Source organism: Acanthaster planci, linkage group LG07 (assembly GCF_054643075.1).
Source record: "Acanthaster planci isolate LZ-2023a linkage group LG07, COTS_SCS, whole genome shotgun sequence".
Lineage (NCBI taxonomy): Eukaryota > Metazoa > Echinodermata > Asteroidea > Valvatida > Acanthasteridae > Acanthaster > Acanthaster planci.
In genome coordinates, this window is record NC_141783.1 from 3801111 (window position 1) to 3873199 (window position 72089).

At 40.8% G+C, this 72089-nt stretch overlaps 2 protein-coding genes and 1 pseudogene across 5 annotated transcripts; all 3 read right to left on the reverse strand.

Annotated features, from left to right (window-relative positions):
- Positions 1 to 10472: 10472 nt before the first annotated feature.
- On the reverse strand, positions 10473 to 20753 carry LOC147798560 (uncharacterized). 2 transcript variants are annotated; one of them, XM_087138768.1, is made up of 9 exons: positions 20578 to 20753; positions 14898 to 15154; positions 14531 to 14676; positions 13962 to 14055; positions 13248 to 13421; positions 12522 to 12686; positions 11892 to 12015; positions 11197 to 11299; positions 10473 to 10842 (listed from the first exon to the last, which is right to left on the reverse strand). In XM_087138768.1, exons 1-9 carry the CDS (start codon positions 20666 to 20668, stop codon positions 10611 to 10613), a joined length of 1386 nt encoding a protein of 461 aa, XP_086994894.1. In that variant the 5' UTR covers positions 20669 to 20753; the 3' UTR covers positions 10473 to 10610. The 2 variants fall into 2 exon arrangements, with proteins under 2 accessions (XP_086994894.1, XP_086994895.1); XM_087138769.1 differs by lacking the exon at positions 20578 to 20753 and adding an exon at positions 19449 to 20566.
- Positions 20754 to 31940: 11187 nt separating this feature from the next.
- On the reverse strand, positions 31941 to 40523 carry LOC147798561 (uncharacterized). 2 transcript variants are annotated; one of them, XR_015425819.1, is made up of 3 exons: positions 38941 to 40523; positions 36954 to 37108; positions 31941 to 36306 (listed from the first exon to the last, which is right to left on the reverse strand). XR_015425819.1 is itself a non-coding variant. In XM_087138800.1 (3 exons), exons 1-3 carry the CDS (start codon positions 39074 to 39076, stop codon positions 34741 to 34743), a joined length of 558 nt encoding a protein of 185 aa, XP_086994926.1. In that variant the 5' UTR covers positions 39077 to 40523; the 3' UTR covers positions 31941 to 34740. The 2 variants fall into 2 exon arrangements, 1 of the variants encoding a protein (XP_086994926.1); XM_087138800.1 differs by having other exon boundaries at positions 31941 to 35007.
- A 2737-nt stretch (positions 40524 to 43260) lies between these two features.
- Positions 43261 to 53879, reverse strand: LOC110990632 (uncharacterized; annotated as a pseudogene). Its single transcript, XR_015425822.1, has 9 exons — positions 49410 to 53879; positions 48147 to 48347; positions 46870 to 47110; positions 46368 to 46466; positions 45896 to 46096; positions 45518 to 45559; positions 45254 to 45328; positions 44622 to 44703; positions 43261 to 43705 (listed from the first exon to the last, which is right to left on the reverse strand). The product of XR_015425822.1 is annotated as an uncharacterized LOC110990632 (transcript).
- Positions 53880 to 72089: the final 18210 nt, after the last annotated feature.

The window sequence follows — 72089 nt, forward strand, 5'->3', positions numbered from 1 at the left end:
GCCTTGAACATTGCATGAGAAACAATGAAGGCAACTTCCTGTCCCTGCTGATGTGGCACTTTTGGTCAAGTCCATTATGTTACACAGGAGAACAATTCTGGGTCGATGCATTATAGGAAGGGGGAAAAAGTTAACCAACCAGTACTTTTACTGGTTGGTTAACTTTTTCCCCCTTCTGCAATGCTTCATCGCCGAAACATCGCTGCATCAACCTCTGGAACGTAGCAGGGCTATTACACATCCCAAAGGGCATACGGGTGTACTCCCAAAGTCCAAAGGGGGTTGTGAACGCTGTCTTTGGGATGTCACTCTCTTCCATGGCCACCTGATCGAAGCCCGATGTGAGATCCATGATACTAAACTACCTTGCATTACCAAGGGCCTCCAGGGACTCGTTGATGCGTGGTAAAGGGAAAGCGCTCCTTACTGTCCCACTATTTAGTCGCCGGTAGTCCACACATAAGCGTATGGTCTGGTCTTTCTTCTGCGCCACTACTATGGGGGATGCCCAAGGGCTGGAGCTCTCTCTGATCACCCCTTTCTCAAGCAGATCTTTGATGTGTGCCCTTACTTCTTGGTACTGCGATGGTGGGAGAGAGCGATATCTCTGTCTTATCAGAGAAGTGTCGCCTGTATCGATGCCATGCCTGACTGTTTCAGTGTGGCCTAGGTCACCATCCCTCAGGGAGAATACACTGTTATACTTCTGGTGAAGTTGTTCAAACTTGGACACTTCCTCAGGTGTTAAGCGATCTTCCAGCTCAAAGGTGTTCAACAGAAGTGGTGACTCTTTGTCCAACATAGAAATGGAAGCGCAATGCACTGGACTGGGCCTCTTGCTGCGCTCCTTATGTCCTTTTCTGTGGGTATGGGGTCCCCATGATATAATGTGCCAATGCAAGAGTGGCTTTGTAAGAGGAGATCCTGATTTGTGTCATTCGCTACACCCACTGCGAACTTTCCTTCACAGACGCTGACCAATGACCTGTTGATCTGGACACCGCTAGGCAAGTTGGATGACTCCCCAGGTTCTAACACTGCAACATATTCCATGTTATCGGGGCTGGGACAGGCTGAGGCCTGTAGAATAACCATCTGTTTAGCAGGAAGGAGCACAGGTGGCCCTCGAATGAGATATGCCCTGCTGATCTTATCCTGATTTGAGTCGAACGCTACCCTTTTACGCACTGCCTGCATGGCCCTCTCCCACACTTGGTGTTTGTCGTTTGGTTGCAACTTCTTCAGGTGCATTTGTCCATGGGGGGTCACAAACTCATTCCAACATTCTTTGAGAACGTTCATTCCCAGGATTCCAGGGGTTGAGCCAGACACCTTGGCGGACTCAATAACTAACACCCGTCTTGCTTTGATGACATGCCCGAGCACTACAGTGTCTGTTTCGAATATACCAGTGTAAGGTATTGCCCCACCGTTTGCTGAAACAAGCTGGAAATACTTGGGAACCTCCCTCAGTGTTATGCCACACACCTTGAAATGTTCCTCATAGTAATCCTTAGTTATCGTAGTGACCATTGACCCTGTATCTAGAAGACAAGGCACATGTATTCCACTGAATGACGCATCTACAGTAAAACAGTCAGCCGTTGCCTTCAATGCAAATTCCTTTGCCCTGGTGTCCAAAGAGCCTTCATTCCCCCCTCTCACTGCCTGGCTCGAAACACTGGAGGGAGCTAGTTTCCCACCGCAGGGGTAGAAGCGCCCTCATCTTTGCGCGTTGGGGTCAGAGTGTTTGGTGGCTTGGAGTACTGATGAGAATTGGTGTGGGATCGGCGCCGGGGAGCCAAACAGTCGCGGGAGAAATGGCCTGGCTGGCCGCAGTTGTAGCACCTTGAGATCATGGGCATGCCAGTCTGATGATCAGGGGCACTGTAGTTCCACTTCATGGCTGGGCGGGGTTGGCCCCTGGGTTGGCCCGTAGCACCAAACGGATGAGGAGATGCATAGTGAGGCTGTTGTGGAGGGTAATATGGAGTCATCGCCAAAGGACCTGCAGCGGACAAGGCATCAAGCTTTGTCATGACAACTGCCATCTAGTCTTCTAACTTCTTGACAGGATCATTCTCCGTTGTCAAAATGGCGGACGTAATTCCTTCCCGATTGGCAATGTTGAAATGTGCCTGCTCTCGCTCTGCCCTCTTGATTGCCCAATCTTTGAGTTCGCTGAAGGTTATAGCGGGTCTCCGGTCAAGCAAGTCTCTACAAGAGTGGCGTAGCCCCTCTGCTGCGATCCTATCTACAAACTGTTCTCGTACCATGACGTCGGGTTGCTTGTAGAGACCTGGGTCCTTCTTCGTCAAACGATGGAAGAGTTTCTCGAGGTCAACACCGAACTCACGAACGGACTCACCCCGCTGCTGGTGCCGTTCCAGGAATTTCCGCAGAAGCTCGCTACTAGTCAGTGGCTCTCTATATGAAGAACGCAGATACATGTAGGCCAAGGCTTTGATGACTGTCTTGCCGTCGGAAAGTAACTTCACCTCGATCTTGGGGCCTCCGCGTAAAAAATCGAGGAGGAACTGGCCCCTTTGCTCTCCTTTCATGTTGTAACGGTCGAAGGCAAATGTAATTGCTGATATGAATTCGTCCACTTGAACACACTTCCCACTGGACTCATCTCGGCCTTTGAAGATGGGTATTTTACGCTCGGGTGCCATTACTACATGACTGGGTACATGGGCCACTACTTGGGTCTTCGTCTCTTTTGGGTCAAGGATTATGACCTGGTATGTCTTGTCCTGCCAGTCTTCATTGGGAGGCAGAATCAGGTCGTCTACTCTTGGCAGTACAATTTTCTCTCCATCTTCAGTATAAGAAAGACCACTGGCTCCCTCGAAGCATCCCCTCGGTGACTGCAGCGAGAGTCTGCCTTTCACCAATGTGAATCGCAAAGGTTTCTGGTTTCCACTCTGGACTCTGACTGTGGAAGCCATGGCCAGCATCGAAGTACGAGCGGATGAAGAAGAACAAGGGCAGCGCGAGTCTGCCCTGAATCAGAAGGAGACCTGCAAAAATTGATACGATTTGATTTGTTTTAAGCCAAATAGCCCACCTCCAGCGCTTTTGACAAAATTTGCAATCTGAAGTCAATCCCACTTCTGACACATGTGGCGGGGCAGTCCACAACTCTAACTGATTGTGGGTTGATGGACAATGGTGGGCTTGGATTGACTGTAATTTATTCTGCAAATGTGAGGCCGAAGAGCACACGGCCAGCGACATGGAGGCGGGAAGTTGGCATAACCCACTTCACGCGCATGGGGGCACACTCCTACCTGCACGGAGGACTTACCCTACATGATTTGCCTAATTCAGGGTGGGTTCTCAGTCTTGCTGCAATTCACAAAGAGGTCACAATAATCACGGTGACAAAACTGGCGCATCAGTTCCCAGGGCTGACTTCAGATCAGGCGTCTTATGCGGGTCTCACCAATCAGATTAAATAAATGGCTTGGGGTTTACCCCAAGAATTCTGCCATCTAAAAGTTAATATCAAACTGACTTATTTACCTTTGGAAATTTTTACATACTTTTAGAAAGATCAACATTTTATCTACCACACCCAGTTTGTTTCTTTATGCAAAAAAATTCTTTATAATCACAATCTAAGTAAATTTTCACAATATAAATATTTTAACATCAACAAGAATGCCACTCACGTTTAGGTGGGTTTTCATCCACGTGGAAAAACAATAGCTAGCAGCCACTGCCTGTATAACTTGCTATAGCTCAGACTATCGACAGTAATTTGTCGGCACTTGGCTTTGGTTTGTCCTTAGTTTTATTGATGTTGCCTGCTTGAGGGTTCAGCAGCAAGTGCCCCTCCTGCTAGCAGCAATTGTTCCTTTATGCCTTTTATCACTTCCTGTAGCTTTACGGATAGCTCTAGATCATTTCTTGTCCATGTTTAATATTTTTAATAATGGTAATTATAATTAATAATGTTAATGATATAAAAACAAAGATAGACAAAGACACAAATTTAATTGAGTCTAATTTTTTTTCTAAATAATTCTACTATTCTGTAATGTGAAAATAATGTAACTGATCTAAGAAATAAAAAAACAGAGACACCAAGTAACATAGACACAAAGTAACATCAAAGTTCCATGTGCATGAATCTCCTGTATATGTACCAGTACTGAGGCACCTTAGCATCCCTAACAACAAACAGAAATGTTTATGTAAAGGAATTGTATATACAGAGTTACATGCATCTAAGAACTAAAAAATATATTCAAAGTATTAACTTCAAACTTCATGTGCATGAACATGTATGCCAGTGTGATTTTTACATGTTTCATGCCCACCCCCCAACAGAAAAGTTTACATTCGAGAATCAATAACTAGTGGATTTTCTTACAAATAAGTGATTTTTTACATGTACCTTAGCACCCATCCCTCCCCCTCACAAACAGGAATCATCCCCTGCTGGAACCATTTCCTGTCACATGTACAGCCACATTCTTGCAACTTTAATAGCAAGCATGGTCAAACTCTACCAGGTTTTATCATAAAGTGGCTTTGGAGAACATGACATTCACAATTCTAAAAGTTCATACTAGAAAAGGAATATTTACTGAAATACACACTCTTAGCAACTACTAAAAATACTTTATATAATATATCTCATTATATATCATTATATATCATTCTTTCTGAAAACTTGACAAAGCCTTTCCAGAAATATGCTCAACATCTCTGTGTTTTCTCGTTCCAGTAAAACTTCCTTTTAGGAAGTTTCAGCAAAATAACTAGCAACATTCCAGGCTTCTCATGTTGCTTGGTTTCTTCTAACTTCCAAGATAGGGATCGCCATGGGAACGCCTTGCTAACTCACCATGAAGAATCACCATGGGAAATTCCTATGTGTTTCATGGGGTTTTGGACACCATGAACATCATGGGTCCCATGTCCCCCATGGAATGTCCCATGCATAAATAAATCCAATGAAACGGGGTGTATTCCCATACACCTCATGGTGTTTAAGCTATGTACCCATGGTGTATCTCCCCATGGTGTTTCTTCCATACACACCATGGCATATCCCATGCATATCATGGTGTTTAGCCCATATATCCTGTGGCATTTCCCCACTCAACCCATGGTGTACCTCCCATACATTTCATAGTGTTTCTTCCATGGGACCTATAGTGAATCTCTCATGCACCCCATGATGTATCTCCCATACACCCCATGATGTTGTTGCTGTTCCCTGGTGGCTCAAGAGCACATTCATGTACAGTTCCTGAAACGTTTTTTTGCATGTTGTATTAAGGGTTGGTTATACATATACAGTGTGCATGCAACCAAACTGCAATAAAATAATGTACATGTTCATAGTTTCCACATTTGGATCAGGCTTCTCTCGAAAATCTAAAAGTACACAAAAACATTTCACATCTTCTGGACGTTAGAAAATAAGAAAATCCCTGAGTAGTAATTACAGTGCAAAAATTACTACCATGGTTTATACCCCCTTGGTTTATCAGAAGGGGCACTACCAAGTTTAACTACACACAAATTGTATCAACTGACTACAAGTACATGTACTGATTTTTAGGTAAAGGCAAAACCAAAATAGGTAAATCATCTAATCCACACTGAAAAAACCATGACAGCCCCTTCCGTGAGATAATTGTGTAATTGCTTGTTCAAAGGCTACTGAAGTATTGATATTTTCATTTTATTGACGAACGTCTAAGTGCAATAAACTGTATCTGAACTAACACACATTATTGCTCTGACCTTCTCTTGTGGGAGTGCTGGCCTCACTTCCCTATTGGCGTGGACTCCCACAGTCCTCTTCCCCATGACACTGGATGCGGCCATCCCTTCACATGTGAAGAGAGCACACATCAAACCCTGGGTCAGTTTTTTGAAATCCGAATGTCTGCATCTCTTCAGCACATGAAGAAATAGCATCAGGTTTGGACCCTGTTAGAACAGAACCGAGGAAAACCCTGCCTGTTAGATTTTGTTGTCAAGGCCAGCAGTGGAGCAGAACTCAACCACCTTACACACTTTCCACTGAAGAAACTCGTAAATGTAAACACCTTATTTATTTTGGCAGATTATTTTCTAAAGTTCACTGATTTTTTGACAAGATGAAGTTCAGAAGCACAGATTTTGTGCATCATGTTTACCATCCAGAATGAAAAGATTGCAGTTTTCTGATTTCAAGCCTTCCATGGTGGTTGAGACATCTGAGTCAAGGGGATATGAACCGCCGCCACAACTCGCATTAACTTGTTCCAGCTTTCCACTGCTTTTCTCGTGCTTCCACCCAGCGTGTATACGCCGGGTTGAAGGCTTCACCGTTTTTACCGTCTTCATGGCCTCCTTCTTCAGCCCTCTCTTGGTCACCATGGTTTTTAGTCTCTGGACTGCTGGTGACTCTCTTTTGTTTTCTGTTAATGTACGAATCCATGATATTAAAAGCAGTAACAATATCAACCTTACAACTTTTTTTCCTTCACGTAAGGATATCAAGCATACTTCAGCACAATCACACTGTAACACTATACATTCTGTCTATCTCCTCCCGACACCTCTGCTTTATTTCGATCCGATCGCCGATTTTTTAGACTCCCAGATTTCGAAAGTCTCTTTCAGAAAGTTGTGTAGCATCTAGAAGACTGACATGAGTATAGGATGCATGAAAACACAAAATACACTTGTATTTGACAAACACTTAAAACACCAGAATTAGTTAACTAATTTCACGCAAACTTACAAAACAATGTTATTCTGTGAGCGTTGACAGTCAAGAGAAATTACACACAAAGAGTAATATCTATAAATCTACAAATATATATGAAATAACATTTGACATGCAGCCCTCCCCTTCCATTAATATCAAAGCACAGTGGAATTGCACGGATAAGATTCGTACAGTAATATTTTGTAATGTCTTTCTCACTCTTTTCTATAAACCCAAAAGGCAATAATAGATAGATGCCGACTCTTGCTTCTTAAGGAATGTGGGTAATGCATCAAAACTGAAACCAATTGTGTGCAAAATCTCACTTCTAGTACAACAAAATTTACGATTCATTTAGGCTACTCTGGGAAGAACCATTTCAATTCCCATTGATCAGACAACATGTGTTTCTACCATTTACCAACCATTGCAGAATGGTATACCATTTTTGTAATTATTTTAATACTTACATTGTGTGCCACAAAAGTATCCACGAATTCCTCCAATCCAAGTTCCTGCAAAAGATCTTCCATTTTACTTCCTGAAAACAATACAAGGATGAAGAGATAGTAAACGAAAAGCCGGTTTTATATCCGATTTGGCCAGAAGGGCTCTGGGACCCAAACTAGAAACAAATTCAACAGCACCGTCAAAAGCCGTATAAGACACCACAGCCCTGGCTGGGTCAATATGATCATTAACTGAATCACCCAAAGGAGACAAAAGATTATGACTTAAAATGGAACTCACCAGGGGTTTGTTTCGGCACTAAACCTATTGGAGAACAATGAAAATTGGAAGAAGGTGGAATGGGTAACGGGCCAGCAATCCTACCCAAATGTAACTCAAGGTCAATTTTGCCTTGCACTACATGTACTGGGGAATGGAACGACCCAATGGTAAACACGCAGTCACTGGCATTATTGACACTGTTACAGGGCCGCAAAAGAGGCGCAAAATCTACAAATTCCCCATTCCAACTTGTGTCCTGAAGGTGTTGAGAAACCCCTGAGATCATTGCAAACACATGTTAGGGGTGTGCTATTGACACCCCCTATGCCCGACGAAGTGGCAACATAACCTAATGAACAATCAGGGAGACGCAGCCAAAAGGGACAGGGCATCAGGGGCAGATGTGATAGAAACTAGTCGTTAGCTCTGACGGTATAGAAAGAGACTCATCCGATAACATAGCAGTCGTCTCTGCGACGGGAGCCAAAGATTCACTCGGAACAGCAGCCGGCGCGATGCGGTCCGAACGAGGCCTCCCCTTGGTCTCGACCCCACAGTGCCGGAAGTATGCCGCTTTGTTCTTGCTGCCCATGATATTGTGTTTCCAAATAACTGGAATGGGCTGGACTGAACACGGTATATTTTCCAAAGTTGCAAATGAAATGCAGAATAAAGCAGACAACTAAACCTACGAAGGATACTTCGCAAATTTACAACTAAACACAGATTATTTATCCAATACTAAACCAAACAAACCGACCTGGCAAACTGCTCAGACAGAAGTGACCAGCACACATATTGGTTTTGCCTATAAAGCTGTAGCGAAACAGCTGGGTTGTAACCAGTGCTGTAGTTGAGTCATCACATCCGAGTCAAGGTCTGAGTCCTTGCTGTCTGAGTGCGAGACCAAGTCCTTGGTGTCTGAGTCCCAAGTCCTATGGTGTGCAAGTCCTTAAAATTCCTAACTGCATTCTCACACTGCATGTATATAATCTGGAACAAAATTGAATAATATGTTAAAGTAGGTCAGAAATGACAGAATGCTCACTCCTTTTACTCCCTCCACACTTTCTCTACATTCTTCAGCAAGTATACTCTCTAAATGTAAAAGAGTGAAAAACCACTCGAAAAGAGTGAAATCTCCACTCTTACAAAGAGCCATATGGCGGACAACTCCTTTTCGAGTGGAACAAAAGAGTGACTGTAATTCACTCCAGAAAGAGTGACTGTTCACTTTTCGAAGAGTGGTAATAAAGCACTCTAAAAAGAGTGGCCCGAGTCTTTACGAGAGTGGTTCCAATATCACTCTCTTAAGAGTGAATGCCAACACTCTTTATAGAGTGAACTAGCCACAATTTATCACTCTTTTAAGGCATGGCATTCACTCTGAAAAGGGTGTGAATTCATTATTGTATGCCAATACCTTAAAAACAAGACATCCAAATAAAAGAAACATTGACTCGCATCTGAAGGTCAACACTTATGTGTATAATTTTCAATTTTTAAAATCTGGATAGATGAACATTCAAAGTACAAGTGCATATCCTAACTTTAAAAAAGCATGCATTATTCACAATAAAGTAATCTTTAAAAATTGAACATGACAACATACTTGGTGTTTCCCTTTGGCTAAAAAAGAAAGCTTCAATGATAGGCACATCTGTATATACTAGTAAACAGGAGATTGTGGGTTCAACTTTTACCCTACACTTGGAGTTTTGTAAGTTATCAGGGAAACACTGAGTATCCAATGTGCAAAATGTTGAGGTAAACACAGGAAAGGGCAAAAATTAAAAATTCAATAAACATCTCCGCAATTACATTTGCATTTCTATGAATCCACTTCTCCTCTTACCAGCTAGGAGTACTGTTCCCTAATAACACTTGGCTTGATGGCAACATTAAATTTGTGCACTCTTCCCTCATGTGAAAGTTTCTGATAAAGATGAATAAAAACACTGTCTGATAATATATTCATGAATAATGAATATTAACAATAAATTGTTAGATTTATAAGTAAAATCTTAATTTTAAATTATTGCCTTTCCCATTTAAACTTCAACACAGCAAGCTCGGTGTTTCCCTTTGGCTAAAAAGAAAGCTTGAGTGCTCAAGTGGGAGTTGTACCCATGACCTCCTGCTTACTAGTTAAATTGTAGCCAACAGGTACTGTGGCAACCGCAAGCTCAGTGGTTGAATGATAGATACATCTGTACTAGTAAACAGGAGATTGTGGGTTCAACTTCCACCCTACACTTGGAGTTTTGTAAGCTATCAGGGAAACACTGAGTATCCAATGTTGAGGTATACACAGAAAATGGCAAAAATTAAAAATTCAATAAACATCTCCCCAATTAATGCTGTTACATCTTTAGAAATAATCAAAACCAGTAACGTTTGATTGTTCTTGATATACATGTACTTTAAATGGATTCAAGCTGCATTTACATTTCTAGGAATCCACAATTCTCCCCTTACCACCTAGGAGTATTGTTCCAGCTTGATTGCAACATTAAATTTGTGCACTATTCCTTCATGTGAAAGTTTTTGATCAAGTTGAATAAAAACACTGTCTGATAATATATTCATGAACAATGAATTAAAACAATCTTAAATTTTAGATTATTGCCCTTTCCCATCTAAACTTCAACACAGCAAATTAGGCTCGGTGTTTCCCTTTGGCTAAAAAGAAAGCTTGAGTGCTTAAGTGGGAGTTGTACCCATGACCTCCTGCTTACTAGTTAAATTGTAGCCAACAGGTACTGTGGCAACCGCAAGCTCAGTGGTTGAATGATAGATACATCTGTACTAGTAAACAGGAGATTGTGGGTTCAACTTCCACCCTACATTTGGAGTTTTGTAAGCTATCAGGGAAACACTGAGTATCCAATGTTGAGGTATACACAGGAAAGGGCAAAAATTTAAAATTCAATAAACATCTCCCCAATTAATGCAGTAATATCTTTAGAAATTATTAAAACTGGTAACGTTTGATATACTGGTAACGTTTTTGATATACCATACATGTACATACCTGAAATTGATTCAAGCTTCATTTCCACCTCTAGTCTAGGACTCAACTTCTACCCTCACCATCTTGGAATACAATTCCCTAACACTCGGCTTGATAGCCACATCTAGTTTGTAGACTATTCCTTCAAAAAATTGAAGAATGATTGAAGTGGCTTTGCAAAATGGACAGCGAAAACATAATGAACCTTGAAAAGGCGGTCGAATGCCTCCAACGCAGAAGATCCCCCTGGAATGGTAAGATTGTCGACCACAATGAAGAACTCAGTTGGGTTTCTGATATCCCCAAGTGCAAGGATGAATGGCTGGCTATATACGCACTCCTTCTGCTGAGCATATGTATCAACACCTGTCCCAACCTGTAACATATAAGGAGTTTTTAAACAAACACATCAGAGATACTACATGAAATGGGTTGTAATGAAATCTTTTGTGTCAAAGGTTTTTCTTTTTTAAAATGCTAATGTTTTGGAGAATTATAAAATATTAATAAAGCAAGACTGTAACACTTGCTGACTAAAATTCTTTTCAGATATATTAATTCTCTTTGACACTGCATTAGTTCTTTGGACAGTTCTAAAGCAGAAACTGCTTGCATATACATGTACATGGTTCTGCTCGTGATGATCGACTGTCCACAAGGAAATCTCTCCCATTCACATCTTGATAGCCCTATGGCAACTATAACAAATAATCTTGAACAAACAACCTACGGGGGCATGCTGCACAAGAAATGATGACAGAGCTTTCCCTTTTTGCCCCCTGTTGACACCATCGGGAACTGCTCCATTAGCAACTTTAGTATCTCGAGGTCATCTGTTGAAGTGTTATGTCAAAAATTAGCACATTACATTTGGTAACAGTTTATTAGAAATTCTTTTCAAGTGACAATTAGTGGCATAGGACTATAAGTCAAAGGGGTGGCTGGGGGCTTCTCCAGGGGAAAACATGTTTTAAGAAGGCATCAACTGCAAATTAGTTAAAAAGCTCTTTTAAATAGTGCAGTGCAAATTTTTAAATGGGGAGCAGCTGCAACGGGGACTCGGAAGGCATGTGCATCCTACCCCTCCTCCCATACAAATGGCTGCAGTGTGCCTCTACCATACCCCCCCCAAAAAAAGGGCAAATGCTGATAAAAAATTTTAAAGAAATTCTTTGCGGCCATTTTAGAATCATTACTTTGAACATATGTAATTTAATTTTCATGCCAACATCCATGTGTCCCCATTAACAAAAACACAGTTTTCATACATTATTATGATAATTTACATTGACAGGAATGTGACACCCGGAATGTGACACCCTAGAGGTTTGAACCTCCCCCCAACTTTGGAACAGTACCCAACCCCAACTTAAAAAGAAAGCTCTTTATCTTCATTTGCATTAGGAAGAATTTATTTTTATGTACTTGCAAATTTATCATCTCCACACCCAGACATCAACTTTAAGAGCTTTGGTGCGTAGTAAGGTTGCCATTTGATGAGCAGGTTGCTCCCACTTCCACGATGAAGCAGTTCAAACTCAGTGTTGATCTGAAACATCACACAGAATGTAACAAATTGCATAGTAGGCTTTGGACTGCATGAAAACTTGTTTCCAGTTGCATTTATGAACCATGTGCATGAAGAGTCTTTTTTTGTTGACTGACTCTCACGTCTTCCACTTAACACAACTTGTCAAGTTGGGGTCATTGAAGATAACCATGCACACTTTTTTAAAATTTTGTTGAAATTTTTAACAATTCTTAAACCTTCTGATTTTCCATGATGCCTTCATTTAAAAAGCTTGGAGGGAAGTAACTTCCTCAAGGTCACAAGTAGCCTCCAGTTTGATTCAAATTTTCCATGGGCCTTGTTCATAAGTCACAAGCAATAACGATTTACCTACATGCCTCAAAATGTTTCTTGACTGGCAAATTTTTGCAATTTGGGTGAATTCACCCTCAAAGCTCAAGAAACATTTCTTTTTTGCACTCCCTTGCACCTACTTTTAAAACCACATTTTAACCATAAGTTATGCTATTGCATGCAATACTCACTAGCTCAGGTGTGTCCCTGAATCTGGGGATGGTGTTGATGATGCTGGTTATTGATGGGCTGTCTTGGTCTATCAGTGCTCTACGGTAAGCAAAGGTCTCCTTCAGGTATTTGATGATGGTGCTCATATTTTCCCTGGTTGGTGGATGGTACTTCAGCCACTCCATCTGGAAATACAAGTTCATTGTAAAGCAGCATAAATATAATTTGCATACAATGCCTATCATGTTCAAGCCAAATTGAATCCTCAGTTCTGATTTGTCAATCCATGCATGGAGTTACCAGTGTGTCTAATTTATTTTGTATTTTGCGCACTGCCTATAGCTCCTTAAACTCGATCTTTACTGGGTATACTTGCAGCTGTTACTGCAGTTATACAAATGTGATACAATTTCCAATTCCCATGCTTCATTGAGAAAATTTTAAGATATTAAGTACTAAATTGCAGTTTCCCTGGATACTGATGTAATGTTGACATGGAAGACTATGAAAGAAAGACCCAACATGCGAAGATTTTGAAACACTAATGGTGGCAGCAAACCAACCGTTCCCTTTTACTAGCTAGTTCTTAGCAGGCACGCAGTTCTGAGCATGCCCAAGACTGTCAACAAGGACCAATATATGTCTGCTGCCAGCAGTGTTTCAAAGTGTTCCATTCTTTTCTTCAGCTGTTGATGCTGCAGCTAGTGTTGCTTCTGTCATATGCTACTAAAACTCTATTATCCCACCTGCTCTAGCACTTCAGTTGTTGGGTTAATGCCACTGCTCTGCTGCATTTTTGGCTTCTTCCTGACAGGATCTTTCTGCTCCACTGACGAACTGGCTCTGTGGTTACCAAGGCTGACTCGAATTGTCTTGAGACGGTATTCTATAAAGCCTTTCCCATTGCTGTAGTAAAGCTCCTTAATTCATGAACAGAATGATTAACACCTTATTCGCGTTTGACAGTGACAAGAGTGATATGTGATAGCAATATAACATGTCTAATGAGGGAGTTTGTACTTTTAGCTGTTTTCACCCAAAAGGGAGAAAAAAGGGCTAAATCACAAACCATAGTCAATTCCTGAATATGCAACTTTTTGTCTTACAGTCTAGCTGTTTTCACAATTTTTCTGAGAGAGATATACAAGCAGTCTTACAACACTGCGATTAGCTGAAAATTAGCATTTATGAGTGTGTCAAAAATGATCAAAAATACTCAACAAGGTGCAACTGAATGAATAATTTTTAAAAAGTGGAAAAAAATGTGATTAATATGAAAAGAAAATGCTCCTGTTTTGGTCTTTAATTATTCTCCACTTAGAACTTTCTGATATAAAAAATGAAATGAAAAAACGTCTGGTTGCCCCAAAATCCATAAATAGATAAAAACCTGAAATGACAACAGTGCTTAATATCTCACAATGAAAATGCAACAGTGCAGTTAATAAATGCATACTTACATGGCCTTCACTACCAGGTGTTAGGTCCTTGAGACTTGGATATTGTGTGGTGAGTGCTCTTGCTAAAGCCTCTTTTTGAGAACTGCGTGGATAGCTGTTAAAAATTTAAAAAGCCAAGCGTTGAAAAGCAGATTGTTAAAAATTTAAAAGAAAGACCTCAAACAGTTAAAAACACCTGATGTAAACTACACCCCAAATAAAAAGGGTCGCAAGTTTTATACTCCCCTAACCAGGACTGTTCAGGGAAACCCTGCTCCAATCTTTACCAGGGAGCATCAGCATTTCATTGGGGGTGCCTGCTTTAAATAGTGTATGTTGTTTTTCTGGCAGGGGGCACCGAAGAGGGGGGACATTGGGAATTCGTTGGGAGGGGGACATGTGCCTCCTTGGGTACCCCCCCTCCCCATGGCTACATCACAGCTTTTTACATACAAACATATCTGCTTTTCAAAGGACACATTTGCATGTACATGCACAAGTTGGGAGTATAACTAAATTATTCTTCTGCCTTGAAGTAGAAGTACCAGCATACAGATGAAAAAACTTGTGTAGAGCAAAATAGTACTTACAGTGACCCAACCTGATTAGTCAGGTAACTTGTCACTATCTGTACCAACTCCTTTCTTGTCGAGGTTGCGATTTCTTCTTTTTCGAGCTCAGCAAGAATCTTGCCTCCATTCTTGTGAGTACTAAGGATTGCACTGATGTTGTAATCCTGAAAGGAAATTCAAAATGGTAAAAAAGTTTTCAACAATCAGTTTGTAAATGTTATTTGGCTGTGATTTGCTAACACTCAGCACAACAGATATGAAATTCTGTTATGCCTTCTTTACTCCAGTCAATCTACAATAAAATGGGGTGATCAATAATTGTAAAATCTCTCACTACCTTGTGTGCTTTTATTAAAATTGTCTCCTATAAATCAGATACATGTACCTTAGGATCATTGCCACAAAATTTCAAGGAGAACTTGGGGCTGCTGACATCTTCATTTGGCACTGTTGCACTAGATGTATCAGTAATTGCTGCACTGCTGCTGCTTCCGGAGACTAGAGTCTGTGGAGATTGGCCAAAACGATCACTCTTCAGGGCTATCATCAACTTCCTCCTTTCACCGAAGAGGGTGAAGCCACATTCTTTGAAGTCCTCTTCTGTCATTGATGAGATGACCTCCTCACTGTCAATGCCATTTTCTTACAAAAAATAAAAATACAATAAATACGAATTTCCAGTCAAATAATTGAGATGGGCAGTACAAATACTAAATAAAAATTAGTATTTGCAAATTATTCGCAGTAAACTAGGTGTGCAAATATCATTTCCTCTTTTGCCTTGATGGCAGCTAAGACTGCCATAATGCACTTTTAAAGAAAGTAAACTAAACTGATTAAAATTTTAAAATGGGACGGTCTATCTGAAAATTCACGTACATGTGTGCCCTTTTCTAGCTGTCCCTGCTGTTTTTTGAATGATACCTATGAATTCAGCTTGCAAGTGTTTTCAACATATTCAAACACAATAAGGTGCATATGCCCCCTAATTATGAAAGGCTTTATTAAAATTTTGCAGTTCCTGCAGCTCCCAAAGTTTGTTTACCAAATTGAAAACCATGATTTGCTACATGTGTGTTACGTGTTTTTCAACCGATTAGTAGTGTTTCTAAATGTTTAAAGAGCATATTATGTGAGATCATGGGTGTCCCGGCTGGCACTGCATGCACTTCAGCAATGCTGGCAATGCCTTTTGCATGAAACAATTCTTTAAATGTCTTCTAACTGCATGGAAATTAAATGCAAAATACATGCATGTGCTTCCTGCTGGCAATCTTCCATGCACGGACAAGAAAATAAAATTTAAGATTTTTAAGATTTGGACCAAAAAATATATTTGCATGCTCATATTTTTACCTCTTTTTTTGGTTAGGTGATGGTTCTTCCTAGCTGCCATCCTATTAATACGCAATATATCGGAGCTGAATGTATGTGTTGCTATCTTCCTTACTCAGGGTGTGTAATCCAGAATACGGGAGAAAATGTTGAAGGTCACCAGCCTTGATAATACTGAATGCAGGGGGATTATGAACTATCACTGGGTACGAATGTAAGTGTGGAACAAAATCTCCAGTTGAACATCTTTTTATCAGGAAATGTGCCTCCTGTTCACCATGTAATCCCACTAGCACAGACGAAATTAGCCCCAATGTAGGCACATGGTCATCATCATCAGAGACATCAACAACGATATACAAGTTTGATCTGTACGCAGTTCCAAATATTTCAACTTCGTTGGCAACAAACACTTGTGCTATATCCAGTCCCAGTTCTTGTACAGCCAGACCACCTTCAAGGTTTTCTACTCTAACAGTCCCACCACTAGAACACTTGAATCTTGTGCTGATTCCACTCTGCCATGTAGCACAATGATGAAGTTGTATCTTGGCGGCAACTGACTTGCAAATGTTCCTAAAATTTGCATTTACATGCCCTATCTTCTTGCTGAAAGCATTCTTTGCTTCGTATTTGAAGCACGATGCATTTCCCAAAGGCCCGGTTCTTAGAATACATGTTGCATAGTGTATCATGTGGTGGTGCTTGTTGATTAAGTTGATGTCTGGGAATAATTCTTTGAAATGAGCATGATGCTGAACAATTAAATGTTTCAGATAGTAGACATGGGATTTGCGAACAGGAACAGCAAGAACAATCTCAGTACATCTCAATAATAGTAAGATCAACTCATAGTAGCGATTTCCCACAGGCACCTGATCTCCAATAAGAAAAGGAAACATTCTTAGAAGGCAGGCCATCTGTGCTGCTTTTTGCCCTAGTTTGTGATCACCTTCATTGTGTAGTCCTGGTCTTGTAAGGTTGACACTTGGTTTGTTCTTCCTCTCCATGAATGGATATGCAAAACTTTTCACCCGTGCATTGAATTGATCCACTGTCATAACATTTTCTACTAATAACAGCTGTCTAAGAACAAGCTTTACTTCAAATTGTGCCACACCCTCAAAGATGTCGTGCATTACATCAAAATTACAGTTTGTTGTAACATGGAAGTAACAGAGCTCATATAAACAACACTTCCCTCTTACTCCTGTGACAGAATTGCCATTTGGCAGTTGAGCTGCTTCATCTGCATGCCTATCATGAGATTCTATATTGCGCAACTCAAACTTTTCTTCCAGAAATTGTGTCTGGGCAGTTTCTCTCGAACAGAGACACATCCGGCAAAAATGGTTAGCCGAAGGACTAAGAAAATTGAAAATATCATGCACTGCAACAGAGTCACCAACAACACGAGTAAGGGCAGCTCGGATGCACATTGGTCCACAATCTTTCACTTCAACCATACAACCCATATCTGACTCAAGCTGATGTAGTTCATCCTTTAACTGCTTCAATATTGGTTCAAACCCATATGTCTTCAGGTCAAGAGAATGAAATACTGCCACCAAGTGAATAGACTGCATGTCTCTGTTGTACACCTTGGGCAAATTCTCAATACTGAAATAAAATAACCCTAACTTGTGAATCACTCTTTTTGAGCCTAGTGGGTTTGCTACCTCTACATCATCATAATAGAGTTGGATCCTTAATGTGTCTGGGTGGCCATCAAACCCTCCTTGTTCAATAAACTGTTGTCCATCCTTATGGGAAGCCAGAAATCCTTCTTCAGTAGTCTCCTCACTTTCTAACAAAGCTCGAAGTGACGGAGATGACAGAATGGCTGTTAATCTTTGTATTACTGATACATATTGAAATGTCTCTGTTACAAGTTTTTGTTGTACAGTGCCAGTATTTTTATCTACAAACTGGTCATACCTGGTTCCAAGAGCTATGGCTTTTGAGGGAACTAACTGACAGTGTTCCAGGAAGAATTTGTTTTGTTGGTCAACTGTTTCTAACCCTTCAAATGGATTTGAAACCAGGTCAAATTTTGCCAGAAGTTCTTGGACATCATCTGAATTAACATCCACGTTTTTTTCACCTAGTAATTTTAAAACTTGATCTTTCAGAACTCCTATGTTTTCCGTCATCAATGATTGCGTTGTGTTTATGTAAGCATTAACAGATGTAAGGGTGGTGCTTGCATGTCCTCTCATATGCAAAATGAATGATGCAGCCTTTTGTTTAAGCACATTCCAGTTAATATCAGGAATCTCTTCAACTTCAACATGAACCATATCTTCAGCATCTTCATCACTTTCCTCACTTGAAAGGTCACTGACTACCTGTTCTTCGACAACAGGTGGCGGTGCAACAATTCCAACATTCTGGTGGTGGCGTTTTATGTGACGAAGAAGTGAATTTACCAATTTAAATGTTTGTCGACATCCTTCTTGACCGCATATTAAGTCATTGTAGTCACCCAAATAATGAAAGTTACGCAGATGTAAGGCAAGCTTTCTTGAATCTTTAAAGTGATGTTTGCATTTGAAGCATGAGAGTGGCATATCTGTAAGCTCTGTTCAGTAACCAGTAGTGACAACTTCTCCTGGCTTATTTTTTCCAAACGAACGTGTCCAGTTGTTCTTTCTTCCTATGTTACTGTTGAATAAAAAAGGACAAGATTTGGGCTGATGCAATTTGTTTTTAATTATGTGGGAGTTCAATGGTGCAACGAAAGATGATACAGGTTTTCTTTTTTTTTTTTACAATTTTGGTCCCTATATAGGCCCAGTCTATATTTCTTGTGCTTTCTCCCCTTCACTGCACACACCATAAACAAAGTCTATTACAAGTTCATGTACATGGTGATGACCAAAACCAAATGCCAGAATTAAACTGTGTATGGGTGTTTTTTGTTTTGTTTTGTTTTTTGTTTTTTTGAGAGGGCAAATTTCATTTGATCAGACAAATTTCAGTGCATTTTTTTTTGCCAGAATCCAAGAATGAATTGCAGATCTAGGTTGGAAAAAACCACCTGCATCGTTCTGTGATGTGCCATGGGAAAACCAAATGTGACGTGATTTGGGAGAACCATCTGAATTGTGCAAAGAATTAGGTTTTAAAAGTTACAATGCCACATGTTTATAGCATCAATTGGATTTTAATATTCACCAACGTCAGTACAGCATGGCTTTTGTTAAGGCCACTTTTTTTTTCAATGGAAAAACAAATGGACGAAACACACTTTTATACTGTACATGTCCTTTGATTAGTGTACTCGTGCACTGTTACCATGGTATGCCGTTGTTTTCATCTGTTGCCAACTGCATGCATAAGGCCATTTTCCCAGCCTATAGCCCAAGGTGTTGCGTATAACCTAATGTTACGTGTGGGCCCAGGCCTATACCTGTATACAGGCTAGGCATATAATAGGCCTGTCACGTAACTGTCTCTGACGTTACCCTTACCCTAGACCCAGACTAGGGCCAGTCTACTTCTATTCCTATATCACGTCTATTGCAAAATTGGGGGCATACAGGCCCATGCCTACTTCTTTATGAACTTCACGTCTCTCAAGCTGAGGGCATTAACTCACCCAAGAAAATCAGAAATCCACTATTTCAGCGCATCTCCAGCCCTTCCTTTTTCGTGAAATTTTGGCCTCAGTATTTCTCACGTCCTGACTCTATCTGCCCCACCGTACTGCAGTGATGCACTCCCTCTGAAAATAATTCCAGGCATGCACAGATATATTTCAATGTTGACCGCTTCGGTAGCTGTTTGCGGATTACAAAAGGTGGGTCGCGTAGTAGTGTTGAAACCTCACCCGGCCGACCCACTTTTTGTAATCTGCAAACAGCTGCCAAAAAATTACAGGTCAGCATCAAAGTGCACTTGCGCATGGAGTACGTTGCTGCAGTAGGCATGGTAGGCCTATTAATGAATGGCAGAGTAGGGATCGACACGAGAAATAGAGGTCTAACACTAAATTTCACAAAAAGGAAGAGCTCGAGACGTCCCGAAATTGTGGATTTCTGATTTCCTTCAGTGAGTTAGCCTAATGGCTCTTAACTTAAGAGATTTCAGGATGGGGTCCATAACTTACGAATTTTTTTCTGCACTCCCAATTTTGCTATTGATGTGAGTAGGCTATAGGCCTATATAGGGCCAAGGTATACGGGAGTACAGGATACAGGACTAGCCTTGTAGGCCTAGTATCTGTGCATGGCTACCCTTCCCCGGCCAAGCAACTCAGGCCCACTGGACTAGCCTATAGGCCTAGGGCCTGACGTTACTCAAGTTAGCCTATATAGGGCAGGCATGATAGGTAATGCAACAGTTGTTAGGCCATATTTTTAGGCCCTAATTATTAAGGCTATAGGCCTAGGCATGATAGGCCTAGGGCCTAGGCTCAGGCCAACATCGTGTTTGAACTAAAGGTCCGGAATTGTTCTCTTTTAATGGATTAAACGCTACACATAAGGCAACATAGGCTACAAAATACACAAAACCAAGGTCTAAACAACGACATTCCAGCACAGTTTACGCGCGGCGTAGGCCTTGCTCTAATGTTAACACTTGCCTGCACGTTAGCCCTCTTCGGCCGGCAGGTGCGGCCAACCCCAAGTTAGACATTTGAACATGTTGAAGTGGGTCTGGACTGTAGTTTAACCACAAACTGAAGAAGCCATCCAATGCACCGACATGCTGATTGCTGAACTTACCAAGAAATATCCCCTCGATCCTCTGAACCTGAGCTGCATCCTCAAACGTTTTACGAAGCGTCTCTGCAACTCCAAGTGGTAGTTGTGACATCGCGACGTGACAAATCAACGCCTGTACATGTAATATGTACGTGTGTACGCACAGTATACCGCGCGGCGCTCGCCTATATATTATGCGCACACGTAGTGCAGTGCAGTTAAGATGGCGGCCATCGAAGTTTCTCGTCGAGTGTATGCAAATTAGCTTACATCGAACTCTCACTTGTGATTGGTAACTTTTCAGACACATCAGCCAGCGATTGGCTGCTTGAAAGTCACTCCAATGTGGAGTGACAGTTTGAGCGGGAAACCGATCGTCTGAACAATGAAGGCCAGGGGCCAATTTCATAAAACATGTAAGCGCAAGTTATGACTAAAATGAATGAGTACCAGAATTAAAATTGCATATTAATTGCGTGTAGCGATTCCACGATTTTGAAATTTGTTTTCAAATTAGTTCAAAACCCAAAGACTTTTCTAAACTACGTAACAAAACTTGTTAAACCTTTTTCTTTCTTTTTTATGTGTGTTTGTGGTCATTTGACATCTTATGAAATAAGGTCGCTCAAAAATCCGATGGAGTCCACATTTCACTCTAAATATCGAGCGGAGGAGAGTCTCACCCGGTAAAGAGTGATTACCTGGAACACAGTTTTCACTCGAAGTAGAGCAAATTCCACTCCAAAGCGAGTGAATATGAAGTCACTCGGCAGAAAGAGTGAAGTTTTCACTCTTTTGCATTTAGAGAGTACTGGCACGTTTTGTCTATTTTTCTTCTTGCAGTAGAGGCGACGGCTGTCTATAGGATATTTCACACACCTTTCTACAGTATCACCCCTGTTTACAAACCAACAATGGAACCCATTAGACTGAATAAAATCCTGCAACAATGGTCTTGTAATTGAATCTACAGTGCAAACAAGGCAAAATACTGGAGCAACTACCTCTCTGTTGTTCAGTTTTCACATAAATCCTTGATTATAGTCTGTTGCACTCCTCTGTAATTGGTTTTAAATACATATTCATATTGGGCTTATCTTCTCCAAACCAATGAGCAAAATAATTTCTCTGTGCAGTTTCATGGAAGTTCATGTATTGAACACCCAATGCATCACTCATTTTACCGATAGTACCATGGATAATGTAACCCATATTTCTGGCTTTGCTGTCATTGCCACCGATTTTCACCTTTTCCCAATATTACAAGGAATAATGTAACTGATATTTCTTGTATTGCTGTTGTTACTACACGTACCGGATATTGCTCCTTTCACTGATATAACCACATGGACTTTAACCAGTATACATGTATTTCTGGTATTGTTATAACCACCGGATTATTATTTTAACAATGTTACCATTTAGTAATATTACCATGGGGAATCCTCATAGAAATATTGGCAATATTAGGTGGTAATAACATACCGGGTAGTAGTGTCAGAAATATGAAGTACAAGAATCTGGCCAGTATTCGGAAAGCCCATGGCAAAATAATTTCACAGCAACACGTGTTTTAAAATCATACACGCATGCATATATTTATCAGTAAGACTTGGGCTTTCCATTCACAAAATATGTGTTTCTTAAGAAGCAAAAGATATGAGAAGCATGGTTTAACAGTAATAAGTGTTAAAAATGTCGGCTTTTTTGAGCAAATGTCTTTGGGAAATAAACCACAGCAAGTACTCTGATAACTCATGTAAAAAAAGAATCCATTCCTTGCTGTAAAAGCACAAAGGTATGTACCCCTGACTTAACTAAGAGTTCTGACGTTGCCTTAAAGTTTGATTTATTTGATTTATTGAGGTTTTTACAGTAGTTTACCAGGTCTTTATTAGCTTTTATCTGTGTACCCTATAATGGCTTCTGCCTCCTCTCCCTGATGCTCTTCGGGCGTCCTTCCTTTTTTTGCATTGCCTCCAGAGAGTTTTGCTATCTAAATCCAAATTTGGTCCCCCTTTTATTATTGCAGCTGTCTTGATGAGGGAGGCCAGCTTAGCATTCAGAGTTGGGTACAATTTTCTTGATGCTCGGTGCACCTCTACATGCCATCATGCACACCTACATATGTTGGAATGTAACGTGATTCAACTTTCACTCCAGAAAACTCACCATTAAAATTGATCAACGGGAACTATTAATACATGTACATTTGTAACCAGAACAATTTATGAAAAATTCATAACACTTAAAAAAAGAAAGGAATGGGAAGAATACAACTTCTTCACAAACAAATATCTCTGCATTATTCTTAAGTTTGGTACTTTATTTTCAAGCCTAATACTCAGCTCAGTTAAGGAATAAAAATTGTAACAAGCTCTTGACGTCCTTAATACATGTACATGTTCATGAATAAACAAAACAACAAATAGACCTGAACCCGCATGGAACTTACATTAAAAGAATGTATACTTGTGTGTTGCTGTAAAGGTCAAGATTTTGGCACTAAATAGAACCTAGTATCCCATATTTCAAAAACTTACAAAGCTCACTGTGGAATACTGACAAGTATCGATTGGCAAGACAGCAGCACCCAGTATGAGAAACTCGGGAAGCTGTTTAATACAAAATTCATTTATTTCTTTGGTAAATGCAAAATAATTTAGTTTTTATTATATCACAAAATGTCAGCTGCAATGAATGATTGAGGAATAGGATGTACATTTCAACAAATGCCTCAAAAAGTGAAGCCATTTGTTGGAAATTTTGTAATACGGGGTGTCCCTATAATAAATAATACTACATGTACCTAAAGTTGAAATCAAACAGTTTTCTACAATTTTTTTTTCTTCGTGTTTATAGTTTGTTCAGGGAAAGGTGGACACTGCTTCTCGGAGACACACTTGACATTTTTTACACCATCAATGACTTTGTATCTCCCTGTGCATCCTTCAAACATACAAATTCTACTTTTAGTGGTAAGATTTGACTTGTCTGCCAGCATCCTTTGCCCATGTTGGACATTAACTAACCTAATTCTAGTTGTTTCATTTCTAATGCAACTATACACATGTTCGTCGGCATTCACCTGGGAATGTCGGCTCTAAATGCCCTGCTCACTGAGCAGGCCTACAGTGTGCCACATCATTGCACATTCTGGGACGTGGCAAATCAGAAAGTGGAGTTCGTGGGGAATACGCTCCTCTGGAACTGATTCGGGGAACCACTTCCCCAAGTCCCAACACATTTTACAAAATTCCCCCTTTCTTTACTTAAAAATGAGCCATTTGTGAATGGAAAATATCCCTTGATGGTCTGAAAAGCTCTGAATACATTTGGTACTCTGGACACCCATCCAACAGAGCCATTAATTTCTCCGGTTGGTCTAGTACTCTTTTGCAATGGTTTGCGACGAAACACTGAGAGTGATATGCCTGTACACCAAGCTCATCTTCAACTATCCTACCAAGCTCCTTTTCTAGTGGACCCATGTGCGAGTTTAATCTGGCAAATATTTTGTCTACATCCCCTTTGGTTTTGTCTCGTTTAGTCTTCAAATCTTTAAGTAAACCGTGATGTGTTTTACAATTTCAGTCTGTTTGTCTACCACATCATTAACACCCTTTACTTCTCTAGCACAAAGGGGGCATTAAAAACACTCATCTCTTTCAACATCCTTCTCTTTCATCCTAAAACAAGCAGTGTGAAACCATCTAGAGCTTTCATCTATGCCACAAACATCACACTGAACCCAAGCTATCTCCATCTACAATATCTTCCCGCACAGATGTAGCACATGCAGGCAAGGAACATGGCTCCTCATTCGCTTGGGCCCTCCCTTTCTGAACCTTCTCAAAAGCCTTCAATAACTTAGTCTCATACCCTAGGTCACTTTTCTTATTCGCTAATTCGAAACTCAACCTCGAATAAATAATTTTCTATCGCGCCACCTCGCCTACTCTGCCCCCCCCAACCTGTAAGAGAAAGAACATGTGGTATGCAACAACTTGGGTAACATCGTTCTTCGGCGACGAGCTACGGGCGGACAGTTATCGATGACGTACGGCACATACCTGTCGCTGATGAAACCAACTGACCAAGTGTTACCTTGCACCTCGTTAGACCGAAAGGTTGGTAGATCTGGAGGAGTACGTGAATAGCAACAAGGCAAATGGTTATATAGGGAACCATGCGAAAAAGTCAATCGACCACGTGGTGGCGTATCGTCACCCTAAACGCTAGGAATAGAATTATCAGGGGAAATGTAGAATATGCGGGCATGGGAATGGCATGACAAAACTCGAACTAGTGAGATAATCACTGTCCTGCCTCGTCTCGCCGGGCTTTTTTTTTTTTTTTTTAACGTCCAGCGTAGCTGTGCTGAAAACGATCAATGGCGACCACACCTCTCCGTGTGCTTTCTACCTCGGCACTCTTACGTAATATGCTAATATCACGCGGGCTTTATTGCTTGCGATAGAAAATGGTAATTATTCGCTAATTCGAAACTCAACCTCGAATAAATAATTTTCTATCGCGCCACCTCGCCTACTCTGCCCCCCCCAACCTGTAAGAGAAAGAACATGTGGTATGCAACAACTTGGGTAACATCGTTCTTCGGCGACGAGCTACGGGCGAACAGCTCCAGCTACAGGTCTGCCTTATCAAGTGACAAAGAACGGGGAAGTCATTCACAAACTTCGACTCCAACAAATTTCCTGCCAATTAAATTCTTTAATTATTCACAGAGAACTATCAAATAAAGTGTTGTTGTACACACGGTAGCAATGTTCTCAGGGTCTTCATGTTTTCAAGAGACTAACGGCAACGTTGACAAATCGGAATCCGTAAGAATAGGCCTACAATGGAAATACTTATAAACCGAGATTAAGTGAAACAGTAAGTCGATCCTTCAGGGACTCTTTTACATAGCCATCCTTAGACTGGTCGGTCTTCCACCGACCGTGCTTCTTGAACAGCCTGTCGGGGACTCCCATAGAAGCGGCTGCCGTGGCTCCTCCTGAGCGTAAACTATGAAGACCGAACCTTGCCGGGTCTTCGCCGACTTCTTGCAACGCATCTCGAAACATCTCTCTACATCTAGTATAAGAAATATGACCACTTCGCAATTTGTAAGTCTGGGTAGATCTGGAAAACACAACAGGTCGAAAAAGGAATTGCTCCGAAAATTCATGGATCTTGGCTAACTCGATGTACTTCAACAACATCGAAACCGGACATGTAACTGTCCCAGTCTTCGCAATGTAAACCCAGGAACCATCTTTATACTGATCAGTCTTGCTCTTAAGAATAAATATTCGGACAAAGGAAGAGTGGATATCCAAGTCGCATTCCCTGATATTAGAGAGTTCGTCGTTCCTAAGAAAACTGGCGAAAGAAATTAAACACATGGTACAGAGGCGAACATGCATTAGATTATCTGATGATCCGAACTTGACAACAATTTTGTTCAACATGTCCACTGTGACGGGCTCCTTCCTGGATACGGGCTTGGCCATGATTCGCTTAAAACCTTCCAAAGTTAACTTAAGGAATTTAGAGTCGCAGGGATTCCTTGTTACTTTGGGGTTACAATCATGATACCACTTAATGCTGTAAAATATTCCTTGTATTCTAGAAAACGGTACATTACGTTTAAATAAGTCGACAAAAAACCTTGCAATATCTTCTGCGTTAGCTGGAAGAGCCTTAATGCCGTGTGCGTCACACCAAGACTGCCAATCATGGAAACAGCTTTTGTACTTTTGTGTCGTGCTGACTGCTCTTGAGGCCGTTAACACATCCTGTAACACCTTCGCAAGGTCGTCACCTCTGAAAGAAAAAAGGAGTCGCAAGAAAACGTACACTGAATAAACCGAAGGTTTTCATTCAGGAAATGAACCCCGCCAAGCGGCTATCATGGATTCTGATGTATTGGGTGCACTATGGGGTCAACCGACCCAACGAGAGCCACCAAGCGGATTTATTACTCTCTTAAGCCAAGCGGCAAAATACAAACCAAGTGGTACGACCGAGCGACCAGTGGCGAGCGATTCGTTCAACCTTGCAACCTAAGACAAAGCACTGGACTAACCATTCTGGAGGTGCCGAAGACAGAGTTGGCATTTTTCCCCTGTACGAAAATGTTGGTTGGATCGCTAACTCTAATGCCCTCAATAATCAGGCCATGAAAAGGGCTGTCGCCCGAAGATATGTATGGCCAAAACACGGCTGAAGGCCATGCAGGGACTACCAAGGTAGCCTTGGCTTTGCATACTTTTAGGTGTTGGAGGGCCTTGCAAACTAAATCTATAGGCGGCACAAGCCAGTTATTGTCTTTGCTCCAGTCTGTGGTGAAAGCGTCAACATGACTAGCATTCGGACTCCAGTGCTTGGAATTAAAGTTTGACAGTTTGGCATTGTACTCATTTGCGAATCTGTCTACAGTATGCGGGCCCCACATTCTGTCCATAAAACTGAAAAACCCTTGCGACACGCCCCAATCGTCGAGGTCAACCTGTCTACTGAGATAATCTGCGTCGGTATTATCCCGACGAGGGATCCACTCGACTTTCAAGTCTATGTTGTTGAGTCTACAGGAATAGAACATATCCATACTCAGCTCTTGTAGCTCGGGTACCATGCTCCCTTTGTGCACTATGGCAACCACTCCTGTATTGTCCGTACGCAAATGCACGGCTTTGCCCCTTAAAGCTGGAGCAAACGCTCGTATAGCAAGGGATGCCCCTTTTTAGCTCACGCCATGTGGAACTTTTACCTCTCTCTGCAACTGACCAGTTTTGTTGGAATTCCATCTTCTGGGAATCCATAGTCCACGCGCCACAGCCTGACTGGCTTGCATCTGTATAGACCAAAACCTGGGGGAGAGAATATTCAGACAATACACGCTTGTTAAGTATCGGCAACTCGGATTTCCAAAAAAAATAACTCTTCAATCGCTTTACTGCATGGAGGGAGAGAGAATTCATAATCCCAGTGTTTCCTATTAACAATCTCCATGTGTAAATACCGTGACTTGAGCTGTGATATGTTCCCAATTACACAAGAAAAAGACATAATCTTCCCTGCCACAGACGCTAATTTTCTGGCAGTCACATGTGGGAGGCCGTCAATTGCCGCTTGAAGCGAAGCCAAAGTGTCCTTTACTCTTTTGTCTGTGGCTTGGATGGAACCATCTTGAGCGTTCCAGATCAACCCCAACCAGGTCAGTTTCTGCGTAGGGGACCATATAGATTTTTCCCTGTTGGGAACGAGCCCCGCAGAAATCAAGTCAGCCTTGACCATGGCGGAAGCAGCGGCACAATCAGCAAGCGTAGCCGCTCTCCCCCATCCATCATCCAGATAAACCACTACATACATACCTCTGCGTCTCCAGTGGGCCACCAAGGGTCGAATTACTTTAGTAAAAATGTAGGGAGCAGTAGTTAAACCAAAAGGCAAAACGTTGAAGGCAAAGTATCTAGTGGTTCCGTGCAGGTCCCACACGAAACCAAGGTACTGTACATGCTGGCTAAATATTTCAATATGATGATAGCCAGATTTTAAATCAAACGAAAACAAAAAATCTCCCATTCTAAAATAACCCAATGCTTCGTTCCAGTCTTCAAACTTAACCTTGTCTTTCCAGACAAATTGGTTCACGTATCGCAGATCTAAAATCAACCTTTTCTTGCCGGAACTTAGTACCGAAACGGTTAAGGGGTTCACGACCTGTGGCGGGGAATTGAACTCCGAAATAAGGTTCTTCATCAGAAGTTCCTCTATGGCCTCCAATACAAACTCAGAATGACTGATTGCAGAACGATTGTTCTTAAGTTACTTTGTAGGGGGTGTGTTTATGAAAGGAATCTTGTACCCCGTACGGATTACGTCCAGCACCTCTGGATAAGTGTCAATTTCCTCCCAAAAAGTAATACACGAGTGTATACGTCCTCTTAACTCTGGTTCCGCAACACCCTGTTCGTAATCATAATAGTTGTCTAAATAGAACTCATCGTACTGAGGATCTGTCCTCCGCTCCAAGTACCCTGTGTCTTCTGCTGTCGTTGGTCTACCAGGGACTGACGTCTTTGGTGCCACTGGATTGGATGCCAGCGCAGTCTTTCCTCCAATGGCCCGTTTTTCCGCATCTGAAGCAGATGTCGGAGGATCTTGCTGCTGACACAAAGCTGGCGCCGTATGGGGGACGAGTCGTCGATCTATACTGGCCACTATAGTTGCGAAAAAGACTATCTGGAGTAGCCGGTGATGCTGAAGCCAGGCGCTTTTTCTCTTGGGCCGACTTCGGGTTAGATGAGGCCCTGGCTCTCTTGCGTTTGGCCAAGGCCCGAGATTGAGCCGAGCGGATTCGCTTTTCATCTTCTGAGTCATCTGCCAACTCATCACTGACGTATTCATCGACAGCAGCCCAACCTGGAGAACAAAACCGCAATTGAACATCAAATGACCAGAAATGATAAACTGATTACTAAAATGGCGCGAACAGGACCCTGAATGGAAAGTGCGGAAATCGCCCCTGTTTGGCCTACTCTGGTCGAAACAATCAGCAGTGTTAAGACCGCCCGCAAAAGAAAAAAGGACAAAATAGAAGGGACATGTATTTTGGCGTGTTCCGCCTCTCTCTGCGTACTGCTCATGAAGGTGTAGAACTGAAAATTATGTAAATGTGTGCATGTTAGGGCAAAGCTGAACATGACAAACATACCAACGGACAGACGAAAGGCCAACCCACCTGCCTCTGACTTGTCTGCAAGACGGATGAGTTTGTTTCTCTTACGCAATTCTGCAACCGCGTCTGTAAGGGATTCCTGAGCGGCAGCTGAGGAATTCTCCTGAAACAATTTTTTAGCGGCTTCGATGCTTTGAGCTATTTTCTCGTTGAACTCGAATTGCGTACGGTTACCTTTGAAACGAAATTGTAACTCACTCGCTCGCTTCAGGGACTGAACTTGCTGCAGCGCCTTTTCGCTTTCGAGCTTACGTTCGGCTATAACCTTGTCGAAGTGCGACTGGAAAGAACCGAGGGCCTCAGATACTCCTGCTTTCACTATAGCTGAGACGTCCCTGGCGGTCAAGGACAGGGGCTGTTGAGGACCTTGGGCACATTGTACATCAGTATCGGAAATCTGTGCGTCGCTGGCCTCAGACATCGTGCAGGACACGGAGAAACAGAGAAAAGCACGTCCGGCGTAGCTGTGCTGAAAACGATCAATGGCGACCACACCCTCTCCGTGTGCTTTCTACCTTGGCACTCTTACGTAATGTGCTAATATCACGCGGGCTTTATTGCTTGCGATAGAAAATGGTAAATCCCCATGTATTCTCGTTCGCTCTCTGCAGCAGCAATAGATGGACTTTCCCATTCCTCATTCAGTTGCTGGTCATCGTCTAATAGAGTCCCTTATCCTTCGATCTACATAACTCCTCTATGCTTCTTTAAAACCTCACAAGCCCAAACATGATGTGCAGGATGGGCGGGACAATATGCCTAATGCCATGGATAATGGGCAAGATTTCCCTTACGGAAAATCTGGCAAGCTGCCTGCAAGCTTGCAGGCAAGCTTGCCCAGAAGCGTGCATACATGCATTTTTTATAGCTACATGTAGCTTGCCATCAAGTGTGCAGCAAGCTTTAATACCTGCAAGCTTGTTTGAATCTTGCCTGGAAGCATGCACCAAGTGTACAACATGCTTGTAGCAAGCATGCTGCAAGCATGCGGCAAATTAAACTGCACTGTAAATGCCAATGTTTTGTTTTTCTTTCTGATTTGCGAACAGAGAGGTTAGAATAACTTGCATGTATGCTCAAATAGAAAACACATTTACATATTGCAAAAGTCATCAGCTTCCTACTTACATGTATTTCTTAACATGGGACAATCACATCCACATAAAATTTACAATTAATCAGAATTTTGCTAGTTCCACAGCCAAACTTGGCATGGTTATTTTACATATGTTTCCAGAGTTTCAGGCTATCATTTACGTGACAAGGAAACTACACACGAGGCTAGTGATTCGTTGGAAACTGACCGAGAAAGCATTTGTGTAATCATGGCATGATAAAAGATAAACATCGCAGCGACATCTTTTGTTTAAATTACACAAATATCTCCCATTTTATGAACCAACATTTGTCACATTATTTGAACTTCAAATTCCAACTCTGATCACGTATTCCTCAAAATCACAATACAAAATGAGTGCCCCGCCTGAAAATAACTTGAACACTTTTTACTAAACATTTTTATCTCTGTCCTATCTGCGGTCATTCAGTCCATTCTCTTTGTCCCTTGTTACAGTAGGGGTACGTCCCACTTTGGCTGACCGCATGGGGTCAAGGTATTCCCGCCAGACAAATCCTCCTGCTAATTGTGGCCCTTGTCACCCCAGGCTGGTCTTACATTCCAAGTAGAGAGTGGAAGGGACAATGGCATGTCTTGCAGCCTGCACTGCATACAACACTAGGTTCTGCAGGAAGATTGTTTTGTTGCTTTTTGGGGACTGACATCATGGCAAATAAGTTGTGTTCGGGAAGGCCAGTTCAGATGGTTGGAAGGCAACTCATGAGCATTTTATGCATTCAAGGAAAATTTTAAATTAAATTGCCATTTTATTGTTTATTAATTCACTAACTAAGCATAGAAAATTTATTCGGAAAGGTACCATGTAGTGAAGATCAGCTTTGGAAATGGCTAGAGACGGTATATGGGCTGAAAGTTTAGAATTACATTAGCCCGAAGCAGGAGAAAAATAATCAAGGGGTAATTCTCTTTCATTTTGAAGGCTACTGCAAAGGTTTGAATAAATTAGATGTATATCATATGCTTTATTAAGCCCTCTTGATATTTTCAGTTCAGAGTGTAACGTTCAACACTGCTACGATTCGCCAGTAGTCTGCTCGATGGTTTGTCAATATGAAAGTCAGATAAAGACACCGTTAAAAACAATGAAATTGGCGGGAAGTGATCAGGCGAGTCCGATGGGAAAGGTAGAGCAATGTATGCAAGGCCACAAACCCATTCATCTTCAGCCAGCTGGAGCGAGAGTGCAGTCCATCTGACCCCTAGTAGCCAGTGATCGCGAACACTTCAAAGCTGGTATTCGTCAAAAATTGTGCAATCGAACAAAGGGGGAGTGTGTGTCAGCTGGAATGTTTCACTTCGATGGCATGCCATTAGTGACAGGCCTGGATCCAGCTCTCTACCATTGACGACTGTTGTTGAAATAAATACCGACTCGGTCCTGTTGGAGAAATCATATGGTTATGTATCTAATTATGCCGCTGGAAAAGTCCAGTTGATGAGAACTTAAAACACGTAACTCTTTTCTTAAAGCACCGAGATTCATGACAACATGTCAACTAAAATGGATGCTAAATGGTTTATTGTGTATAGATATTTCATAGAATACATGCCAAATATGAGAAAAGACACCATCTCCATTAATTTTTAATTACTTCTGAACCTTTCCATACATAACGACCTGAAGCTGTAAAATACCCACATTCAGCATTACAAAATCCATAACTTGCCCATAGCAGTTTTTTAATCATGAAACACTCTCAACTAAATTTAATCGCATTAGTAAAATTAATGATCTTTTTATTTTCCAAAATTCAATACTGCTGCATTCGTGGTGGTGACACTTTCAGTCCTGATATCATATAACTTTTATATTAAAATATCCACTTTTGATTGGAATTTACAATATACAGCCTTATATTTCTTTGCAGTGTTTTTAAAGTACTGAAAAACCAACGATTTGCTAAGCCTTTAAAACTAAAAGAAGAGCTGTCGGTTCAGTAAAGACAGGGCCATGTTGCCGTCGTTGTCGTGTGCTGCAATAAACTTTCCATTGATTTGTTGCACAAGGATAAAAGATGATGCCCCTCCTTGTAAATAGGACCGTTTAGGCCAACATGTGATTGGTGCTAAATAGCGACCTTCATTCGCTTGATCTTTGACAAACCATCGAACAACAGCGAGAATGTAGGGAACTGGAACACTGTTGAGAAGTATTGTATGTTTAATATTTGACTACTCCTGGTCTTAACTCGGCAAGAGAATCAATATTCCAATCATCATCCACCCTGTGAGCCACAATGCCACTTGTACTTTGCAATCTCTTGTTGAAGCACGATCCAAAAAGTTTGTTGCCGACATGAATAACTCCATATTTGTGAAACGTTAGCTGCAAATGATCCCTCTCTGATCCAGTGTCCTCATAAACAGATTGGTACATTTGTAGCAGATAAACTAAATCATCTGAATCAAATGAAGCTATAACGCCATGCCCCACCTGCTTCACTGCTGTGAGTTGTGAAAAAGTTGAAAGTACAAGCGACCCTCTCCATGTGTTGAAAAGTGTTCTTAAAGTTGACGAAATAGGGGTTTGTTCTGAAAAATTGTGACCTGGTGAAACGCTGTTACATATTTCCACTAGTCTTTGCTAAAGTCAAGTTGGTTAGTGATATTTTTCACAAATGGAATTCTTGTGACAGATCTCATGTATTGCACCTCAATATTGCTATTATTGGTTGGTATGTCTAATAAAACCATGAAACGATTCATAAGAGAAACACCAAAAGGCTGGAACCGGACCAAAATCAATGACACATTCTTTTAAATGAGCGTGAAGATGCATATTGAGAGTTATTGCCAAAGAACCGCATAGTTTTTCGTACTCCTTTCCAAATTTCAAGAACAGAAAGTCTGCTTTTTCTACTTCAGCAAGAGATATGAACGGTTTGCAGATAAGTTTGCATGCAAGAACAAATGTCTGCCAGCACTTCAGATGTTCCACAGGAAGAATCCCATCTAATTCATACAAAAATAAAGAGTCCAGTTCTTCCATTTGCCAGCTGTAAAGTGCCCATAATTTGAAACAATGCGCGTTGGTAATCGTCCAAGGTCTGTCGAAGCCAAAATATGATTAATTTTTTCGTCAATTTTATCTAAAGCTTTTCTCTTAAGTATGTCTTTCTTAACCCAGTGACCAAACACATGTTTTGCTGTCCCTACAAAAAGATTGTGCATTGGATCAATGGCGCAATACTCCAAGTCAAGTAGACAGCTGTATCGCGCTCCAACTTTCTTCTCAATTTTCTCTCTTTCAGTTAAACAGGAAGTTTGCCTGGTTTGTGCAACAGATCTCTGATGGCCATTATTATCTCTTAGAAGCCACGTTTTCCTATCGAACCCCCCCAATCATTTTTCCTTTTCGGCCTCCCAGACTTGTCCACCTCTCCGTTTGTACGCTTGGAGCCCTTTTTAAGCATTTTGAACAGAAAAGTGAAGCACTGTGGCTCAAAAAACCACAAAGTTTCTGTTCGCAGGCAAATCTGCTGAACAACACATTAGCGCTCCACGAATTGCCATAACCTCGTCATTTTTTTAATTTGAACACCTTTCCACAAAGCATTCAATTCATTCACTGTAGGTTTTAGAAAACTGTTCAATGATGCTGATTCCTTGTCAAGAGGAGGTATGACCCCTACAATGATGGCGTTTTCCTGCTTGAATCTTATTTCCCTTGGTAAATTCAGTACAGTCAAGTAAATAACGCCGACAGAGACACTTCGACATAGGGCTGAAACCAGTCACAATTAATCATAAAACTGAAGAAATTTCCCCCCGTTTCAAGTAATTTATCATAGTAAGTTTGAAATTTGTGCCACATTTTGCCATCATAAATATCAGCCAAATACTTGTCAGGAATATTTCGCTCCCTCCATTTTTCACATGCGGGCAAGAAATCATCGTGTTTAACCATATTTTGAAGACTCTCAATTATGCTTTGGTAGCAGTAGACTTTAAGCGGGTGATATTTTCTCGATCCGTCGGTGACTCGAACCACCTTCACTAGTTTGCTGTTGCAGGTGACCTGACGCCCTCTTGATTTCGTCCAAGAATTATAACATCGCCGAGGATTAGCATTCCTATCAACTACATGGAACAGTTCCCCTAAGTTATATAACTTAGTACACTTTGGGCAGACAGCATATTTTATGAATGAGTCTCGATCGAATTGTAGATGCCGTCTAATCATATAAACTGACTGTGGAATTGATGTTTGCAATCTCGCAAACAGCAGTGATTTGTTTGCTTATCACCTTGACTAGTAGTGACAGAAAGTGGAGAAGCCTATCTAGGGCACGATCGCTTATAAGATAATTACTCTGCCACATAAATAAAAGTGGCACACCCATATCAAAAGAGCTTTACATTTGGAATGAAAGTCCCCTCCTTCTGCACTAACAGGAACTGTGTCAGAGCTTCTCTGCTCAGCATGGGTGTCTTTTGTTACTTTGATGAAATCTATAGGATCTGCTGCTTCTCCTTCCCATTGTTCATCTTCGCTGCTGCTGTTAGTGTCCAAGTTAGTGCTGCTGTCTATGGCGCTGGATGAATCAGATTCACTTGTGAACTCCTGAAAAAGCAAAATGAACAGAAATGATCTATTTTGGTATTTATGTAATGGAGTGGAAGGCTTGTGACCCGTGATTGCTGGCAGGCTGAAATGGAGGGAACACAGACAAGGTGGTTGGAATAGGTAGTGAATGGTACAGCACTGAAGCACGTTCAACAGCAAATCCTCATCAACAAAAGAACTTAGTATAAGAATAATTACTACAAAATTAAACAAAGCATAAAGTGAAAAAAGTATAACAAAAGTATATGTATAAACTCTCATACACACAAAAAAGTGAGCTTCATCTGTCACTGGAGTCTAGCAAGGACCGTGCAAGTCTAATTAAAGATGGAGCCTACTCCACAAGCCAGAATGATAAAAAAAATCTTCTAGACCCTGCCCTAATAGTGGCACCAAATCTGTTCACAAATCTAAACAAAACCCTGATCGATAAAAACATAAGACTCCAGGCCCTTAACACTGGTGGGACTCCAACTTCCCAATATTAACAATCCAGACACTGCACAGCCTGGCACTTGCCTCTTGTTCAGTCAGGCAAAAAGGAGGTGGCAATTTCCATAATCAATGACACTGTACCAAGCTAGCCTGGCCAATACCAGCTACCCTACACAAGCCCCAAGCTAATTGGACTGGAATGTCCACCCAGGGACTGGGCCTTGTGGCCTGGCCTGTGGTCAGACAGTGTTTTACCATAAGGCTACAAGTAAACTTAGGATTCACAAAATGAAAAGAAAAGAAAAACTTCATGATACTAAGACTATTAAAAAGTAACAATCAAGAAAACTAATATAAAAGTAATCTATACATTATAATCTGCATGAAACTGGGGCTATCAAGGCAAAACATCATATGGTTTCAATGGAAAATCCAGAAGTAAATACACTCTCTGGACCAGAATATGGTCAGATTTTGGTCAAGAGTGACCTGCATGTTACATACAAGCAAAAGTACATGTATAGTCGAGCAGAGCGTGTGCAACAACTGACAAAAAAAGTCGACTCACAAAACCAAACAAAAAAATCCAAACTTTAAACAAAAGATTCTTAACAATCAAAACTATCATTGGGATTCATCAAACTTCTAAATAATATCAAAAAGAGAGGAAATTTCCTTACCTGAAATGGAGAGAACACAGACAAGGTGGTTGGAATAGGTAGTGAATGGTACAGCACTAAAGCATGCTCGACCACACCACCCAGACCAGTGCACCACCCCATCCAGGGTCACTCCACTTTCAAGAAGGGGATCTTACTGTCTACAGTAAGCACAGGTGTAGTGGGCTAAACCAAGTTGAAACTCCAAAAGCAAAAACAAAAAGTGGTTGGGGGTGTATCATTCAAAAGAAAGAAAACAATAAAGAGTAAAATTTTAAGGGGACTAGTAAACAAAAAAGAAGGGGGGCACACCTCTTACATTTACACAAATTGTTTGTTGTAAATATTCGATAAAGCAGCAATGCCTGGTATAAGAATAGCGTACCGCATCAGCTTTACAAATGCTGCTGATGGGCCAATACTACAACTCAGGTTAATTAATACATCTTCTTTTGACGAGTATTTGCCACTGTGTTCGATTTTTTCCTCCATTTCTATGTCAGGCTGTATAATTATACAGGTCATTTACGCACAGCCAAGAAATCGTAGCATTCCGTGATCCTCACTCGATCCACACCAGCAATTGAGTACAGTTTGCTTTCCTTGCCTCTTGGGCAGATAAGAAGGCTTCAGAAGTGTGATTTTTTTTCACAAGAAAACCTGACCACGAATAAGAAAAAATGACGTTTGTCAAACGACTTCAAAACGAATGCAAATGACATATTGAGACTGATGGTTTTGCCCAAGACACAATATTGAAAGTATTATCAGTTGGAGCATCAGTTATCTAATAATGCCTGTAATCCTTCATGTTTTATGGCATAAAACTCATGTTTTGTCCATATTTACCCCGACAGTAGCTTTGCCAGTTGAATTGTGAGTGACAGCTCCAAAAGATGACTGTGAGGAGTCTGTAGACTGGGGATATTCGTTACGGTAAGAACTCAGCCCATTTCCTGTCTCATCATTCATTCTCCTCAGAGAAGATTCCATCTCAGGAAGAGCTGTGATTATTAAAAAAAAATGTTTTCAAGAGTCATGTCATATACATGTACTCCCAACAATGATTGGTGCCTTAAAAGGCATCACTCCTTATCATTTTTTTGCACAAAAAATCTTTTCATAATTTAAATTTGCCTTTCCCGACATATAACACTGAATACTCGATAAATACCATCGTTTGTGAAAAACGCACACACCATCTAAGTCGGTTGGGACTCAAACCCATGACCTCCTGTATTGATACTGTAGACATATTAATCAATCGACCACCAACCTTGCCGGTGTCGGGTGGATGGTCAAGTCAAATATACTAGCACGGGTGCTGCAAACAACTGTTTGCAAAGATGCATTTGCTATGGGAGGAAGTTGAATTATCGTGCCATTGAGGACAAGGAAGTATCCACGATGGATAATATTTAATTAATTGTAATAATCTCGTTTATTGCCGCATATGGCAGACAAAAATTGAATGAACTCTTACACCAGCACAAGTTTAATTCTTTTGTTATCGTACGGCCAGAGCAGTTTTATTTCCAGATCGATAACCAATAGCATTTTATGTAAGTGATAGTTTAGTATATCCCCTGGTCGAAGCGTTAACCGTGAGACAACATTGTAAATAAGCTAAACTAAGCAAGTCCCAGTCGAAGCGTAATCCGCGGACGGTAACTGGCTGCACTTATCAAGTCCTCGGTCAAAGCGTAAGCTGTGAGACAGTATAAGACATTTAAACATAGCCGGTCTCCGGTTGAAGTGTAAGCCGCGAGACGAGTCCCCGGTCGAAGCGTGAGCCGTGAGACAACAGTATAACACAATTAAGCATAGCAAGTCCCCGGTCGAAGCGTAATCCGTGGGACAACATTATAAGACAATTAATCATGGCAAGTCCCCGGTCGAAGCGTAATCCGCGGGACAACAGAATACATTGTAAATCATTGCAGCAAATAGTCCCCAATCGAAGTGTAAGCCATGAGATGTAACATTGATTATTAAAGCAAGTCCGGTCGAAACATAACTTCGGGTCTAGCAGTAAGTACTAGCATATCATTCCCAGTCGAAGCGTAATCCGCGGAATAGACATTATTCACGTAACACCCGTACGTATATAGACTACCCATTCCATCTGGGTTATAAACTGCAAAGTGAACCATAAACATTATACAGACTTCCTATTAATTCCATGTATGCAAGAATTTGTTGATTACGTAGGTTTTATATAGCTATATTGATTCATAATCCTAAGGCCCATGACGGTGATAAGAATGAAATTCCGCCTCACGGTCATTGATGACCGCCGCCAAATGGGCTGCGTGATGATAGGTAAGTGACCTCATGTGTGTAGGGGGAGGTGGTGATTGCGCTGGCATTGTAACAGGAAATCAAGTTACTCTGCAAGACTGAAGTAACGCCGTATGGTAGTTATAAATAAGGAATTCTGAAGCGGCATCTACAAGGTGCACCCCATCTGATAAATATAAATCCTGCCGCCACCACTCAATTTGGGGGTGAGCAATCAACCCGCCCAGCGCCCTGTGGAAAAGATTGCCCACCGAACGGTTAAGAGCTCGCCTGGTGCGCTCAACCCAATTTTGTCTGTTAGCCGAGGGATAGGAGACCCTTTGCAAAATCTCCGACCAGTAAATGATTGAGTGAGGTAATAACGCTCGGGTGACGGCAAGAATTTGTTTAATCCCCTCAAGCATTGATTTCTTAGGGACGTAGCCCAGATCATTGGAGCCAACGTGTATGATGATCCATGTTGGCAATGCTTGCTCCACCAGCCAGCAGCTGTGAAGGAAGTCGTTGAATTGGTCCAGCTGCAGGCCCCACCTACCCATCCAGCGAACAGTTGCCAGCCCATCAAGTGCTTCCCCCAAGGAGAGGATAACGCCACACGGGAGGTCCACTGGATGAACGAGTCGCCAACCACCCAGACAAGGGGCTTGTTGTCGATCGGCGGGTTTGCTCATGGAAGTAAAACAGAAATTAAATAGCTATCAATACTCACTGAAAAGTTAGCATATGGTTGGAATCACGGTTGTTTTTGGTGTGGGGTAACATGACCCCAATGTACAAAGTAGCCACAAATTTGAAAACTCATGGGAGAAGGTCACTGCTAATATGAATATAGCAGCGGTAAACGCCTGACTGCCAACGACCCATCTGTTGGATCTCATTGTCAGGAATTCCCGCCATTGCGGCTGCTGTTGGCCGTACCAATCCGGAAGGAATGAGAAGTATAACGGGTATCATGAATGCCAATGAAGCCAAGGGCCCGCCTTGAAACAGCAGTGAATTGAGAACGTGTAATTGGAGAACCATCAAAATGGGACAGGAAATTGCTGAAATGCCGAGGACACCTGCTGAGGAACTGTGTTGTGGCCTGAACAGGGCACAGGGAAAATTCGCCCTCAGAAACAGCAGGTATTGAAATTACACAACCCTGACCGTACTGGTCAGTCTTGGAGAAACAAATGTTTAGATTGACCACACTGCCAGAAGACGTATGATGAAGGGTAACATCAGAACGACGTAAAGGTGAAATTCCAGATCGAATGGACGCGGTGAGCTCACCGACGCACAGAAATCCAAAAAATGCTAACTGGAAAGCCACTCGAAACAGTAGGACTTCATACTGATTGGTACAAACGGAGTGCCAAGCAGGAATAATACGCCCCAGTAAAACAATCGTAATAGGGCGGCGTTGAACGCGCCGCCCGTACCGGCAGCGGCAACCATCTAACATTCGTTTCACAATGAAATGTTTAGTTATGTCATGGGAACCCTGCAAGCGGAGTGTAGACGCAATCCCTGAGACATACGATGCAACAGTAGCCGGAGCGTACCCATTAACGGACAAAAATGCAATAAAGTGCACGAGCTGCTGCGATGTGGGACTAGAAGATGTATTAAAAAAACCATGGTAGGAAATATACCAACAGAAAAATTGCCAAGCAGATTGGTAAACTGAATGGGTACGCGGGGCAACTGAGTCCATCAAAAGACTGTGAACCTCTAAATTAAGTTCTTCCAAAGGTCGGCAGGCAAGGGTGTCATAACGGGGGCGGCCTCGGGCGCCAGCTGCCAGAAATGATCCATCTGAAAACGAGATAGAGCGTCAGCGATGCCATTATCGAGACCAGGTACATGGCGTGCCTTAAAGTGGATATTCAACCTCAAACAAAGGACTACAAACATGCGAACCAATTTCATAATTCTGGGACACGTTGATGTTTGGCTATTAATAATCACCACCACAGCCCCATTATCACACCAAAATATGACACGCCGGTTTTGCAAGGCCCATAAGCGCATGGCGAGGATGATCGGGAAAAGTTCGAGAAAAGTAATGGATAAATTCAAGGAGCTCATTTCAGTGGCCACATGCCTTGCGTCCAACGCCCATTAAAGAAAGCTCCGAAACCGAACTGCTGGGATGCGTCCGTATACAAGTGTAAGTTGCTACTAGAATACCATACCTCCTGAGGGAAAATAACCGAACCATTAAAATGGAACAAAAATTCCCGCCAAGCCAGCATGTCGGCCCACGCACCAGATGAAATACGGATACGATGATGTGGTTTCTGAATGCCACTTGTGAGATGGAAGAGACGACGCAAGAAGGCCCAGCCCGGCCATTTTGCCTTACAAACGAAATTTAGGCTACCCAGCAATGATTGAAGATCTCGTAGGGTGACTTTACGCTTGGACAAAGTGCAATCCAACTTCGCCAGAATTGCAAGGATCTTGGCCGTAGGAACCCGAAACTGCTGGGCAACTGTATCAATCGTTAAGCCCAGGAAATCTAAGCTTGTCACTGGCCCCATGGTTTTGTCACTGGCCAAAAGAACGCCAAAGTCCCGGCAAACTACTGTGAATCTAAGCTTGTCACTGGCCCCACGGTTTTGTCACTGGCCAAAGGAACACCAAAGTCCCCGCAAACTACTGTGAAAGAAGTGAGCGCGTGTGCGCACTCATTGCATTGCCCTTCGCCCACAAAAAGAAAATCATCCAAATAGTGGAGAATGTGTGGAGTAGCTGCAACCTTGCGAGTGCAATATTCGAGAAAGGTGCTAAATCGTTTGAACGTGGCACAAGAAATGGAGCAAGCCATGGGCATACACTTGTCGTAATAAAATAAACCGACGAACGAAAAACCCAGTAAATCATAATCATCGGGATGAACAGGGAGTAAACGAAAAGCCGATTTTGTATCTGACTTAGCTCTGGGACCCAAACTAGAAACCAATTCAACAGCATCATCAAAAGTCGTATAAGACACCGCAGCCCTGGCTGGGTCAATATGATCATTAACTGAATCACCCAAAGGAGACGAAAGGTTATGAATTAAACGGAACTCACCAGGGGTTTGTTTCAGCACTAAACCTATTGGAGAACAATGAAAATTTGGAAATGGGGGACTGGGGAACGGGCCAGCAATCCTACCCACATGTAACTCACGGTCAAGTTTGCATTTCACCACCTCTCTATTTTGTCGAGCAGAGACCAAATTACGGGCAGAGGTGCTAACCTGAGGATCTGTATACCCTTTACGGTAACCAGACGTAAAACCCTCCAGCAGCACCTGAGCATCATGCCTGTCGCCATATGATGCCAAAAAGGGACGCAGTTTATTTATTCTTACCGGCATTGGGAGGTGTGGTTGGAGTGAGTGCTCCCTGCACTAAGTGAGGGCCGACCGACACGCAGGTTGCGCATTTGTGGGCAAAACGACAGGGGACAAGCTGGGGAATCGCGCGGCCCAATAGTAAACATGCAGTCACTGGTACTATTGACACTGCTAGAGGGCTGCAAAAGAAGTGCAAAATCTACAAATTCCCCATGTGTCCCGAAGGTGTTGAGAAAACCCAGACCCAAGATCATTGCAAACACTTGTTAGGGGCGTGACATCGCCACCCTTATGTCCGACAAAGTGGTAACAGATATAACCAAATGAACAATCGGGGGAGACGCAACCAAAATGGCGGGGCCATCAGGGGTAGATGCGATAGAAACTACTGGTCTAGGCGTTAGCTCTGAGGGGATAGAAAAAGACTCACCCGATGAAACAGCAGTCGTCTGTGCGACGGGCGCTAAGGAATCACTCAGAACATCAGGCGGCGCGATGCGGTCCGAACGAGGCCTCCCCCTTGGTCTCGACCCCTCAGCGCCGGCAGTGCGCCGCTTTGTTCTTGCTGCCCGTGGCATCTTTTCCCAATAACTGGAAGGGGCTGGACTAAACGTGATATCCTTTCCCAAAGCTGCAAATAAATTGCAGAATGTAGAAGACGACTAACCTACGAAGGATACTTTGCAAATTTACAACTACACTGATTATTTATCCCATAATAAACCGAACGAACCGACCTGGCAAACTGCTCAGACAAAAGTGACCAGCACACACATTGGTTCTGCCTATGAATCTGTAACCAAACAGCTGGGTCGTAAATCCAGCGCCTGAGTGGTCAACCGGGGAATTTACTCCAGCAACCCAGCCTCGCGGCAATAAACTATTTGAAGCTCCAATGGGCCTAAAATGAATTAAGCCAATGAAATTGCACCTTTGTGTTTCAATAAACCAGATTCTAAATTATTGCTTTGCTATTGGAACCCATTTTTTTTAGGGTTATTTATTTTTCATGTGAATGAACATTGCATAAGCATAAGCCAAAATTTGAAGTCGGGCAAAGCACCGAACCTCAATATTGCACTGATATGTGCACCAAGAATTTCTAGATTTGTTTTGCACACTGCTATCGCACACTTCATTTCCTCTTTCTTACGCAATGTATTGTGTAAGTATGTGACAATATGCCAATGAGCAACCTTTTCCCATAAGTGTTATCCAACACTTACGAGAAAACTTGAAGCATTCAAATTCAGCAGTATCTTCCTAAATTTACACCAAGGCAAATGTGTCCTGACTTGTCCCGAAACGAATGTTCAATTTTGACATATTCAAAATTAAGAAATTCATTGCATGGATCCTTTAAGCTTTAAAAATACACAATGCAGCCCAAAACATCAGTTACCAATTACACCCCTTAACCCTCCCCCCCCCGGAAATTTAATCCTTCTGACCTGTACTTACCTCCTTTCTCAGAACTCACAACAGTGCTTCATAACCACCTACTCCTTTGGGGGAGGAGTTGAGTTCTTGAAGTAGGTGGTTATGAAGCACGGATGAGAGTTTTGAGAAAGGTATGTACATGTATAGTAAGTGCCTCACTCGATCAGGAAATGTTAGGTGTCATGATTGGTCCTGAGGGTGATGCAGGTGGTACAATTGTACATAAACACTGTAAGTATTATCTAAAATCTCCCCTGGAAAATCAGAAATCAGAACCTTTCCCCCCAACAAAGCCATGTTAAAACGCTGGATGAAAAGAAGTAACTAATTATAAAGTAGCACAGCAGCTTTCAATAAACACACTGGTTTTTGCAATGCACCTAATCTTGAAAAGCTCCATGCCTTTACATGTGCAGTTGTGCACACCAACCACTGTTAGCAACTGAAAAGCAATACTTACAATAAAAAAAGCTTCAAAGTTGAGGACAAGAAATACACCACAGTTGTGCATGTTGTCTTGCTGCTGCACCTGCAGAAGTTTGTGAGGAAAAATTTGTAACTTACTAATTAATACCATAAAGATCCACATGGTGAGAGCTATGAAAAGTAACAAATACTGTGAGTTGATTTAAGTCAAGCCATATCTCATTTTAAAACTAAATCTTACTTCAGTCCACTTCATTCGCGTCCATCACATTTAAATTTTGAGATAAGAAAAGGGGTGCCAGCTGATCACAAGTCAGGAGTTAATTTCAGTCGTATGTAATAACTATTCCTTCAATAAATCAGTGCATTGTTATCGCAACAACTGTACTAGTAGTATTTAGTCTTTTATTTTGACTTTTGCTAATTGGTTAATGAAATCAGGGGGAAACCAGTGTTCCACCAAGAATAAACCACCAAATGATGAAACCCTTCAAGCTGGGCTCTAGGTTAGCAGTGCATACTGCAGAAGCTCAAAGGTGAATGTATACTGCACGTTGGAAGTGCCCAAGCAATTATCGGCACATGAAATCAGTGCAAGTTAGGTTTTATTTTGGGGAATCAAGCAGTTCTTTCTAAAGTCCAGTGTCCTGAATTTGATGAGAGGGACTTGTCAAGCTGAGTTATTGCAGTGCTCAAAGTGGAGACCAGACCTCTACCAGTAAAGACTAATGTTAGATTGTCCATAAACTGAGATTGACCCACTGAGCAGAATCACTGAAAAGGATGTTTTCGCTTTGAAAATGCAGGCCCCAGTAATCATCTGAATTGTTGGAAGAGGGGAAACAGTTGCCTCCAACAGAACCCTTGACACAACCTCTGAAAAGTGACTAACTTCACAACTTACATGTACTAAAGCATGTGACTAATTAATTCACTATGTTGCTGTAAATAAAAAATCGGGAAAAATTACAACCCCCATCTCTTTTACCTGATAAATGAAGAATAGGAAATCATCATACCTTAGGGACATGCAAGCTTGGTAGTGACTCCTCCAACATCAGGGAGTTATTAGAAGCAGAACAAGCTACCAACTGGAGATATCTGTTTGGGCGTAAATATTAATTTAAATTAACATCATATTTGTATAATCACACTAGCATATATATCGATAGAGATATTGACAAATTGTGAGGTGTATGTCACAGAAATAAAATTACATGTATATTGCAAAGTGCCTTTTTCAGTTGTGTGAGTGGCCAGTTGAAATTAAAGCTGAATACAGCTAGCCGAAAGCTGAAAGTAAGAAATCCCCATACATTTGTCTGCAGCCGGTGTACAAACAAGCTGAAATTTGCGGTCAACATCTAAACAAACAAATGAAATCAGCGAAACAGCTGAATTTTCACACTTCTGATATCAATTAAAATAACAAACATTTCAATTTCACAGATTTACACCAAGACCACAACACACAGCAAAAAGAATTTCCTGGCAATAAAAACCAGACATATCAATCTATGGACAGAATGGAATTATGATGTTTTAAGTTATAAACAATTTGCAGTTGGGCATTTGGGCCAGTGTAATCAAAGAAAGTGTAATTATGGTCCATTTCTGGAAATAAATCAGCAAAATGAAATCTATACCATACCTGCAAACAAATCTGTGCAGAGTGTGATATGTATCATAGCTGAGAAAACCCGGTAGAGAATCCAGAATCAGCAACCTTTAAAAACAAGTTGAAAAAAATATTGATTTATTAAAATTACATGTTGTTACTTTTACCTATCTATTCATTTTTAAAGGAAATTGATTTTGCACTAAGTTTTATTGTGGAATATGAAAGTAAGCCAGAATGTGCTTCAATGAAATTTTTGGATAGCCAAAAAGTAAAACAAAACACGCGAAAACTCACATCTTGGCTTTCTCCTCAACTACCAGACTAATCCAATGATTTCTTGGACAAAAACAAAATTAAAAAACTAAAAATGTAATGTTCAATACGCAGAAAGAAGACAACTCAGTGCAACAAGAGACATGAAGTTATTCAAGGATAGTTTCTGAACATAAATAAATAAGGTACATGTATTCGTAAATAAAAGATTTATCCGTCAAATAGCATTAACAAATTACAAGCAGAAGGCCAGATTGAACAGGAGCAAGGTATGACAAGAGTTACTGGATAAGCAGACTACTACAGAACAAACTAATGTTGGCTGAAACAGAAACACTGGAATTTTAAAATGCACACATATTCCAAGTACAGAGGGTAGTTTGAGCATATAATACTTACGATGTACAAACAGGAGTTAATATAAGGGCAACATGTTGTAGGTTGACTGGGGAAATCCCAATGGCATGTAGATGTTTTCCTATCCAAGGAATTGCTTCCTCATCTTGGAGAATATGGAGCCAGCTGTTTGCCTGGAAGAGTTGGCCTACAAAATATGGACAGATGAAGGCATCTGGGTGTTTGTCATTGCTCATCAAGTGTCTGCATGAGGAATGTTTTAAATAGAAAAAATCATACAAATTTCCGGTAGTTTTGAAAAAAGCATGTGAATGATTAATAAGAAAATACCAAATACGGTCATACAGTCTGAAATGTATCTCAAGAGAAGACAAGCCAAAATAAACTAGGGAGTGAAAAAAATAAACTGGTCTTTGTTGAAGAACAAAGTGAGTAAAGATTTAAGTGGTTGAGTACTGGGAACTAACAAAAGGATGCACAGAAAGAACAAGAAATGGAACATGGTTTTGATTACCTCATGAAGAAGTCAATGGCATCACCAGAACGGTCTTCCCCGTTCCTTACTCTATTGATGTCTCCAACAGATATTGTACACCCCTCAAGCTTGGCAATACTGTCAAAATAGTAATTTAAAAAAATTTAATATCTCCCCTATTTATATTCACTCAAACAGACATATAGGCCACAATAGAATTACATAGACTTTTTTCTATTATAGTTATACTTGTCAACAAATAACATAAATTATGCATGCAATCATTCAATCCTGTAGATTTGCACCAAAATTCCATTCCTAACATAACTTGATTGACAATGGTCCTTAACTTGGCATACTTCTGAATTTTCATTGTTTAATGGAAATTTCCACTGTTTAAGTAGAATTTCTAAATAGTGGTTACATTATTCATACACTAATGCAGAATGTTATTCACAACTCAATGGGAAGATTCAAAATGGGCACAAACAAAGAGTATATGATTACTGCTCAATCACATCGAGAGGTACAATATTGATACCTGGTAGAGCAATTCAAGGAACAGCACTGATATTTCATCTTTTCTGCTGCTGCATGGGATAGGCCTGTGCATAGGCAGTGATAGCACCCATGACACACATCCCATTCAACCCAGGTGTCTAGGTGGAACACATCTGCTTGACACATATTTAAGGGCCCTAAGCATGCAGAACAGAAGTTCTCCACAACACCTTCAAGATTGAACCTCTTGCCCTTATGTGCCTTGTGTCTTGACCGAGCACCTTTAAATTGTTAGGGTAGAGAAGAACATTGAAAGAAATAGTCCGGAATTACTACAATGTTTCTTAACCATTAGTGAAGGCATAAGTGGTTTTTAGTTCTCCTGGTACGGACAAACGTTTAAGACTGGTTAAGTGCAATGTTATTCCCTTCTAAATGCCTCCTGTATCATAACAAACAGGGTTCTTAGTCTAAATAGTTAATCCCATTCCTGAAAATATTCTTAGTATGAGATAAAAAATATTCATTGTTACACAACCTTCATTTCCATTGTGTGAACACTCCAAGGGAACCTATGCATTCCTCACTCTGCAAATAATCCCTTTTCAGCATGCGCGTTGCATGCTGCATGTCATAGCATACAAAAAATCTCAAACAATAAGTCGGTGCTGCAATTCAAATAAAACAATTCTGGTGCCTAAGAGTTTTTAAATATTTTGAAGAAGGCCTGGCACAGATTACCGAAATAGTTTAGAAAGAGCATGACATGCATGGACATGTACAAAGGTCATCAGAACTGAACTGAAGAAAATGTGTCTTGCTCTACATATACATGATTTAGCAAACGTGGTGATAAGTTGGGCATACAAAGTGCCCTTAAACATTTTGCTTACATTTTTACAATTTTGGGACATTTTGAAAATGGCAATTTTTCAACATTCCAATTTCCTGTATTCTAATTTTAAATTCAGAAGAAAAGAAAGAAAATAACAGTGACACCAAGAGCATTTCTCATAAAATTTACAAGAGTAAAACCTTTATGAACGTGTAATGATTGAATTGTTTCCAAAGTTATCATGTAGTGAAATTAAAACCTGGCAGTATTATATTCCAAACAATGAAAGGAAGACAAAAAGTACTAAAACATGAATTATTGGCAACAATAGTGTCTTAATATGCTCTACTTAAAGTATATAGTACTTGTAAATAGCAAATGACAGAATGCTACAGGGAAGAGCTTAAAAAGCAATTTTAAGACAGAAAAAAAACACAAAGGAAGAAAAAGAAGGAAAGTCTGGATTCATAGTTAGTACTTACGACATGGTACAAGAGGAATGAAGTGGTTCATGGCCCCAGTGGATCCTACTTTAACCCACATGACATGTAAGACTGGCAGGTCATCCTGCTCTTCACATCCACATGGGTTTAGAAGGGTATCATACCCTGGGGCATAGTCCTCTGAATGCTGCTGAATAAACACTCCTAGATACCCAGCAGCAAACAATACCTGCAGAATACCTGGAACAGTCAAAATATGATATTAAGCACGGGAATTTACAAACACACAGGGTTTAAATGCCACAGGTGTGGCAAAAGAATTGAAAAACCCTACAAACACAGTACAGCCCATACATTATTAATGTGCAAATGGCACACAAAAGATGTTTGGAACAAGTCCTGTAAATCTTGAAAAATTATGAAACATTTTATGAACATTGTTGACAGACAAGCAAATTGAAGACGGATGGGTGAAAGTTAACAAATGACACAGTTGTTGGAACTACACGTACATGCACAAGATAATATTCTACATTTCTCCATACATCTTCAGTGGTTTTCAAGCTTAATACCTGATGTAATCATTGTTGACAAAGAGGTGTCAATGACGTCAAAAATAAATAAGTGTAGGTACTGGTATGTTCTAATCGTGACACATGAAATTGAATTTCTATGTACATGTATTCTTATTTTTCATGCTTAATATTGAAGCTCAAATTAAAAGGGTAGCTAGGCATTCAATTTAGCTTGTCATACATCTCGCTTGAACATGTTGAATACTACTCACGTATTAGACAAGACCTTCACGTGATGGAATGATTTAAATTTAGGAACCCATACTTTTCGGACATCAGCTGGTGCTGACAGGCTGCATGATATCATCACAGGCAAAAGTTCAGCAGGTAGAAGTTAATTAATGGACTATTTCTGAAGATTTGTCAAGTTCTGATAATATGTTATGTGCATTACCAGGAAAATAGACCAGTTGTAATTGTGTAGATGTGATTAGACTCATTTCCATCTTCAGACGTGTATTGTTTTATAGGTCACTGCTAAGAGTAGATAACTGTTCGCCACACTTTCTCCTACACAAGTACACGCAGTATATTCCTATGGTCCTGCATTATGCCTGAAAATTAACTTTCATAAACTTTCCTTTAATTGATAATGCATTCCTTTAAAACAATGCATACAAGCCAAAGGAAAGACACTTCAGAGTACATTCTGAAACCAACCAAGTTTTCTAATGTACATGTAGGCCCCTACCTACAGCTTGAAAACATTAGTAATACCACAACCTACCAGAATAGGATTTCACTTGTGCTGTGGAGGCAGCTTGGTCCTGAATTGTATGTGCAATGATATCTTCCAGTTTGTCACAGCTGTGGGTGCAGGGTGAGGTCACATCATGTGCATAAAGCACAAGCATCATGCACACTGGTGCACTCTTGCAGGTACTGCATAACACAATGGATATTTACTTTTGTTCATTTCCAAAAAATCAAGAAGCACATATATTCCTTAAAAGTGATTGTGCTAATCTACATGTATATCCCCAAATAATCGTTACAGAGACAAATTGCTTTTCGTTGAGGTGCCAGTTAGTGTTCCAACGCAAAACGCAAAAAAGAACACAGTTCATGCCATTGATACAGTTATTTCACAGTTTTCATCTGTTATTGTACAAGGTATAAATGGACAATACTTGTGATTAATGCCACTGAATACTGCCAACAAAACAAAAATTAAAACCAGGAAAAAACTCATAGTGGACAAATAGCAACCTGCATGGCACATACCATAAACAGTGGCTGCCAGCTGCCAGAAGATTGTGCATTCCTCATTACCCCATGCCAACCCGTGGTGTTTCACCCCATGCCAACCCGTGGTGTTTCACCCCATGCCAACCCGTGGTGTTTCACCCCATGCCAACCCGTGGTGTTTCACCCCATGCCAACCCGTGGTGTTTCACCCCATGCCAACCCGTGGTGTTTCACCCCAGTACATAAACTTGTACATATACATGTACTTGTACGCGTGTATTCCGTTGCATGGTATCTACATCCCATGGTACCAGTGGCACCTTGCATTGAAGTATTTGGAATAAAATCCACGTACATTCTCTGAATTTGAAAGAATAAACATTTTTGAAACAGGACAGTTACCTTTCCAAATTCTTTAATTGATGTATTCTGCATGTACTTACATTTGAAATACTGCCATTGTAATTACATTTTGTGAAATTTTATAAAGGCCATATACTAACAAAGAAAATTTAACAGCAAAACAATCTATACTATTATAACTAAAGTCAAACTTCAGCATTCAACTGAATCACTGCCAGGCTGCAAAAAACTAAACCGAAAAGGGCCTTTTACATGTTAAAATTTTACATGTTTTAAATATTTAGTTTAGACTTAAAAAGGGCGGAAGTTGATGGTACACCTATGTGGGTTGAAAGGTAAAATAGACGGTAGACCTAATGTTGTATGTGCCCTTTCCTAAGAGAACTTAGGAGAGTAAAGTGGTTTCACCATCAAGGACATTCCAATAGCAAAACGCACATGTAAACAAAGTATAAAATCATAGGGTCAATTTTGTAACTGTAACATAATTTACACATGGAGGGAAAAGTACAAAAAATAAAAGTGTTGGGATCATCTTTGGTTTTACAAACTGCACCTGAAAACATTGGAAGGTTGTGACATCTGCAAGATCATGTTAGACTTGAAACAAGAAATGTGACAGGCTGCTCTACAGAAAGTTGTATTACACATACGCCCCCCTAAAAAGTCAACACATGAAATGAACTGCAGTTTTTAATAAAGTGGAACAAGGCATGACGTTACAAATCAAAATTTTACATTTGTCACAGCCACTCAATCTGGATCCTTACATAATAATGCATTAAACCCAGCAGACTCCTATATCACTTGGGGTGGAGGACACAACAAGCCTTCTTCAGGAAAATAGGATGCTCCAAGGATCACCTCTGTGGGGGCTAGTTTTACTATACTGCTCAAAGCAGCCAATACACGGAAGCTTAAATGACCATCCATATTACGGTGTTACTAAGTTAATTTTTCATTGAAACAGAAACAATCACTAATTAACACTGCTTTCAAAGTAAAATTATCTCCTATACATTGAATTTAATAACATTTGGTGAAAACACTGATTTCAATGAAAAATGCCTCTCTGAAAATACAAAATTTAAAGATAACCCATCACAGAAATCAGCAAACGATTCATCCGCACAAACACAAATTTCAGTTGCAATGTATCTCTTAATTTCTCTGCAACTCTGAACCAAATACCAAGAATGAAATGATTATAACAGGCATGAGCATGAACAAAACTCTGAAGAGATCATTGAGAAGATCAGGGCCCTTCTCCCAGTAATCATTGAGTCGGTGGCCATTGAAGCTAGCAGAAGCAGTGAAGACGATACGAACTGGTGTACTTTTCTTATCGGAACGAATAACTGGATGGTGGGAAATGTAGTGGACCATCATAGGTTTCCATCTCTTCATTGCTCAGCTTTCTCGAGAACCCCTTTTGTCGAGCGTTGTTCCCTTCTCTCTGTAGCTTCTTCTCTATGGACACCAGCTTTGCCATAGCTTATTTTCTGTTGTCCAGCAGCTCCTCTGGGTTCCTCTTCCATGGGTAGGGAACAAGCCATCTGTTGTCGACTTTTTCACATGACTCCCACATCTTGTTGAATTGCTGTTGGTCTTTGGGAGTTAGCTGCAGGTAGTTGGAAGGCTTACAGTTGCAGTTCTGAAGCTTGACACCCATTGCCTCAGTGGACCCAAACTCACTGAGGTCAGTCTTGCCGGTGACCTTTATGTGGAGCACGGTGGATGTTCTTGCAGTCATCTCATTAGGTGAGCCAAGGATCACCCATCAAAGTCGAGAATTTCTAAGGATGTAGCCATCTATTTGCTCTGTATGCATAGCAGGATGATCAACACCAAGCAGTATGTCGACCTCTCCACTCCCCCGTTCGATCCTCTTTCTCAGATGATTTTCGATCCTTTCTGTGCACTGCTGTGGTAATGGAGGTACTGTAGTTATCTCAGGGACTTCTACTGCGGACACCTTGTATGCTTTCTCTCGACAGTGGATCTTAATCTCATGCAGTTTGGTGACATGACTCTCAGTCACCCTGCCCAATGTTGTGATGTCTATGCTGATTGGTTTGCCTTTTCCTTGTAGACCAAGTTTTTTCACTGCTGCTTCTCGGATTAGGGTTACACTTGCACAGCAGTCGAACACGATGTTTCCAGTCATTTTCATGTTAAGTGCACCAATTTTGGTCGTCAGCAAGGGTAGGGCAACATCGGTGGGATCGGAATTTGCACTGCATGCCATCACTTGAGCAGTTGGTGTAGCTGGAGCAACAGGTTTTACTATGTTAAGAAGATGGTGGTGATGGGAGTCACACTGGGAACATTTCCTTTTTCTGCTGCAGGTGTTCATATTGTGCCCTCTGCCGGCTTTCTTTAGACAAGCAAAACAAGCATGCTTGTCTTTCACCTTCTGCAGGCGTTCTTCAGGAGTCGGCTTTAATAACGACGGACACTGGTCAGGCCAATGACTATCAGTCTCACACCCCTAGCACTTCTTCCATTTTCCTGTAGTGGCAGGTCGTCCTTTGGTCACATGTACTCTGGCTGGCTGCAACGTAATACTGGTACTTCTGATAGACGCAGATGTTCTTCTTCTGGTTTTTGTCTCATCCTCGAGAAATTTCAGTAGGCCTCAAAGAGAAGCCTCCTCCCCGTTTTGCTGTAACATTCGGGTAAGGGCCAGCATGTGGTTGTTGTTCAGGGGCACTGGATTTTGTTGGCTGCACTTCTTCAGAACTTGGTGGTTTCGACTAGGAAGGGACGGGTCAGCTTGTTGTTCAGCACCACTACTTTCAGGTTGGATGTCAGACTCTGGAGAGCCTTGGGAGGCGTCATCATCGTGCGGTACAGCTACATCTTTCACTGGCACATCTTTGGCGGATTCATCTTTCTGGGACTTTCTCACCTGGTTCAGATTCAGCTTTATTTTCATGAAGTCATCTAAGCAGGTCTGAATGTACTGTAGCGTGCCGCCGACCCTCACACTCGCCAGTGGTGTGCCCTCAGACAGACGCTCAGGATTAGGCCCTCCCGACGAGCGGTTATCGGGAAAACCCGGGGCGTACCTCCGTTTGGGAGAAATATACCCCCAGGCACCGCCATGAAATCCGCAGTCACCCACACTTTCTCACCCACTCTGGCTAATCAGTAGAGGCGCTAATAATACACACCACCAGGGTTTTCTATGTGTGCACTCTGATTTATTCACTCCTACTCAGGTGTATCCTATCTAGGCGTCTCCTATACAGGTGGCGGGAGACTTGAATGCAATGGAACCAACTCAACACTTGTTATTCCACTCACCAACTCGGCTGCGTACCTGTCTGGTAGCTCCGGCTGCCGCGGGGTCCTCGGTCCGGCCGATTACACTAAAGTGACCCAGGAGTACAGGAGAGCGAGTTTGTGAGAGCTAGCTTGCGTGTGTACCAAGACTTGCGAGAGCTAATGTGCAACATGCAGAGCGCGACGTGCAGAAAAAAGCGCGACGTGCAGCGAGCGCTGCCTTATATACCACTAGCAACACACTCACTGGCTGCAGCGGCGCGGAGCCACCTCGCTGGGTACCAGCCCTAGACTGGCACCAGACCAATGTTTCGTTACAGTACTCTTCTTCCTGCTCGTACTCATCAGTATCTGCTATTTTTTCGCAGTATTCATGATGTCGGTCTTGAAGTTCAGATAAGGTAACTTCAAGCTTCTAAAATTCTGCAGTCAGCTCTTCTATGGAGTCTACTTGCAACATGTGTTGTTCCAACACCCTTTTCTGCTGGTTGAATCTAGTCTTACTGGTACGGCATTTTAATTTCCTCTCATCCATCTTGGCCTCGGTGTAGGTACGTAGAGTAAATTGAATTGTGGAAGGTTCAAGTGGAATTGAGGACTCAGCTTTTTGTATCCGGCCTTAATGTATGGTGACTTTATTGAAAAATCAGCATTCAATTCTGCAATGAACAAAATTAAACAAGCTGTTTTGAATATTCAGTAACAGGTGTGTACAAGTCTATAAATATTACATGTGTACATGTGCATGTAGTCGGAAAGCAGGCTTGCAAATTTGCTAGTAAAACGCATAAAAAATACATGTATCCGAAAAATGCAAACAGTAAGGTGATTTAAGAAATTACATAAAATTCTTTAGCCTTCGGTAGATGCAATTCTGAAACATAGAACTTACTACTGTCACCGGATGCAAGTTAACTTTAACAGCTTAGAAAACTCTGGTTATGTCAGTTCCATGAGCCTGGAATATGCAGTTCTTTGGTTGATCCTGTAATTACATGTATAACAAATTGAACTTGGAATTAAACTACAGATGCATGCACACTCATATAAACTGTGGCAAACATGTTTGAATCTAATACAATCCAAAAACCAGTCGGCAATCAATCTGATAATTACCTCAGTAGATATTAAACTTGGCTCGAAAGCACAAGAACTCTGCTGAACTGTCAATGCGTTTACACAGTATAAACTTACATGACACTGATTTTCATGGCTTTCCGCAGTATGACCTATGACCTTCGGGCACACATGTACGTGCGTCTTGCATGTGAACTAAATCATCTTTACGTTACCAGAACTATGTTTCAAAAATCCTTTTTACTACAAGTTCGTGATGCACAACGTTACTTAAACAACTACTAAATGATTTTGGGACACTTACCAATCAACAACAATCAGTAACTTGCTCAGTTTCAGTTTTACAAACGTGAAAAATTGCTAATGTTTCACCCAGGTAAGCCTCAGTATCGGTGAAGTTTCTGACGAGTTGATGAATGTAGACAAATATTAAAGTGCCCTCAGTCGTTTCTTTTTGGTAACTAATCTTTATCGAAACAGCATGGGTATCTGTTGTATATTAGCCTATTAAACGAACTTACGAAATGGAACGCAAGGCACTTCTGCTCAGTCAGAACTCTTCTCATGTATTCATGTAACAACCTCCATCTTACATTACGTCATTCATTTTCCATGTCAACCCAAAGCGGGCGCTATGCAAACTTGTGGACACAACAGTATCTCAAATAATTGCATCATTTCGAATATTTACAATTTGACAGTATGGATTCAAATCGTTGAATCAGCCCAACAGGTTTCTCGGCTGTAATTCACAATCTACAATGTAATTAGCTCGTGGCTCTAGCCAGCAAGTAACCGAATCAAGTACCATCTTTAAACAGTTTGATCAGTACTCATTACTGCATCTACAATTATACAGCACAACCAGTAATTTATACAATAATAAAAGAACTACAGGCATGGCTGAGATGAGGCACGGGGCACAAATGCATGAAGATAGAAAATAAACTTACAGAATTTGTCAGGATATCCACATGTTTCAGAAGTGGCATTCATACATGTACATGCAACAGAAACAAATCAAAACATAGTTGCCTTTGCCAACACCCAGTCGCAAATCCTCGACAGGCAATAGTGGGCTCTAGTTTTTATACAGAGTGCCCAACCTAGTTTTCAAAAGAAGGAATGTAAGGGAGTGGCCCTCATTTTCTGGTGATACAAAATAATTCAAATGTAAATGACTGATCTACAGACTGCACACTGAGCTCTGCTCAAGCGTATCCAACTTAACAAAAGAGTCCTAGTTAAGAAAAGAACAAGCCAAATTCTCAGCATGCAATGAGCCATGAGCAAACACAGAAAAGGTATTCTAATTAGACATCAAAAAAGCTTTTCGTTACAATACCAACATCTTCCCCATGTTACATTGTTGGCTCTTAACAAACTTCTGTCTTCATAATTCAATCTATTCATGTTGTGATTCTGGAATGTCAAAAAAACATGTACTTCCGAGGTGATCATATAGGATATCTTCAATGCTCCATTTTAAAAATTATATTACCCAAACCATAGAAGAAATAACCACATTCATGATTTGCTTGGAAGATCAGATCATTGAGATGGTTGATAAACATGTATAATATTACTTTGAGACATTTTACAAATGGATCTACAAACAACGTAATTATATGCAACAACTTAATTCACTGCTGAACAAAATCTTCACGTTTCGATGAGCTTTACCGTACTAGTTGCAGACAGTGTACATTACCATCCAAAAAAGAAACTTGATTACAGCATGACACAATCACCTAATTAAACCTTGAAATAGCCAAATCACAGCTGAGCGGAATTCAGAATTCAGGTTGCAGCACTCAAACTCCAAGTCTGATGACTTATCCAGGGATAAGCCAGTGCATTGGCAGTGAAACTTACACGTTCATGTACTTTGGCATTTGGAACACTGCACCCAAGAGTCCAATACCGAAGTCGGAGTGTTGCAGAGCCAATCCACTCAGAAATAAGGAGGGGGAACAGCTACATGTAGTTCCAATATACAAATTTTATTAGGTTGTGTGAGGGGTATTATTAAAAACCAACAGTCAACAGGGATGATGAAAAACTGTCTGAAATATAAAGAAAATAAACAGACAGTAAATTACCTGAAATTTTGTTTCCTTATTACAAGTTAAATTGTTCCGAACAGGGATTCCTTTTTTTTGTAATGTTAACCACATTACCCAAATTACCAGGAATGGTCCATGTATTTATTCAAATATTATTTACAATTTGATTACAAATATAAAACACATTATCTACAAAATAATATTTTACTATCGAGAATACACTTCTGGTTCTCTTATTAGAGTTATTCAACTATTACTTTTATCTAAATAATTTGTTTTTGTAATCTCACAAAACTCAACAAGGAAATGGAACGGCCTCAAGAAAACAGCTCAGAAAATCACAGGTCTGGAATTACCCACTCTCGAAAGTCCATGCGATGAAAAGAACTAGCCGAGGTAAATATTATGAAGGTTACATTTACCCCTTTGTTTAATAATTCTAGTTATTATAGAACAGATTATGCCTGGATGTTCCCTGCTACATTAACACTTGCTGTAGAGTCAATTGTACAGGATTCAGTTCACCTCACATGTGAAAAGAATTTCCAATTATGGACTATAAAATTATAGCGTTATGTACTGTACAAACAACCATCCATTGCCGTGAGATAATTCTACAAATTTATACAGGTAATTACAAGTAACATGATTGAATGACAAACAGATCCTACAAATTTGTGTACTGGTACAGCATTAAAACATCATTTACCAAACAAAGTGTACCGCAAGTACAGTATGTTTATTTAAAAATCAGAAACATTAATCATTTGTTTCTGACCAACTAGTTAGGTCTTTTCATACATGTACATGTACATGCCTGCAAATGTTGACTAATAATCCTACTGGATGATTTAACACCAAGTAAACACAAAATACCAGAAATTGTTCAATTTTTATCAGTTAAATCATTCCAGGCTTTATTTAACTGATTAAAGTTTTTTAATTTTTATCAGCTAAATCAAGCCATTCTGCTATTGTGTGTTTACATGGTGTGAAATTAATCATTAAATGGTTAATTTTCAACAAACTCCTAACTGCAATGTAAAATGCTTGAGATATTTTTAATCAAAAGATTGGACATACTTCGATGAGTTACATACTTCCAGTAGTTCTGATGTACAGTGCAAAACTGTACCGCATTTTATACCATAGGCTCAAACCTAAAGGAATCCTGTGGTTCATCCAGGGTTATCAAAAGCTCATTTCAGCAGATTTCATGTTGTATGGTAATTTCTACTTCAATAGCAGAGTTTGCAGACTTTGGTCTGACGGAGTCATACAGCTGTCTGGTATACAGCTGTCTGGTAATTTGTTCGTTTGATGTGTAGAAGCAAACTGTCCCAATTTGGAGGCAGGGCACTGTCATTTTGACCAAGGAGAAAACAGTTGAATTGAGCATCATTAATACTCTGGTATTGCTTCTGTCCATACACATCACAGACAAATTCTTCAATTTGCTTTCTTAGCTGCTCTGTGACTTCCCATTCTGCTCCTAGCTGGGTGAACGCAAATATATATCTCTCCTTGCTCAGCAAGACCTTCACAAACTTATTCTTTCCTTTACTTCGAAAAGAACTTACAATATCACAACCAGAAAAGGAATGAAGTCCGATGAGAGCCTGGGCTACATTGTCTCCCAATTATCAACCAATTTATGTACATATATACACAAGCATTAAATACAAGCGTGGCTTACCTTTGTTTTTTTTTCTGCCTTGCGGTACTGGAAGGTCACATTGATTGCAGACATCATCCTGTAGATTAAAGTAGTATTCTGTGTTTGTGTTATATATACATATATATTTTAAAAAGGCTTCCTTTGTTGATTTACTTTATATGGTTTTGTGAATATTCTGTATATAATATTCAATATTGCGTGCGTGGGGAATATAAAAGTGTATGTGGGGTGTGACTGGATCCACTCTCTCTAGAGCTTATCACTGGACACGTCTATGTCCCTCTCTGCCACTTATACTGTGCTGCATACCGAGTGCACAGATCCAGGTGTTTTACACACTTCCATTGCAACTGGACCATGGCGATATCAGATGCCGTGTAGTGCAGCATTGCAAGCGGTTACTTTGCTTGGGCATTCAGGCTCAACTAATCATTTGCTGGTTCCAAATGACTGTCCATGGACCAACTAAGTCTTGCTGTTAACCGTGAATTGGGTCATTATAAATGTCAAAATTGTTTGTGATCAATCTATTTCCGTCATATTCATCAATCGAGTAGACGTGTTCTGGTATTTGCATGTAGTATTTCATACTCTTGTGATACTCAGCTATACATGTACATGTATTTTCAACCAGGGTATTATCAGTGGGTATTGATGATGCATTTGAAATTTCAGATAATATTTCTATTTCTAAAGTTTCAGCACTAAGAGGCTCTTCGTCCATTTTGATGAGTGGCTGTCTGAGGTTGATCCAGTGGAAATGCAAGTGATATCAAGACCTGATTCCTTGAGCTGCATGAAAGGTGGAATAGGATCCCTTAATCCCAGCTGGGTGGCCCAAGCCAGAATTGTATTAAAGTACATTGAGTTCTGCGGCCAAGTACCTTCACAATGATTCAGTGGCGCACAAGAATAAACCTTGAGATAAGTGGTGCACAAGTGTAATTCTTACATTAAGCCATGCACAAGTTTAATTTTTCAAAAGTGGTGCACAATTAATATTCTTACATTGAAGTGGCACAAGGGTAACCATGCAAATGTCTGGTGCACAGGGGTCAGCATGCAAAAAATTACCAAAAAATTTACAAAAAGAGTGACTGCCAATACTCAATATGACCACCTGCCCTGACAGTGAACAAATGGCCATGACTCCACTTCTGAATACACTTCTTATGCCCAGCATCTTTCTTATAGGATGTTGGGTTGTCTGCCTCGCAGTTGGCCGTTATGGTCGACATTTGTTCGCAGTTGTCATCCACAAACTGTGCAGTTCCTGTGTTTGGATTGTATGCAACTAAATTACCAAATCATTAGTAAGCCTTAAGGCAAACATCCTACCAACTACTGTACATGTATTTCAGTTTGATCCCTGTTTGTAAAGCAGACCCTGTAGTTATTTTAAGTATTTCTTCAGGCTTACAGCATTTAACAAAGGAATGTATTTAAACATGACCAAAACATACAGTATCAATATTTTGGACTGCGGTTTTAACAATAGAACATGTACAAAAAAGTACTGAACTTCTCTGATATTCATTTCTTTGCCAACGCAATAGCAGGTAAGAAAACGAGATCATCAAAACATCCTACTGATTTAGATGTATTTAAAGGGGATGGGCCCTGCAGGGTTAAATTTAGTTATAAGGTACAATGTAGTTTTCAACCACCTTATATACAATAAGTTGGATTAACCCATCTTTCATGTCATTAAATCAACAAAAATTGGCGTTTTTCTGGGTGCTTTTTTCTGTCTCCGCCGGGCTCTGCGCAAAAACTTATTGAAATCGGTCAATGAGGGCAACAGACAAATCTAGGCAAAAGTGTAATGTCATTGGACGGACTTGACTTTCCAGACAGAAATCCATAGCTCTGGCAAGAAAGTTGATCAGTCAGCGCAAGAATACTATATTCTCTGCTCTGGCAAGTACTCAGGTACGTACATGTAACTCACACATGTCAAGTTCACAACATTTGGTCTTGTTTCAGATGCCCTTCTCTGAACACGGGGCAGAGCTATTGGACAACTAATTTGACACGTTTCGTTCATTTCAGTTTGCATCACGTCGTATACATGTAATAATTTCTATACTGAATTGTAAATTTCGAAAGAATGCTGATAATCTGTGTTGTCGGTGGCTGTTGTGGCAATCAAAACAATTCCCTGGGAGCAGTAATGTAGATTCAGAGCAGTTTTGTTGTCGATCCTCTGGGTCACCGCCATGCCCGTGGCCAACAGCCTCGAGTTGCAAAATCTCTTTCTGAGTGTATTGGTTCGAACTGACCAGGCCATATTTCTTGTGCCTCATCAGCTCCTTCAATGTCGTTTTCTTTGTCAAATGGACATGACAACTGATTGCTGTGATCAGAAAAAGCATTAATGCTGGAATTATCGGCGCTTGAGTTTGACATGATTGCAAAGTCCAACGCTAACACTTCTACATAATGTACATGTACTGTACATGTCTACGCATCATTACATAACAGTAAACAGTTGCTGGATAAAAGACTCTGTCCTATGGCGTCACGATTCTTTGGAATTTCTTTGGACAACTTTCAATACCTGACAGCTGTTGTAGCTTTTGCTTCCAGAATGGAGTGAAATAGGGTCGTGAAAACTATATTTTTTAACATATTTCCACACATTTTGAAATTATTCAGATGTGTTTCTTGCTATATATATACTTGTTTTATGTGCTGATGCATGTTTTAAAAGAAATCTTCACAGCAAAGATTATCCCCTTTAAGCAGTAGTGTTACTGCTCCAATTAATTGCAAGTTGAATTAAGTTTTGGGGGACACATCTACATGTACTATAAGGTTTATGCTTTGTGTAACTTTGATGACTGTACTGACATACGTACATGTAGTGTTGGCCTGCATTTACCGTACATCTACAGGTATCTGGCATGATGATACACGTAGGGCCCACTCGCACCATGCCACTGTGATCTTAGACTGGTCCCCGTCCTTATTGATCTATTCATAAGCTGTGAGACGTCTGGGCACCATGCATGGAATGGGGACCTGCGTGATCTCCATGGTGCAGAGCTGGAGCCAGAGTACTTTAGAATTCATTATGGAGCACAAGGGTGCAGGCAGTTTCATAAATGATTATAAATAGATTTATTCCAGGACACTTGTTGGCAAGGAAAAACTAACAGAAGAATCCCACCAGAAAGTGATTGCAAAATATTTTAAATTAACAATGGACTTACTCGGTCCAACAGATTAATGCACACCATCTGAAAAGCTCTTCTACATACATGAATGCACAGTTCCACTCCCCCCTCCCACAAAATAAATGTCCACAAAAAGACAAAAATGCAATCCTAAGCCACCGATGCACTGATGATGCATTCTTTTAATTGCCATTCATCTGGTAACGTCAAAAGCATACACAAACAACTGTTTCCAACTTCAATAATAACATTGATTACCTTTGGCCTTGCAATTTGCATGACAGTTGCGATGCTCATAAGGCTCCTTTCTCCTCAGCTTTTCAACTTCAGCGAGAACTTTATCTTTGTCACTGTCAACTTTCACCATGTTGAACATGTCCAAATGGCCATGTTCTCGCATTTTGTTCTCCAACTCGCCATTGAAGAATGCAGAAGACACATTCTTCGCAGAGAGACCTTTGATGTAAATTTTACAATAGCACTGATTCTTGCTTACAACATTGCACCACAACTAAATCGTAACTGTTGAAACAATTGACAAAGTTTTTTATTCAATGTATATTGCTTAGGTATTCCTTCTTGTACCTGTGTGTCTTGTCAATTTGAAGGTACCATTATAGGACTCAGAAAATCCAGAAAAGCTGACCCATGAGTGGTTTCTGTTAAAAACAGAGAAAAAAAAATGGTTTAACTAACGGAGGGAGGCGGGTACTTGACTTTTTGATTTACACACTGTACCGAGGGCGGTCCACTGCAACAGTAAAAAATGGGCTTCAACAATTAAAACATTTACCGCATTTCTACTACACAATAATTCTAAATTCGCACCACATGAAATTGTGCTTCATAATTCACATTTATCATTACCAGTAGTTTGCCAATACATGTAGCAATGCTCTACCTTCCATAGTAGGCCAGTGATGTCATAAATGGCCATGCAAAATAATTTTGATCGGATGCTGATCAAATTCACACTCATGCATGATCAGAGGCAACACCAGAGGGAATAGTTATTTAGCAAGGCGTGCAGGTGTAGCACTCTACCACACAACAAGTGCATTGTACATGAGGGTACATTTACGTGTCCGAACTCAAACCAAAGTTCAGAAAAAAATTCCAAACTGTGTATTAAACAGAACCGAACCAAACCTTCACTTCTGGCACCTGCCAGGTAGGTGCAGCACTAAGGCATACACAAATCAAATAAACATGCACAATCCACATTGGCGAGTGACGCATACATGTACATGTATAGAATAGAGTCATGACACAACTTATTGAAAACATGTTCACAGTAAGTTTGTACATGTTCATGAGTTCCACACATCTAGACCCCTTGATAATGTGCCCAAATTCCAAACATACAATGAGGCTGTTATGCCCCACCTACATATACAGCATCAATCCCAACTACCTACAATGTACATGTATAGTTTGGCCTGTTTAACCTACATATAGATTGCTAAAGTCGGGCAGGCCAAACTACAACACAGAGGTCTAGAGAGCATGTATGTGTTGCGCCCCAACTATAGCATCAGTCCCAACTATTATTAGGCCCTGTCACAAGTCAGTGATAGTTTACGTCAACTGTTTGATTAATTTAAAGACACAAACTGTATGCTGCCAAGTTGGCAAAATTTCCTTATATGCCCTGTTATGCAAAGTAAGGTGCGGTCCTGTATGGTTCACACCCGCATGGGTAAATGCCAGGCATGGGGACCTGAATAGTGTTTTATAGTGCCTGCTCACTGAGGCGTTGTCCAGCAGGGGTAACCTTAAATACTTGGGAGTGGTTCTGCGTGACATACACTGACAGGCCTGTGGTGCGATAGCACAAGTTTGAGCGATAGCTCTGAAGCCAGAATTTTATTAAGCCTTGAACCTTGTTGATGTGGATTGGAAATCCTGTGTTGGCGGTAGCCATAAGTTGAGAGAGTGATTTGCTGCCCCAAATTTTCAGGAGAAAAGTTTAAAGAGAAAAGGCAGTGTGCCAGTATATACTGTAAGTGTTCTTTTTAATTATTTTCTAATATTTAGTCATTATTTTTTGGTCTGGTATATGTAAGTGTTATTACTGTATATATCTGTGACAATGGGGAGTTCAAAAGCCAATTTTAGCGACCGTTTTAATAATGTAGTTTCTCCTTTTGCGTATGGAAAATTAGTAATTTGGTTAAATGGTGCACAAATGTTTGCCGTAAGATGTACATGTGTATTAGCGAACGTGGGTATGATTATTCAATATATCAGGGCTCCTTAATACGGAGTCGGAGCCGGATAGGGACAGCAAGTCTGCCGGAGGGGGACGCAGCTACCTACCTGCCTGTTGGTCTAGTTAGTCAAACCCCGACTCACCTGCATCATCCTCGATGGATCGGCTGAGAGACATGTAAGTAACATCGGCGCATCGGACAAGTGACTAACTTTCCCTTTGAACAGTCCGAATTTGGGCTAGTGGTAATTATTAACCAGCCCACCAGCCTTCTAGTTTCTATAAAACCCATGTTTTTAAACTGTTAATCTTCTGTATTTTGCTCCCCCTTCATCAAATTGTTTTTGTGCCTTGTATATTTGTAAATAAATTAGTTTCCGTTGAATTTTAAAGTTAAATTATCTGTTTGAGTGTACTGTGTAATTTACCGTGCACACATTGCATGTCAGAGGGTAGGGGGGACCCAGGCTTGTAACAGGCCCATCCCAAATAAAGTGCTACAGTTGGGCCGGCCAGACTACAGCAGAGAGGTCCTGTGTGCATGATGTGCCCAGCATGTGCCAAAGTCATATTGCTTACAAATGTCATGTCATCGGTCATAGGACTAGATGAACAGATAAAGTGCCACATTTTAGATGAATTGTGTCAAGTGTTAGACACATTGACTTGCAAAATGTTGCAACATTTTCCACAGACAAATTTCAACAATAGTTGGCCCAGCCCAACTGAAGTGCTGCAGTTGGGACTGTCCCAACTATAGTTTGGACTTATTGCTGTAGTTGTGGCGTAACATATGTATGTGCCCAGCATGTGCCAAAGTCGCATTGCTTACAGTGTTATCGCACAGATTGACCCTCCTTCTATAACAGTCAAAAATTCCTTCCACTTGATTTGCCCCAGTACACAAACCCATATGGGAAATTGACTGGTTTTGACTGATGTGACAACTTTATCTTTGCATAGGAGGGTTATGTGCCATATTTTAGATGAATGGTGTCAATTGTGAGCATACACGTGCCAAGGTTGAGAAATTTTCTACGGAGACTGAATAAGCCAGCCCAACTGCAGACCTACAGTTGGGACTCTTTCTCCTAACTATACTTGGGGTGTAACAAGACTGATTTGGAATAAACTCGGGGAATAAAAGTCCAGCTACTTTGCCGAATGCCGTTGAGGTTTCTCTAAACACATGCCGTGCAAACTACAAGAGGCTTGTAGTTTGTATATGTTTTCTCAAGCTCAACTGATGGGGCAAATTGGAAATTGTGTGAAGATGAGATGGTCAGTGTTGTTAGGGGCATGAGAGGAGAAAAGAGGAAATGGGGCAAAGTTACTGCACAGCATCTACCAGGCATACATGTAGGCCCAACTGCTAACATAAATTCCTCAAACTAAGTTATAACATAAGGAAAACATATGCAAGATTACACTGCAATTCCAATGGTCTCCTCTCAAGGAAGACACAATCTGTAGCCTCCACCGCCTGCCTCCCTTGGCTGACCATATAATGACCAACTTGTCTTGGTATTCCTGTACACGCTGTACTTGTATATAATGTGACATTTCTTGCATCGCACCAACAGCTTCTTTCCCTCTTTCATACCTTCAACTGTGAAGACCTTCACCTCCACAAATTTGCGGTGCTGCCACAGTTAAAACAAAATAAACAATTGCCACAGGGAGGAAGCAGCAATACAGACTGTATTTTTCCAGTTCCTGAGGATGGTCCACTGCTTGGGCTTGGTGAAAGTGATGAAATGTTCAACTTCAAAAGGATGTCACAAAGCTCCAAAGGTACACCAAGACCTTCGCTTACCACATCTGCTGAGAATTGATTCAGTGCTTGTTCTTTGGCAGCTTCCAATAAGCAGAGCACACTCTTCAATCCAAACTTGGAAACCAGTATACCAAGTTTTTCGTCATCAGAGAGTGGGCCTAATAATGAATTCAAAGAATTCAAGTCTGAAGAAAAGAACTTAGACAATGAGTCTTTGAAAGCGTTGACGGTCTCTACACTTTCCTGTTCCTCTTTAAGTAGTCTCCCAATATTTACACGCTTTCTTTTAGACATTATGCATTGTGGTGGTGTGGGGAAAAAGGCAGAAACAGACGGTAAATACGGCATAAAATTGAAAATTCAGCACAAAGTAACAGAGAAACTCACAAGACAAGAATGGCTTTGGTAAAACACGTGACATGGCATATTGCAAAGAGTGGTCTAGTACCTTATTCTGCAAATATAGTTCCATATATCAATTCCGCACAAAGGCGCTGACCATTCGCTGGTACACTGTTTTGTAATATAATTGATACACACAGCCCAGGATACCAATTGTGTAGGGTCTGTAGCTCTTCAGATAACACGCACAAATAATGCAGGCCCCATATCCGGCTGCATTTGGTGATTCGACTAAGTGGTTGTCTTTTGCCAAACTCGGGTTAGAAATTTAAAGTTTTCCTACTTAATATCTTGTCAAAGTTTACCTAAACAAGTACATTTATTTGTCTATAGGTGCATGGCAGCCTTGGTATGGGTGGTCAGAATGTTAACCGTGCCTTCCGATTTGCTTCTGCTATGTACGGCTTTATTTCGTAGTCACAAAATTATATGTTTAGATAATAACGTTAGTGCACAAATGCTGAGAAGGTTATTGTTCCATAGTACACGAACAAATATCGCCTATGTATACATACCAAGTACATTCGTCTCCACGTAGTCATTATCATCCTTTGATTTTTATTCCTTGGCAGTGGCATCCTCTTCGCTGGTGTGCTATTTGTGGTACCCATATTCCAGATGCGGAGAAATGATTCAACACTGAACGATCTGTCAATAGAGGACCAATCGGTCGAGCTTGTACATTTCGTATGTTTGGGGAATCCATAGGCCTTTTCACACTATGAACGTCCGATCCGTGTCTAAATCTACACGGTTCCAAACCGTGTTGACTTCTTAAAATTTCATGATGGTTGAATTCCGCTCCATTTTCTCACTGCAGAACACAGCGCTAGTATTTTTGCTACACGTGTAATATGCAGACAAGCATATACAACGCGTAGATCCCCCGAGCATTTGCCGCTCTTTGAACTTGTGAACAATGCTAAACTGCAAGACGTGAGACATGCTCTGCTTGGGATGGAGTGCGTCTAGATGCACACTTTCTACGGCTGTTTCATTGCTGCTTATACACTTCTCTTTTACATGCACATGTGGGTGCCATCCACTAATTCAACTCTCATTGAAAACAGTGTAAAATCAGCATTGTTCAGGGCTCAATGTGCAAGCCGAAATCCCTGATGTTTCTTGAACAAAAATAAAATTTGTCTTCAGTCCTTAATTTTTCTGTTTCTTTCCAGTTTTCTGTTGGATAACAAATTAGCACAAAACAAAATCACCAAAATTTCCGAAGTTTCCATGTAGCTATTTTTCAAATGGCATCCCTCTACTCTACCTCATCGTTACCAAAGTTGGGGTACAGATATTCATTAGATCTATCAGATTAGAGCTGGAAATCTTAATGCAAAAAGAGGTCACAGTGTTTGTGAACATCAAATTGATTTTAACAGAATTGTAAAACTCACATTTCTTAAATGGTTCATGTGAACCTTTTCTTTCATTTAGTCAAACTTTTATTTCCACAATACTTCAGGTTACATACAATAAAAAAAAAATGAGTTAATGAAATTTTACTACTAAATTTTACATTTGCATGCATAAGCACTTGGCTCAATGGAACTAAGAAGGTTGCAAAGAATCAGAATCATATAAATTAAAACCGTAAACATTACATGAACAGTTTGGAATGATTAAGTCGTCTGCAACCCTCGTTGATTGCTTTGATGCATTCCTAGCACCAGTATATTTCAAACTGGCCAAGGCCAAGAGATGTTTTCTCATTTTATAATGACCTTGACGGCATTCAGACGGACCAGATCAAGCTTCTCCTTCCCCCGCACCCCTTTGCAATCTTCATCTCCCTCTTGAGAATAATACACGGACCAAAGAAAGTGCAAAATGTGCCTCAGATGAGGACCCATTCTTAAGGTCTGTGATTATTTCTGAAGAGAGGGATTCCATATTCATTGTAGGGGCTGAAGGGTCAGGAGAAGCAGAGGAGGCCAGGGCAGCAGATGGTTGGGATGGTGATGGGGGAGGTGTGGGGATGGAGACAGTAGATGAAGACATGGATGACGAATCAGCGATAAACTCGTGTTTCCACAAGCCATCAATCTGACTCACCATCTTGCGCAACATCTGCATATCCCGCAATGGGATTGTAACCATCTTTACCAGGGTGCTAGTGACTTTGGGTGACCGTGATTCCTGTATTTTGAAGAACAGGCGAAAAGACAGTTGCTTTGTTGGAATGTTCTTTATCTTTTGTTGTGCCGAATTGCAATGGAAACACACATGATGGCATGTGCCCAGTATTCACAGCTGTCCGACTCACAACCAAGCCATGTTGCTCGCCTGCCATTCCTTTTGCACAGTTCTTTGTCTTGTTTACTTCCATACATTATTTTGCAAATGTTGCACTTATTTTGGACAGGTTTGTTCTTAGTCTGTTCCTTTTCCACACAGGAGACACAGACAGAGCAGGATGCCAACAGTGCAATCACTTTTTGAAATACATATTTCGAGTGAACCGGCTCCTTTCAGAGCGATACATTTTCATTGAAGAGATTATTTATATATCACATGGAGTTATCGCAAACCCCAAGCCTTCAACCATTTTATGTCACAATACTACATGAAACTTTTGAGCTTTGATGTCACAGGCGGGCCGGCTGGCACACTGGGTATCACAAGGCGGCTAGCATGCTTGGTGTCACGTAATGGCTTGCGTTAGGGCGACACTGGGCAGTAATGGGACTGAGGACCAGGCTTTCCTTGATGACCCGAGACCAGGCGGTGACTGGCAAACAAGCATCAAGATGCCGAATGAGTGGGCGGAGAAACCACTGGAGTCCCCTTCTGGCTATCCCCAGTAGAGAGTTCAGTCAGATGTCCCTGTATCTAAAAGAGCCACATGGTGGTCCATGGCACATTTCCACATGTTCTTACCGCTCTAAAAAAGGACTTACAAGGGCGAACTCTGTTTGCCCTTAATTAATACACTTATTTTACATGTACGTTTAAGAGTTCTAACGCAAAACACAGACTTATATACATGTATACACACCCATAAATTTAACATGTGGAAAAACAAATGTTTACCCCCAAAGTGAACAAATCTATCTCGGCATCGAATATGCTTCATGGTGCCATATAACCATATGTCCAAATAAAAATGCAAGTGTAGGCCAAAGCTAGACTGGCGCAAAGGTTTCTCAGCTCTGAATTAACCACATGCACTGATCCAAGCTAAGAATTTCAACTTTTCAATGACAATGCTCATAAACAAAGAGAAACTGCAGTCCGAGTCATCGGACAATAGTTTGAAATCTCTGGGCAAGTTTTGACAATCCAAGTCGACGTAAACTTTCAAATGTTCCGTAAAGCAGTTCTCTACATGTAGGTTAAAGGTAATCATAAGAAAGATAAACCGTAAAACATGCCAAAGGTTTTTAGGAGAATGTACGTGGTACCAGCAACGAGCTACATGCTGGAGATCTCTCAACAAAGACGCATGTACACTCTGCATTCAGTAACATTAAAAAAAACTTTATAAGGGACTGTTTCTCACTTAAAAGCCACAGCAAAATGTACCAGAGCGTTTTTCCTACTGTGTACAGTATATTAAGCTTACAAAGTTCTTGACATTAAAACTTGGCAAAGGTTAAAAAGACATCATAGCATATGACTACCAATACACTTTCCTAAGCTAACAACTTATCTACTCTATTTGGAATAAACTTAACTTACCTAAAAGAGCCATCATTCAATCTTTGCAGAACTGCAGCTTGGTGAAAGTCCCACTTGCAAGAATTTGGACCTCCAAACTTTAGAGCTTCAATGTACAAACTACAATTTTCTTTGTCTTTTGCTTTAAAATGCTAGATAAGGAGCAGAGTGCTTCACTGTTAATTGTTTGCTTTTATATAACGAGCAAACCCGTTATATATAATTAACATCTCCCCAACGCAAAACAAAATACATCTTGGAAATTAGAACAAATTGTCAGTTGTTCAGTCCTTACATACATGTAATAAGAGAAACTACCCAGTGTGGCGAGCTGGCTAGAACTGATTCACATCACCACAATGTTTCCCTTTAAACCTTTGGCCACCGGTGGTTATCTGTTCAAATGCAGTTTGTTGCTAAACTCTATAAGACAATTACTGCCTGCCATACCTACATGTACTGTACAACAAACCAGGGAAATTGCAATTGAATTGCTTGTATTGATTGGGTTGTAGTGTACATGTATTTGGCTTTCAAATTTAAAAGAGCAAAATACTCTTGCTGAGTAAGTAGTATTAACTTGATTGTACATCATTTCCTAATAAGGTCTGAGATATTTCGAGATTTCATCAGTGTTACATTTGTTTACGATTGATCTTTCATTACGCAAGAAAAAGTGTGAAACTTTCCATTTTTTTGTACATATACACTGCGTTCAGGAAGCAAGCCGGACATGGCCATAAATTGACTGAACTCATAGATCTGTAGAGAGAACAGCAGAAATCATTAGTCCTCCCAATACTGTAAATACACCTTGTTCATGTATAGCAGCAAAACCAAGCCAGATGATGTCATACTAGAAAGAGATCAATCTCCAATTTCAATTGCTTGCTGCACCTCAAAATGGTTTTATGCAGTGCTTATAAGAATTCATTGTTTCCTCCAAGATAATACAATCAAAAGTACAGCACATTTGTACATTCGCGGATGTGGTGTTAATACACGTAGTTTGTAAATGTACGAGATGGAAGAGATGGAAGTATTTGTTAGGTATATTTATTTTATATTTCTTAACAAAACTGATGTGTATAATAATTTAACACTTCAATTGATCTCATTTCAGACAGGACTTCATTGTTAATGTAGGTAATATGGGAATGCATCTGAACCTTGGAATGGCCCAACATCAGGGTGTCAGTGGGGTTCCAAACCCTGGCTGACGGTGAAGATGTTTCCCATATTTTTATCACTCAAATACAAAACTGTGGAACACTTTTGACAGGGGTATGCAGAGGACAAGTTGAATGGCCTTCATCAGTGATCCCAGTGAACAACCCTGTCGAAGTAACCAAGTTGCTGATGAGGCTACAGTCAATACAAATGTGGCTCTTAAAATGGCTTGCGGAATGTCTTGCAGATGACTGTTTTTTGGGTGCACATTTGAGTGGAATGAGTTTATGAGTGCTGAGATCATACAAGACCTCAACTGGATATCCTGGTATATCTCCAGATGGTTGAAGCATGGATCTAGCAGTGCATTAATGGACATTCTTGCCGTCATAAGGATAAGATGACCAGTTTATAGTGATGTGTATTTCAAATAATCCAGTCAATGGAAGTCAATATTTACTAGGGAAACTGGAAAAAATTCCATTGGTTTTGCCTCAGAGTGACCAGAAAATACACGATAGTGACAGTATTGAATTTCAAAGCAGTATCTACTGTCTTCAGAATGTTCAGAATGACCAACAAAGTTTCTGCCAAGGGCCCTGCCCAGCCCTTCTCTTCCCTGGCTAGGGACCTGTACACTAATAAGGAAAACGGAGAGGACTAATGCTTAATTTGTGGCTGCACAGAAAACCAGTGGTGGTTCACTGATCAAGATTTGAATCAGTGTGAAATAAACAGGTCCCAAGAACAAAAACAAATTATTACAAATGGTGTGAAAAGTAAAAAGAGTAATCATAGTGAAAGACTTGCTTGATAACATTTGAGTCCAGTGTCATGGAGCTACTAAGCAGGAACTAGCAGTTGCTTAGCAAATTAATGTGTCAAATATCAGCTGGTAACCAGTCAAAGTACAGTGTACATTTCATTTTAGATCATTTTTGCTAGTAACTTGATTGCAAATGCTTACTGTGTTTAACAGCACCAAAGACACTGCCCGAGTTTAGAACTTACTGTTCCATGTATATTTGTTGCTGAAAGCAGAAGTGTTGATTTCCCCTCCCAATATCATTCATCACCATCCATTGCCATGGTTGCAGGGTATCCTTCTGTCTACTTTATTCAACATTTATTTTAACTTACATGCTACATGCACGTCAAGTCCACTATGAATTGCCACCTACAGCTCATTGTTTTTGGACCCCTTGCTGCATGACTTGATTCGTGAATGTCTCGTTGATCTAAGCCCATTCCACTTTCTTGCTCCACAAAAGATTATCAAGGACATGGTATTCGTGTATCTGTGTCATTCATCGTGCATATGCGTAACTTGCTCTTTTGTTC

Excerpts from the sequence above, each read along its gene's own strand:
- LOC147798560 (XM_087138768.1), bottom strand. The coding sequence starts at position 20,668 with ATGTCACAACTACCACTTGGAGTTGCAGAGACGCTTCGTAAAACGTTT. Across the intron at positions 15,155-20,577 it reads GATCGAGGGGATATTTCTTG|AAAATGGCATTGACAGTGAG; the intron begins GTAAGTTCAGCA and ends ATTTTTTGTAAG. Across the intron at positions 12,016-12,521 it reads TCAGGGACACACCTGAGCTA|ATCAACACTGAGTTTGAACT; the intron begins GTGAGTATTGCA and ends GTGATGTTTCAG.
- LOC147798561 (XM_087138800.1), bottom strand. The coding sequence starts at position 39,076 with ATGAGCAAACCCGCCGATCGACAACAAGCCCCTTGTCTGGGTGGTTGG. Across the intron at positions 37,109-38,940 it reads GGCAACTGTTCGCTGGATGG|CTCTTCCTGAGATGGAATCT; the intron begins GTAGGTGGGGCC and ends TAATAATCACAG. Across the intron at positions 35,008-36,953 it reads CTGGCAAAGCTACTGTCGGG|GAGTTCACAAGTGAATCTGA; the intron begins GTAAATATGGAC and ends TTGCTTTTTCAG.